The 72,089-nt window shown below is 48.9% G+C and overlaps 1 protein-coding gene, 1 long non-coding RNA gene and 2 pseudogenes across 2 annotated transcripts; 3 read left to right on the top strand and 1 right to left on the bottom strand.

Annotated features, from left to right (window-relative positions):
* Positions 1-31,616: 31,616 nt before the first annotated feature.
* On the top strand, positions 31,617-33,332 carry LOC136474914 (cyclin-dependent kinase inhibitor 1-like; annotated as a pseudogene).
* A 6,961-nt stretch (positions 33,333-40,293) lies between these two features.
* Positions 40,294-41,167, top strand: LOC136474913 (pentatricopeptide repeat-containing protein At3g42630-like; annotated as a pseudogene).
* Positions 41,168-42,012: 845 nt separating this feature from the next.
* On the bottom strand, positions 42,013-42,665 carry LOC136474912 (uncharacterized). The gene is made up of 3 exons (XR_010763042.1): positions 42,568-42,665; positions 42,207-42,278; positions 42,013-42,116 (listed from the first exon to the last, which is right to left on the bottom strand). It is a non-coding gene; the product is annotated as an uncharacterized lncRNA (long non-coding RNA).
* A 7,306-nt stretch (positions 42,666-49,971) lies between these two features.
* LOC136470617 (uncharacterized) lies at positions 49,972-50,436 on the top strand. The gene has a single exon (XM_066468399.1). It carries the CDS (start codon positions 49,972-49,974, stop codon positions 50,434-50,436), a length of 465 nt encoding a protein of 154 aa, XP_066324496.1.
* Positions 50,437-72,089: the final 21,653 nt, after the last annotated feature.

Here is a 72,089-nt window from a genome sequence, read left to right as displayed (position 1 = left end):
AGATTGGATCTAGAAGAGTGGCATAGAATCATGCTATATGTGTTCACCAACCTTGTCGAGGTTACGCCATTCATTAAGTAAGTTCTCAACGAACTTGTTTCAATACGACGTCACTATTCTATATTGAACCCCATTGATTCTCTTTGGTACAGGGAATTTGTTCGTCAAGACTGGCATCAATCAAGGGATCCTACCCCGCATGAACATGATACCCTTCTTTCAGAGGGTGCGGGAGCTAGGAGGCCTGATTTCATTTCTTGGTTCAAACAAAAGGTCATACGTTCGTTGATATTCCTTAGTAGCTCGTACGTTCCAATAGTATAACGATGTATCATGCTTGAGCTTGCAGGCGTAAACCAATGCGTCCATGAGTGACGAGTTGAGACAGGTTGCAAACGGCTTCAAGTTAAGGGTGAAGTCATATACCGGTTATGACGTGAACGAATATCGCTTCCACATGTCAAGACACGAGCAGACTCGGCCCGGTCGGAAAACCACCAACAGCCAAGTTTTTACGCCAGGCACTAATGGCGTCGAATACTACAGAATAATTGAGGAGATCTATGAACTTGAATATGAGGGCCGGTTACCTCTTACTCCTGTCATATTCAAGTGCCACTGGTTTGATCCTGGACGAACGAGACGGACCCCTCATCTTGGGCTAGTCGAGATTAGGCATGATTCCGTCTATAAAGGAAAAGATGTCTATATTGTGGCTCAACAGGCCGTGCAGGTGTATCATACGCCATACGCGTGCCAAGACAAAGACCATCTTAAGAGTTAGTCTATTATGCACTAGGTATCTTCGCACGGTAAACTACCTATTCCAAACGATGAAGATTATACCTTCGACACAAACACATATGATGGAGAGTTCTATCAAGCAGATGGGCTACAAGGGAGCTTTGAGATAGTCTTACCCGATGTGACGACGGCCATGGAAGTAGACAATGAAATGGTTGATGACGAGGACCCTAGAGATGTAGTGCTAAATCCAAAGGACATTCAAATGCTTGAGCGATTCCACTTAGGCAAAGATAATGAAGAAGACACAGAACCTTCGGATAGTGTTGCCCATTTGGACAATTTTGACAGTGATGATGAGACCTATGACCCCAATCATGAAGATTATTCCTAAACCATGTAATACTATGTTTTTTATTAAATTTTGTTATGTTTATTCATTTTGAACTATTTGACATGTATGTACTAACGCTTGTTGTTCATTCTTTGTACATTGTAGGTGACAGAACAAAGATGGTGGGCAACTATTCACCAAGGCAGGTGCTCTCGGTGTACTAGAGGCTATGCCCTTCTGATGGAGGCGAGGGGACGTCTTCGCCCCCAGCACAGGGAGGGGGAGGGGGGAGGGGGAGGGGGAGGGGCCAGGGTCACCCTAGAAGGGACTCGCCTCCTCCCCCGGCTCTCAACCAGTCGGAGGACCCATCTCCTACCCTGGAGGACCACGTGGTGGCCACAGGCACGACCACAGACACTCCGTCGGGGGATGAGGGGACTCAGGAGACGAAGGACAGTTCTACTCAGTCGGCTCCCTACCTGCGAGGTCCCACAAGCCTTCCTCCGGTTCTGCTTCCTGACCGACGCCCACTGGTTCATCCTGTGGGAAGAAGGTAAGTAACTATAGATGTTATCACTAGTACTTCATATGATACGTTAAAAATCAAAAGAGAAACTGATAATTTTTCTTAATCACTTATGCAGGGGCTGGCTAGTTCTATCGGGTGCTCTTGACCCCCCACGCACCCCCGCTACCGTCCTGGGATGTCTGTGCAGGAAACACTTCCTCGGCCTTGTGGACTTGAAAGAGGGGAGCTGGGAGCCGACCTGGTCGTGGGACAGGTACAAGCTCGGCTCGGATGACGAGCAGGACAACAAGTAGGAGCGGGTTTTGGCGGACTTTTGGGTGTCTCGCAACATAGCTCAATACATCTCCTCCATTAGTTAAGTCTTTTATTGAAATAATGAACGGATACACAGTGTTTGTATGCAGAGGTACTTCAAGGCTGAAGAAGGTCGAGAGACCCTGGCGGATCAAACGACACACAGAGCCTGTAAGAAGTACGTTGGCGACATGATTCACGAGGTGTGACTCCAGTCCCACGTCGACTACTACAGGTCCATCAAGAAAGAGCCCCTCAACAAAACCGGCGCAAGAAAGGTGGCGCTGACCAAGGAGCAGTACCTTCAGGTAGGTGAATAATATTGATTCATTTTGAGATTTAGTAGGTCCAGAATTGATCTTCTTGTATGTCAAACACTTGATGATGTGTAGGTGCCGGCCTCGTGGTGCATGTTGCATAGATCGGCATGGTCGAGGATCGTGGACAGGTACCTTGACCCAGCGTACATCGCAAAGCACGAGCAAGGCAAGCGGAAGCGGGCACTAAGGACCGGTCCAACTCACCACCAAGGCAGTCGCAACCTCCCCGCACTCAAGCGGGCACTTGTACGAGATGTCATTTATCTATTCTAACGCTCAATTTTGCCTGATTTCTAATCATCTTGCCATCTTTCTCGCAGGAGGTGGCACACCCGGACATGTCGGTGTCGGAGTTTGGGGCATGGGCTGTGTCCCACATGGGCCTGGTGAAATCCGGTGTCGTCTTCAACCCGGATGCCACTGCCCAGGCTTACTCTGACCCGAGCGTCCACGCTAAGGTCAGAGACTACGCGGAGGCGGTTAGGGCGCTCCGTGGCTCAGATCACAATCTGAGCACTAAGCCCCTTGAGACAGAGGTGATCGTGAGGCTGGGGCAAGGCAGGAAGCACGGGCGGTTGTGGATTGCAGACGACACCGACTCCTCGAGCTCTGCACCCTCTCTCTCCGACATGAGGGCACGGAGCACGGCCAGAAGCCTTCCCATACGTGCACGGCCTACTCCAACACTATCGCGGGTCGACGAACTTCAGGTAATTCCGGTTTCACTCAGCGTACATTGAACGTTACACACATTGATCAGATTTGCAATACTGAAACATGTGATTGAAACATTGTAGGCTGAGCTGGCAGAGACAAGGGAGACGCAAGCGCACCTGACCGCAGAGCTGGAGGCCGCGAAGAAGCAGATGGCGAACATGTATCAGATCATGCAAACCATCGGGCAAGCATCGGGTGTCCAAGTGCAGTTGCCAGCTCCAGCTCTGGTTCGACACTTCACTCCTGTGAGTATGAAAGTTTAATGCGTTCGTGCCGTTGGGATTGTCGGCCTTCGTGCCGTTGGGATTTTTGACCTTCGTGCCGTTGGGATTGTCGGCCTTCGTGCCGTTGTTTCTTGCAGGTTGGAAACCTCCCCGTGCAGGGGAGGTGCTGCCGAAATTTTCAATTTTGAGTCTAACACATGCAATCCCTTCTCTTTTGTGCAGCCTCCATCGGCGAGTTCAAACAATCCCGCTACCGTGTCACCGGCGGCTGATCGCGTCAACCCTACGCCGCAGTCCCGTCCTTCACCGCAGTCCGAGGGGCCACAACTGCAGTCTCCGTCGCCGTAGTAGGGACGTTGAACTTTGTGATGTTGAACTTTTGTGTATTTGTGATGGATTTTCGATGGATTTATTAAATACGCGTGTGCTTGTGATATATAATGCATGTTGGTGATATAGATGTGATGATTGATGTATATATATATATTGTTTGTTACAATGGAATGTAATTTTTTTTTGCAATTCTCGGGGTCTTTGCTGAGTGCCATGGGAAAGGCACTCGGCGAAAATCTTTGCTGAGTGCCTAAACAGGGGCACTCGGCAAAGTAATTTTTTAAAAAAATGAAAAAACTTTGCCGAGTGCCTGGGCATGGGCACTCGGCAAAGTACTTTTTAAAAAAATAAAAAAAAACTTTGCCGGGTGCCTAGGCTGGGGCACTCGGCAAAGTAATTTTAAAAAAATAAAAAAAAATTTGCCGAGTGCTGGGTCGGGCACTCGGCAAAATAACCGTTAACGGCCGGCGCCGCAACGGCCGAAAATATTTTACCGAGTGCCGCCCCAAGCACTCGGCATTTTATTTTTATTTTGCCGAGTGCCCGGATAAAAAGCACTCGGCAAAGACCTTTTGCCAAAAAAAAATTTTACCGAGCAAAGGGCTTCACCGGTAGTGACTCATACTCCTACACTGGTGACTGGTCCCAGTAACTAACAACTAACCGCATTAGAATTTACTACCACGTGCCCTAGCTGGGACTGGGAGTAACAGGGGTCGCGCGCACGCGTGCATGGACCTGGGCTGTCGGCTCCCCTGCATGGCAGCAGTTCCTCGTGTTCTTCCCATGCATCGATGGATTGAGCCTCTGCACTCGCGCAATAGATCTGGAGCCTGTTGAGATCGATCGATGTCAGTAATTTGGACCGTTCCGAGGCCTTGTTTAGATTGCAAGTTTTTTCCACTCTTTCTTTATCACATCAAATATTTGGACACATGCATAGAGTATTAAATGTAGATAAAAAAATAACTAATTACACAGTTTGATTGTAAATTACGAGACGAATCTTTTGAGCCTAGTTAGGCCATGATTGGACAATAATTGTCAAATACAAACGAAAGTGCTACAGTGTCAAATATTGATTCCTAACCTCAATCTAAACGAGGCCCGAGTTATGGACGCCGGCGGTCGCCCCAGTAACGAGGATAGATCTGGTGCAAGTGTGGGCCCGAGTTATGGACGCCGGCGGTCGCCCCAGTAACGAGGACAGATCTGGTGCAAGTGTCCCGCGCATTTTGCCCTGACACTGACCGCCGTCTCCTCGCCTCGCCTGGTCCACTCCGCTGCCGACGTCGCCTCCAAGCAAGCTTGCCAGAGTCACCCCCATCCATACCTTTTCTAGTATATTTTTTTTTCAGAATTGCTAACTCTCAACTAAGTGATTTAGGTCCATCCCTCAACCGAATTCTGCGTTGTTGGATCTTACACGTGTCGGCATCTGCTCGGGCTCCTTCGCCGCTCCTCTGCCACCGCCCCAAGGCCGCTCCTCTGCTCGGGCGGGCGCACGCTCCTTTGTCGCTCCTTTGCTGCTGCCCCAGGCTGCCGCCGTCACCTCGACGCGGACGTCCCCGGCGGGTAGGCCGCCGCCGCTGCCCCGGTGCGGACACGGGTGGAGCGTCCCCGGGTGCGGGCGCCGCCATCCTCTGCTTTCTGTCCCTTTTCTTCTGCTGAAAGACGAGATGTGCTCTCGGGTGTCTCTTCCTCTTTGCTCTCTCTCTCCGTTCTTCTATTTGTAAATTTGTATATTTATGAACAATTTGACGATATTTGTGAATAATTTGACATTTTTCTCTGGTATCTAGAATCCATAGAAAAAATTATTTTTTTTGAAAATTTGGCTTATATTTGTCTAAGATCTTATGTTATCCTCAAATTACGTCACTTTGTCCTATATATTACACTGAAGAAATTAGTGTAAATATAGTAATAGAAGAGTGTAAATATAGCTAGATGATAGTGTAAGTACATAGAAAAAATCAGTTAACAGAGCCAAATCAACTGAATGTCACCTAGACAAATCTTTTTTCCCCTCTGAAATGGCACGAGAACCACCCGTTCAGAGGTAAGATTAGCTGATTTGATGAGGCCACCATTGAAGGAAAGCAAATCTACAAGCACAAGCTAGTAGTACTAGCTTTATCACGCACCAACTTGCATGCAACCCAGATTGGCGGTTGCCCTGCGTCAGTCCCAGCAGGTTGCGGCTAAACAAGCGTGGACAGTGAAGCAGATGATTCTACTACTCCTCCTACATCCCAGTAGCGCTGCCTGCGCTGGTGTAGCCAAGCAAGCCCTCGTTTAATTGCCGGATTCGACAGTGGCAAAGTTACTGTGCCAGCACTGCAGCGCACTGTAGTATTTCATTTGTATTTGGTAATAATTGTCTAATCGTTGACTAATTAGGCTCAAAACGTTCGTCTCGCAAAGTACAACTAAACTGTGCAATTAGTTTTTGATTTCGTCAACATTTAGTATTCCATGTATATACCGCAAGTTTGATGTGACGGGGAATCTTCTTTTTACATAGTGCCAAAATTTGCATTTTAGTGTAACTAAACACCCTCCCTCCAAGCAAGCATCGGATTCCTTCAGAAAACGGCAAGCAGCGTTTGTCGGTCATAGGATGACGCCATACGTACGTACGTACAAGCGAGAGAGCGATCCGGCACGGGAGGGAGAGAGGATAGGTCCGGAAAAGAACAAACCGCCGGAACAACTGCCAGGACCCGTCCATGCGCTCCGCTTTCACCCGCCCACGCCGATCTGTTGTGCCGCTTTCACTGTGCCTGTGGCCCTGTGCGCCACTGTCACTGTCCTTGCCTGACCACGACACCCGCGTCCGTTGCGTTCGCACCGACCCCCGTCCCGTTGCATGGCGGGCGACTGCTCAGTCACAGGACGGTGCATGGGGATTGGGGACCGACCGTCTGCGCCGGGAAGGGGAGGGAGAGGGATGGTTGGATGATGATGCCGAGCGCGTGTTGTCCATCCAAATTCCAAAAAAAAAAAAAAATGCTACAGTACCCATCGCATCGAATCTTGCGATACGTGCATAGAGCATTAAATGTAGACGAAAAAAAATTAATTGCACAGTTTGGTTGAAAATTGCGAGACGAACGTTTTGAGCCTAATTAATCCATGATTGAACACTAATTACCAAATAAAAACGAAAGTGCTACAGTAGCTCAACATCCAAACTTCGCGCAACTAAACAGGCGCCGAGTGCCAAAACAGAAGGTTCTTGTGCTGCCAACAAAGGTGCTGCCCAGGCTGGGGTTTTCATTGATGTTTGCTCTGTAACATCTCAGCTGCCCAGCTCTGACCTGATTGTGCTTGTGCCCCCCCCCCCCCCCCCCCCCCCTACTGCTGTTTTCTCTGGCACCGGTGTAATTGTGTTGGCTATAGAGATTACGGTACTACTTACTGGAGTACTACTGCCAAACGAACAGTCTCTTTAGTTACTAGTACAGCAGAGATGTTCAACTTGCAGGGTTTTTTTTATCCAACTAAGGCCCCGTTTAGATGTAAGCCAAAAACCAAAAAAATTTAAGATTTTCCATCACATCAAATCTTACAGTACATGCATGGAGTACTAAATGTAGACGAAAAAAAACTAATTACACAGTTAGCCGAGAAATCGTGAGACGAATCTTTTAAGCCTAAATAGTTCATAATTGGAGAATTTTTGCCAAATAAAACGAAAGTACTACAGTAACCGAACGCCAAAAATTTTCGGAACTAAACGGGGCCTAAGTAACACAGCTCCTTTGCTCTACAGGCATAGTCAATGGTTCTATAGCAGTGCTACTTCTGAGATTCCTGAAGCAGGAAGCACGATCCGATATATGCTTTTCAGGTCTGGTATGTTTCTTGGGTGCAGCGTACTTCTGTCATCTCATCTGGAAATGGATAGCACCATTGCCCATGTTCCCTGGGAGCCGATCTCTGCTGTTCCTTACTCCAAGCGTCAGTCTTTTTACTGTGTATTAGTACGGACTAATACTCTAGTAGTAGTAGTAGTTGCAGCAGGCAAGTAATATAGGTTATTGCTTATATTATATCATTCAGGGATGGACTTTTTGTCTGAGGGACATCCAGAAAGTTTGGTTTTGTGTTGCACACACCGCACTAATAATTTTTTACTGTTGGACATTATGAAGACGGAGTTTTAGTGTATCACACACCGCATCAAATCTATACAATAGTATAATAAGCGTGCAATCCAAAAACTCCGTCTCCTCTCAAAGAACACTGTTACCGGCACCGTCAACGCGCGATGCGTTTTCCCTGCTGAACAGTAACGGGTTTTCGTAAACAGTAACCGGGTTTTGGAACAGTAACGGGTTGCTATGAACAATACTTGCCCGTTAAGGAACAGTACCATCCTGTTTTTTCCTTTTTTTTTTTTGACACGATACAAATATTTTTTCCCCACTATTACCCGCGCAAAGCGCGGGGTTCCCTGCTAGTAAAAAAAGATTGTGCAGCCTGGGAGGAGAGTGAGGCCTGGGTAAACAGGCCATTATGCCCTTGCAACTAGAATCAAGCCATTTCTCACACAGCACGCATATGCAGACTAATAAATTGTCAGCTTACATTAACAAGTCGCTGGCATAATTAAACTATATTTGGATACTGCGTTTGTTCGCGCACAAAATATTGGTTTGGGCTTACAGAAATTCTTCCATGGGTGACGAGCATGTCACACAGCAACCTAATTAGCATAACAGGGACCAGCAACTTAACATGTTGCAAATTTACATTGATTTGACATGTCAAAAGCCTTCCTCCGAATTACTAGCACACACATCAGACACCAGGGCTGCATGAGTTGCCCCAGCGCCACTGTACCAAGCACCTCGGCTTCCTCCATTGCTAGTTTTCTTGCTCGGCTGTTAAGAAAAAAAAGTAAAGATAAACAAAAATGTTGATTCAAATATCAACTTGGTCATATATATCAGTTCAAAGAAAATTGTGTACCTCCTAGTCAATGCTCCAGGTCTGTTGTCAAGGTACAGTGGGCTTGATGGTCCTAGCTGAATTTTGAGTGGTGTACTAATTGTGTTGGCTGGTACTCCGTGACTTGTGACTTGGTCTCTTGCAATTTTCTTAGCTTGGCTGTGTGAGCAAGTAAGAACAAAAAAAAAATTAGTTGAGACATCAAGTGAAGTCTGATAGTGATTAGGGTTAGTTCAAAGCATTTTACCTCCTAGTTAGTGCTCCAGGACTATAGTTAAGGTCCAATGGGCTTGATGGTGCTTGTTGCAGCCTAAGTGGAGTACTCAGGCTGGTTGGTACTACTTCTGTTATGACTTCCTTATTTTTCTTGGCTCTCTTTTTTATAAGTTTTGGTGTACTTGAGCTGGCTGCTCCACCTGTTACTGTTATGACTTCCTTCAACTTTTTGGTTCTCTTTCTCTTAGGTTTTGATGTTTGTTGGTATAAATTAATGCACATAGAATAATCTGCAAGCGTACAGATATTATGCCGTTGTAGCACTTCACCAAGAGTAAACCGGTTTTATATCGAACCCAAAGGAACGGAGATGAAAGTAAGTAATTCTAACTTAACCCAACTTCACAATCAAGGCTACATAATAGGAGCGTAGAGGAGACTGCTAAGGTCTTCTAGTTCTAACTTCGGTAAGCTTTGTCTTCTATTATTCAATTCTGGTGATATTACTAGAGAAAACACAAGCAGAGTATGCTTCCTTTAGTAACAAAGTCCTGCTAGGCCTACTAACGGGAGATGGACTATAGAGGATTCAACGAGGCTATAAGAGTCACCCTCGCGAGCTACCACCGATCCGGAAAATAGGGTACATCCACAAGTAACTAAGTCTAAGCACCACATTTACACTACGAATACTACTTTAACCCAGGAGCTACAAGGATTAAAGTACTCAAAAGAGAGTCGCAAACCTGAAGAATAATATGAACAAGATGCTTACTTAAATTAGAAGTCTATTACCAGAGAAATCTCAGAAGCAAGCTCAAGAAGAACATGATTCTGCAAGGGTACAAGTCGTAGAGAGAGCACCAACAGGCCGGGACTCCTCTAAAACTCTTCCCTCTCACTCTATCTCTCTATCTCTAATACAAGACTAGATCCTATCGAGGACTAATCTTCTGTTGATTGCTAGCCCTGATCCTGGTGGACATATGAATTAGGGTTTCTGGCTTCTCAGCTCTCAGGATCAAATGAGGCATCTGCCCTGGGGGTACAGGCAGATATATATAGGCCGGAGCGTCAATCTTGAACCTTTGGATCAAACCAACTTGAATAAGTGGCTGAGATGCATCCTAGAAGGCGGTGGAGAACCAACATAACAAAGAGGATGATAGGTGGGGCCCATAGGGCCCGGGGGCCTCTAGGTGCGGTCGGTCGGCCCCACATGTCAGTGGGTCGAGCCCCGCATTGGTGGAGAGCCTCCTAGAGTCTTCTGGAACCTTCCCACGTTGATCCCGCGGTGGAATTCCATGATTTTCTTTGACGAATAGGTCCCCCTTGACGGTTTTCTGATTAAATCCTGCTGGAAACATAGATTCATCAAAACTCATGGAATTTATCAGTTTAAACCCTTAAGTCTATGTTGGTGATCTATTTTAGTCATTTATGCAAGGTATATTGACGGTTTGTGATGAATGTTAACTACCATCAACAGTGGTGCTGGGGAAGGAGCGTCAGAGTCATACACAGTCTCATTACATGTTTTTTGTATGTGTCCAAACTGATCACATCTTTTGCATTTCTTCCTTTTTTTGCTTCCTCCTTCCTTAGCTGCTCTGATCCTCCTTGACCTTGGTCTACCTGCTGCCCTATTGAGTGCTGGAGGCCATATTCCTAAGTCCACTTGTGGCCATTCTGTCTTATCTGGCATAGTGAAAGCTCTAGTTTGGTTTTGGTGAATTGATGAAACCCTAAGTGCTAACCTAGTTTATCAAGTGATCATGAGATAGGTAGCACACTCCAAGTGGTGAAGCAAATGAAGATCATGACATGATGATGGTGATGCCATGGTGATGATCAAGTGCTTGGACTTGAAAAGAAGAAAGAGAAAAACAAAAGGCTCAAGGCAAATGTATAAATGATAGGAGCCATTTTGTTTTGGTGATCGAGACACTTAGTGAGTGTGATCACATTTAGGATCAATAGCCGTACTATTAAGAGGAGTGAAACTCGTATCGAAATACGGTTATCAAAGTGCCACTAGATACTCTAACTCATTGCATATGCATTTAGGATCTAGTGGAATGCTAACATCCTTGAAAATGTTTGTGAAAATATGCTAACACATGTGCATAAGGTGATACACTTGGTGGTTGGCACATTTGAGCAAGGGTGGAGAAGATAGAGTTGAAAGGGAGTTAGACACGCCGGTCACACAGTGATCGGACGCTGATCTCGGTTGGACCGGCCCGTCTGGTTAGTGGCAGCTGAAGATGCGCAGCGTCGGTCTTCAATCGGACGCTGGTGTTGATGTGACCAGACGCTGGCTGGGTGCGTCTGGTCGCACCTGTGTGGCACGTGCAGAAGTGATGTTGTGTGATCGGACGTTGGGTGAGTCCGATCGAGCAAGAGCGGACGCGTCCGATCGTGATTTTTCATTTCTGGTACCTTACTGGAAATGACCGGACGCTGGTGCTGGAGCGTCCGGTCAGTTTGAGCAGCGCATCCGGTCAACACTTGACCATTGAGAGCGGGTGAACAGTGATTGAAGCTGATGACGCGTGGCAAGTATCAGGTGACTGGACGTTGAGGTCCTGTGTCCGGTCGATCTGACAAGAGCATCCGGTCACCCCATGTTGTGCCTAGTGAAGGGGTACAATGACACTATTTTGTGGGGGTTTGTATTTAAGCCCCATGGCTGGCTCAAGCTCACTCTCTTTGCCATTTGCATTGACATAACAACCTTGTGAGCTTAGCCAAAGCCCTCTCACTCATCTCCATCATTGATTCATCATCTTTGTGAGATTGGGAGAGAATCCAAGTGCATTACTTGAGTGATTGCATCTAGAGTTAGTTGGTATTTGTGTTTTGCCACGGGATTCACTTATTACTCTTGGTGGTTGCTGCCACCTAGATGGCTTAAAGCAGTGAGGATCGTTGAGCGGAGGTTGGTGATTGTCTCCGGCTCTTGTCACACTTGCTTGATGTGGAGAAGTCAGCTCTTGTCCACAGATGCTTGTGATTCTCCTCAATCCATCTCATTGCTTTTGGTGATGCTTTCTTCATGATATTGTAGTTCTAGTCAAACACCTCCCTCCTATAAGCTCTTAATGCAGACCAAAGGTGTATCTCAAACACCTCTCCATGAAATATCTTCTTAAAGTTCTTAAACAGATGTCTCATGCATTCCTTATGCTCTACTCCATTGGTGAAGATTTTGGTCACCACTGAGTCAATTCCTTTCCTAGCATCAGTTGAGATGACAAGTCCAGGCGAGGATCCAATTGCCATTTTCTAGCTTTCTCATGAACCATCCCCAACTTTCCTTGCTCTCTAACCCAAAGACTTCATATGCCATAGGGAACATCCAGTTGTGTCCATCAATGGCTATAGTGGAAGCTAGCTGCCCCTTCCACCTTCCAGTAAGAGCAGTGGAATCAATGCCCAAGTATGGTCTTCTTCCATTTTTGAAGCCATCTATACATGGTTTTAAAACAACAAACATTTTGCTAAATCTGATCTTAGATCCAACCTTTTCATAATCTATCTCTACTATGCTTCTAGGAGACTTTCTCTCTACTTCAGACTTGAATGCAAAAGCATATTTAAAGTTGTCCTCCCACTTGCCCAAAATCTCATCAAGAGCTAACTGCCTCCCATTGTAGACAACCCAATATGATAACTTGACCAAGACTTCTCTTCCAACTTTTTCAGCAAAGCAGATGCACCAATTGTAGGGTCATCCCTTAGCCATTGAGCCACCCTATCCCTAACCCAAAATTGATTAGCCATGCAATTTCTTTCTTGTTTACTTGTGCTTTTACAGTAGTGCTTGTTAGGTATCTTCTTAATCTGCAAAAGTATTTAAAACTAAAGTATATGACTAAAAAGTAAGGATCAGAATACAACTGCTTGACTAAATAATAAGAAGATAAATTAATTACCATCCATGTTCTTCCATCCTACAACTGTGATGCATGTATCCTCCACTTGCACTTCTTGGCTTTGTAGAAACCTCTATATCTTGTGGCTTCACTATAAGGAGCTGCAATTTCAATCTCATTCAAAATAGCATATTGCCTAATAGCCCTTTTGAAGGTCTGTCCATCCTCAAATGTCACACCAACTGCAATCTTTAGATTTTCTAAGTCAACATGGTCAAGAATCTCACAACCTGCCTCATCATCAACAACACAATCATCATTGTCTTCTTCATCGGTGTCAGGAATGTAATCATGGTCATTTTCAGCATCAGAAATCAAGTTAGCATGAAAGACATTCTCATCATCTATGCCCACATACTCTATTTTGGCATGTTCACCCCAAGGATCATCTTCTACAACTTCACCCAAAGGATCATCATTTGCAGAACTTTCCTCAATGTTAGCAGTAGGCTTAGCAGAAGTTGGTCTAGCTTTAGCAACAGGCTCAGAAGGATGAGCATCTTTTGTAGCCCCATGTATAATAGGACCTGCCACAACAGTGCATGCGCTCTACTGTGTGGATTATGCATGTGAATCTGCTACAACACAAGAAACTACACTAGTACATGGCTGGTTAATGTGGCAGAACCGCCTAATCTAATGCCTCCCAGGAGTGCTCGTCTTCCATTAGACACTAAGCACCCAAAGGAGAACACTATATTACTTGGTTTCGTCGGGCACACCCCAGGGGAGAACCAAAAAATCTACATTTTTTCATCAGGATCACAAATAAGAGAATAAAGCTTACATCATTCTTAACCATTTCTTACATCACTTTTAATACAACATCAGAGTATAACATTTATTATTATAATAGTGGAATGTAATCATATTATCAGAGTTATGAACAATTTAATGTAACAACAGAATATAAACATGTGATCAGAATTACAGCAGAAATAATTATCTACTCATGGCATGATGAAGCATTGATATGTAAACTATGACAACAGTTTATAAAATTTTTATTTATAAAAACATTTGGTGAGAGTTATAAATAAAGGAAATCCTCTTTGAGCCCACCAGGAGGAATCCACACACATGGGTTAGCTCTAGCATCCACCTGTTACCTGCAATAGGGGAAATAAAACCCTGAGTACTCAATTGTACTCAGCACGACTTACCTAACAGGAGGAAAAAAAGACTCCAAGGATATGCAAGGCTATCTGGCTTGTGGGTTTATTGCATCTGCAGGAAGCATTACTAAATGTGCGTCCTTATATTTGATTTTTATTAGCAGTGCATTAGTTCATTAACTAACCATTCTATGTAAGCACCTATACTACTTTTAAGCAGGTGGTAAGCAATCGGATTTCCTTTTTCCATCCTTCATCTTTCAGTTCTTACTACGATGCTAGAGTTAAGACAAGTCGTACCGGATCGCTTGGCGATTTGTGAATCAATGCCCCTAGTTGGGTACCCCCAAAATACACACCCCACTTGTATCCAAGGCACAAGCAGGACCAACCCATCACCCTCCTGTCCTAGGTGTCTAGGTCCCCATCCAAACTAGGACTCCAAGCCCCCACCCCTGAGTCTCGGATTAAGTGCGGTACAAGGACCTCCTAACCCAAAAATCACCCTGGCAGTCGGTCTAGAAAGAGCTGAATCCATGACAAGAGAGCAATAAGTCTTCCAAGTGCTCATACCCAAGTATGTGCTCGAGATAATAAGTCTATGACTTACCTAGAGTCTTATCCAATAGCCGGTCCTTAACCAACACAGACAGGGAAAGCAGTGTAACCAAGCCATGCCCCGCGTCCGCGGCGACACAACCTCTTACACCCACCAATACCCAAACCATATCCTTGCCTGGTCACTATTTTTCCTTTCCACCATTTATATTTTTCAAGTGATAACAATACAGTAATATATTTCTGATCTCTCGTGAGTGACAGACAATCACTCGACTTCTACCGAAGTCCTGTAGCATAACAATCTACATGATCCTATCATACAAGTAAGACTCATAAGATATATATATATATATATATATATATATATATATATATATATATATATATATATATATATATATATATATATATATATATATATATGCAAGTGGGTTTCATTCAACTCCTTAAAACTTAATGCACAATTATAATTTAAAGTGCAACAAAAATAGGGGTTATGCACCGGGGCTTACCTAGGTAAAATATAATCAAAAGTTAGCTTTTCATCATGATGACACGATCTCCAAAAGCACCATTTCTCCAACAACTCCCGATGACTCCTCAATCCATCGACGTTCCTATTATGATATGCAATGTGATGCAATGTAAAGACATAATTATTCGACTGCAACCGTGACTCGTAAAATACGATTTACGCCTCTCACATTAATGAGCTAGTTCTAACGACGACCGTACTTAAGCTACATATCCATGTTATCAAATAAGACGTTATTTTCCAATAATTATTTTAGTTATATAAACCAAGGTTGTTTCTTTATTTTGTTCTATCGATTTAATCATTATTTGAAATAGAGCATCATCATCTTCCTAGCAAACTAATTATTATTGAGCTACAAAAATTACAGTGAGTAGCTAATAACATTAGTAATTTACTGTAAAATTTTTAGAGTTAATACTATCACCGATTTATCACGGAAATTCCTACAAGTTCACCGTTTAACACTATTAAGCATGTTAAAATAATTAGAGAAATTCTAAAAACATATCGGACCTATGCGAACAAAATAACCTATCAGGTAGATCACGATTTTAGAAACTTAACAAAACTGGTTTCACAATTTTTGGACAACTATACAAATTTATATTGATTGTACAAGTTTATTTCTGAAACTAAATTAACAACTGCTTAGAAAACTGAAAGGGCCAGCGGCCACCTATTCGGCCCAGCGGTAAAACTGTGCACATGCGGCCCAGGCGCGGCGGCACAGGCCTGCCCAAGCGTGCGGGCGTGAACGGCCCAGCAACATGGGAGCATGTCGGCCCAGGCGGACGACGACGATCATTGTGGGATCGTGGTCTGTCGTGGGGACACGGCGTGGGACCCGGCGCACCTGCGCGTGCGACGACCGATGACAGGAGCAGCCACAGAGCCAATAGGAGGTCACCTGGAGCAACAGGTTCCACATGGGGCCGAAGGGGCATGACAAGGAAGGCAAGGTCGGGGGTGACAGAGGCTCGAGCATGGGGATGCGTGGCCACGATCGGCTTGCCTGGCCATGGCACAGGGCTAGGTGGAGGAGGCACCGAGGAGAGGCGGCACCATGGGCAGAGCAGCAGGGGAGGTTGGCGCTGGCAGATGCAGCCATGGCGGGGGCACTATGGCTCGGGCACGCCGAGGAGCACACGCACGGGAGAGGCTACGCCATGGAGCAGAGTGGCGAGTCCAGCGCTGGAGGTGGAGCGGTGAAGCAGCACGGGCACGGTAGCCAGCGAGGCCAGCTAGGAGGGAGAGCGAGGGAGGTGGCGTGCCGGACTCGACCAAGAAGATGGCTGGCCACAGTGGTGGCTTGAGGGCGCGCGACGTGGAAAGAAAGAGAGGGGCGCCGGTGCTACGGGTTGGGCGGTCGACTGAGCAATTTGGATGGAGAGCAGTGCCGAGTAGCGGCTTGGCTTCCTCAAGAAGTAGGGGTAGGATGCAGCAGCAACAGCTTAGGGTGGCCGGGGAGTAGACCAAGGCAACTGGGACGCTATCAAATCGGGTGCTTGGCTCGATAGAGAGGTAGTCCAGACAAGCGAGGATAGACTGAGACAAGCTGCAGCAAGCAAAGACAAGCTGAGCTAGGCAAGGCAAGTAAGGTCAAAGAGCAGAGAGCACAACAAGGGCATTGATGGTGCTGCAGTGTGATGTGACAAGTTGGGTGGCAGCGGCGTGCTAGCACGCGCTCAGGAAAATGAGAGGACACAATGTGGGTAGGGCAGAACCACGTGCTCAATTACAGACATCCCTGCGTGATGAACTTGTTCAGGATGGGACTCTGCTGCAATAACAAAGGCTCTTCTCCACAAACCACGGCGATCGCAAGGACAAAGTAGGACAGGTGCTAACCGGCTAAGGCAAGGCATGTGAACACATGAGACGATCGTCAGGCAAACATGGCAAGACCAGTAGAGGGAGGGAAAGCAAGCAGCCGGCAAGGCTAGCAAGCTCAGTCCTATCTCATAACGCGCGCGTCGTACCGGCGAGGTAGATGAGCCGAGTGGCCAGCGGTACTCTCATCAATTCGTGCTTTCATACTAATCACGTTGAATTTATGAGGCGGCCATACGGACAGCTATCGTGGGTACGTTACCAATTATCATAGGGACTGAAATGAGTCTACGTAAAAATATACCACTAGACCAAGACTTTTCAACAAAGTTCGAATTTAAATTAGACTCAAAAGCTATATACATATATCGTTCTATTTATCAATAGATTTTATTTTATTTGTAAAAGTCACTTTCCATGCTTAATCTAATAAAATAAACCATTCGCTATCTATCGGCTAGGATTGTTGTCCAACATTCCTAAATATCTTTACGCATTGAGCAATTTTACTTGAGCGTTGATTTGAGTCCACAAATACTGAGTCATCCGATTCACTCATCGCACCGAGTACGTTTTAAATAAAAAATCCGAGAAACTCATTTTGGAAATTTTTACTTAGGCCTAAATCGCGGTGGTAAACAAGCTCGTAACACTAGGGGTGTTACAACCAACCCCCCTTAAAAAGAATCTCGTCCTGGGATTCCAAGCAAGGATTAGAAAAGGGGGAAAACACGATTACATTTCGTAGATCAGGGATTACATGAAAGATTACACGACTTCAGATACTAAACCACACGAGGATCTAGAGATACATGGTTAAGAGCAACCTAATACAACCGTAACTTATTCCAGAAGTTGAGATAGACGAGGACAATGGAGAAACAACAATATAATAATTATCCAGAACATGGTGTATAACCAATAGATCCAAAAATAGTCGACTGAGCAATCAAACATCGTGAACCCTAAGATCGAACTAACCAAAGGGAACTTGAACTTCTTCGACAAAACCAGATCCTTCTTCTTCTCATATTACACCATCACCTTCGACTGACGAATCTAGTTCCATGAGTGATGACTGTAGCTCGTAGCTCTGCTCCAAATGCGAGGGAATGGGATGAAGAAGAAGAAAAGTAAGGACCAAGGGTATTTTATAGTGGCGAACAGAGATGGGGCGCAACACACCAAAAATGGATGCGGCAGGGATGGGATACACAGATGGTTCATGCGGTGGGGATAAACACGGCCATGGTGCACTCTCTGCACAAGCGAGCAGATGGGAAATAAAGGAGAGGAGATAAGAGGGTGCGCTCGATTAGCGAGGCGTGCGGACGGTCGTGTCCCCAAAAGGAGAACAAAGGGAGAGGAAAGGGGGTCCAATATGAGGGACAAGGCGTGGGGGTCGAGAGCTGACCGGATGCTGGGAAAAAAAGAAAAGCACACAGTGCACAAGGATAGAGAGTGCGACATGAGACTATGGCCACGCGAGAGCAGGGAGCTAAAGGCCTGATACAGACAGTGTTCATAGGGCACATAGCGAAATGACCCAGCATGCGTAGCGCGGTCAACTAAACATAGGGCTTGGGATATGACATCTACTCAGACTTTTACAATCACTCCTGACTATCCACGACTAACTTTTCTTACTACTCTTCTTTCCTTTCCTCGTCCACCATGTGTACCAACCTCTGTATGAACTAAGAGCACAGCATACACACTTCCTCCAAAACCACGTTCTCTTGCTTTCTTTAAGAGAACACTATTTCATCAACCCGTTGTGGATTTCCCATTGGAACACCTGAATATTTTCAAAGAGAATATTTGTAGCAAAAGCGGTATGATGGTGTAACTTGGTAAAGGTACTTGGTTAACAACCTCGATACTAGTGCATGTCGAGTAGTGTCACATGTGACAGTTGTTCCACAGAGAGCCCTCGGTTTCATCGCGACACCATAAGCTTTTAACCAGGCAACTATTACCAACTTACACGCCATGAAGGCGATGGGGTCATAGACCACAAAATAAGGGAGTATTGTAAGGGAAGATTTAAACAACAAGGGTTTCCTTCACAACAAGGGAAAGGAATTCAAATCCAACGATGGATTTGTTTTAAAGAGATTCAAATGTTCTACGGGACATCCACAATTAGTCGATACAGTGTCCAATGTTCTTCAATCATGGCTGATCTGCTGGTATTTGAATGGCAACTTCTCTTGTAACCCCCCTTAATATCATCCTTGAAAACTCTAAGCACGTCTACTAAGACCTAAACATAGATGGACGCAATCACACAGCGAAATAAATAAACTGCATGTTCCAACAATCTTATACGGGTACAACATACAGGCATTCAGTCTCCCATTCATGACACAACATTCACCTTCCCTACGGTGAACGATCTCAACACTATGGACGAAAACAACAGCAAGAGTACAATATCGGAGGACAGCGAAGAACATCACTACTACTATGGGTACAGCGTCCCAAGGCAACTAATCTACTCGGGACCACGCATCTTCCTTCCTGGGCTTGGTGGATTCTTCTACTACCCTGGCTATAGATCTACATCTTCTTGTGGTAATGGCTGAGTGAGAGGAATCAAGGGCTCTACTTCTAACACTTCTGAAGGTGGAGGTGCTGGTGGCACTGCAACACCGGTTCTCCTTTCTTTCTGGCGGGTGGACAGGAATCCCTTCCAAGATCAGGGCATCCTGCCTTTCAGCAACCAGCGTCCTCCGCTTGGCCTTGGTGATAAGATAGGCCTCACGCAGCTGATGGACATATTGATCTTTAGCCTCCTTTAGGGCTTTTGACATGGCAGTCTCCTGACTCTCTGTAGTTGCAGCACTGGCATGTGCTTTGGCAAGTTGCACCTAAAGCATTCAGGTGAAGATCTTGCTTCCTTCGCTCGCCGGAGGTAGATCCTCAGTTCCAAGGCTTGTCGGTCATACTTCTCATCTAGAGCAAGCAGGTATGTGGTCAAGTGCACCATGGTAGGACTATCTTCTTACGTATCTCGCCCTTGCAAGGCCTCCATGTGAGCCCTTCATGCCAGCCGATTCTTGTCCAAAGGTGGAAAGAACCTCATGGGGGTACGGGCAATGGGCTCTTCATAGATCTGGCAAAGGTACCGTAAGGCTTTGCGGGCCACAACATGGTAGGTATCAATGAAGCTAAACCCGGTTGCGATCACATTCCAGACTTTAGTAAGGTCAAGGAACTCTTCACTCTTCCCGACGTAGACGATAACCTCACACCGCTCGGTGCCATGCTCCTCTTACTCACGGCCCTCATACTTGAGACAATCTTTGACTCCGAGCTTTTGCAGGGTGGCATGCATGATTCTAGGAAACCCCTCAACGTTCAGGCAGTAACTACTAACCTAGGCTCCTGCCATTCCTGGTGGTGGTGGTGGTGAGGAAGGCTGAGCGAAAAGCTTGCTCAAAGGAAAAGTTGGACTAGCTAAAGTGCGCTAAGTGGTGGTACCAATGGCTAAGCCAGGCTCTACTTATAAAGGCGGAGCATTCAGTGGTCTTGGCGCAGTCCACCAGGGTTCCTGCGTGGGGCCACTATGAATGAATCAACCAAATTTTCCACGCGTTCGAGGCGAGCGAGGTCCGAGGCCATTACTGACTGGTATGACTACAGGGCAGGGGTACGACAAGAGCGTAGAAAAGGGGTATGGGGAGAACATGGGTCACGATCGGCGTGAACCAAGGGCGAACACAGAGCACGAAGCCACAATGCAGACCTAACTCTAGAACAGAAATGAGATAGTTGTGCACAATATGACACGTGTGACACCTATGGATGACGTATCTGCAAGCAATACGAGCGCTACAATGCTCAAACAGGATATGCATGAATGCATGGCCTATGCGTCCTTTCATTGCTGCCAACATATAGGGCAACCATTCTTAAATTTTTGGCACATCGTTCTCTCCCTGTAGGTAGTTGATACTATCAGACTATGCTCGGGGTTAGTATACCTGTAGAAAAATTGATTAAGTCTATCTAAGTCAGCAGAGTGCCATCTATCCTGGATACCTAACCATAGTAATAGGGCTACTATATAACTTCGCAGTTGAACGCCCTAACTTTTTAAAAAGAATTTGTTGCCAAATTTTATTTAAAAATAGGTTTTCGAAGCTTTATTTCCTCATTTATGCTCTGATATCACCTGTGGTAGAACTGCCTAATCTAATGCCTCACAGGAGTGCTCGTCTTCTATTAGACACTAAGCACCAAAAGGAGAACACTAAATTACTCGGTTCCGTCGGGCACACCCCAGGGGAGAACCTGAAAATCCACATTTTCCCATCAGGATCACAAATGAGAGAATAAAGCTTACATCATTCTTAACCATTTCTTACATCACTTTTAATACAACATCAGAGTATAAAATTTATTATTATAACAACTGAATGTAATCATATTATCAGAGTTATAAACAATTTAATGTAACAGCAATATAAACATGTGATCAGAATTACAGCGGAAATAATTATCTACTCATGGCATGATGAAAACATTGATTTGTAAACTATGACAACAGTTTATAAAACTTTTATTTTTACAAAAAACATTTAGTGAGAGCTATAAATAAAAACTACGATCGCAGCGTAAGGAAATCCTCTCTGAGCCCACCAGAAGGAATCCACACACAAGGGTCAGCTCTAGCATCCACCTGTCACCTGCAACAGGGGAAATAAAACTCTAAGTACTCAATTGTACTCAGCAAGACTTACCCGATAGGAGGAAAGAAAAGACTCCAAGGATATGCAAGGTTATCTGGCTTGTGGGTTTATTGCATCTGCAGGAAGCATTACTAAATGTGTGTCCTTATATTTGATTTTTATTAGCAGTGTATTAGTTCATTAACTAACCATTCTATGTAAGCACATGTACTACTTTCAAGCAGGTTGTAAGCAATTGGATTTCCTTTTTCCATCATTCATCTTTTAGTTCTTACTACGGTGCTAGAGTTAAGATAAGTCGTACTGGATCGCCCGATGATTCACAAATCAATACCCCTAGCTAGGTACCCTAAAAACACACGTCTCACTTGTACCCAAGGCACAAGTAGGCCCAACCCATCACCCTCCTATCCTCGGTGTCTAGGTCCCCGTCCAAACTGGGACTCCAAGCCCCCACCCCTAGGTCTCGGACTCAGTGCGGTGTAAGGACCTCATAACCCAAAAACCACCCTAACAGTCGGTCTGGAAAGAGCCGGATCCACGATAAGAGAGCAACAAGTCTTCCAAGCGCCCATACCCAAGTATGTGCTTGGGATAATAAGTTTGTGACTTGCCTAGAGTCTTATGCAATAGTCGGTCCTTAACCGACACAGACAGAGAAAGCAGTGTAACCAAATCATGCCCTGCGTCCGTGGCGACACAACCTCTTACACCCACCAATACCCAAACCATATCCCTTCCCGGTCATCATTTTTTCTTTCCACCATTTATATTTTCCAAGTGATAATAATACAATTATATATTTCTTATCTCTCGCGAGTGACAGACAATCACTCGACTTCTACCGGAGTCCTATAGCATAGCAATGTACACGATCTTATCATACTAGTAAGACTCATAGGAAGTGGGTTTCATTCAACTCCTTAAAACTTAATGCACAATTGTAATTTAAAGTGCAGCAAAAATAGGGGTCATGTACCGGGGCTTGCCTATGTAAAGTATAATCAGAAGTTAGCTTTCCATCATGGCGACACGATCTCCAAAAGCACCATTCCTCCAGCAACTCCCGATGACTCCGCGATCCATCGACGTTCCTATTATGATATGGAATGCGATGCAATGCAAAGACATAATTAATCGACTGCAACCGTGACTTGTAAAATACGATATACATCTTTCACATTAACGATCTAGTTCTAACGACGACCGTACTTAGGCTACATATCCATGTTGTCGAATAAGACGTTATTTTCCAATAATTATTTTAGTTATATAAACCAAGGTTGTTTCTTTATTTGATTCTATCGATTTAATCATTATTCAAAATAGAGCATCATCATCTACCTAGCAAACTAATTATTATTGAGCTACAAAAATTACAGTGAGTAGCTAATAATATTAGTAGTTTACTGTAAAATTTTTAGAGTTAATACTATCACCGATTTATCATGGAAATTCCTACAAGTTCACCTTTTAACACTATTAAGCATGTTAAAAATTAGAGAAATCCTAAAAACATACCAGACCTATACGAACAAAATACCCTATCAGGTAGATCACAATTTTAGAAACTTAATAAAACTGGTTTCCCAATTTTTGGACAACTATACATATTTATATTGATTGTACAAGTTTATTTTCGAAACTAAATTAACAATTGCTTAGAAAACTTAAAGGGCCAGCGGTCACCTATTCGGCCCAGTGGTAAAACTGCGCACACGCGGCCCAGGCGCGGCAGCATAGGCTGGCCCAAGCGTGCGGGCATGAACAGCCCAGCAACGAGGGAGCATGCCGGCCCAAGCGCGGCGGCCAAAGGCCAGCCTAGCGTGGGCGAGCCCTAGGCACGCTCGACTGACGGCCCAGGCGGCAAGGCAGCCCAACGCGACGCAGCGGTGGCCCAGCAGCGCGGTGTGGCCCACAGGGGCGCGTGTGACCTACCGACCAGGTGGCCTAGTGCGAGAAGGCCGGCCCAGGACGGAAAAACCTAGCGGGGGCGGCCCATTTTGCAAAACACGCCTCTACGTTATCTCAAACCTAACCCGCAGTCCAACATATACTATTCGTATGAGTCACGTATTTTACAGTATGGACCCTGTATAAAATTTCTTCTTTGATTGATACCCTTCACTTCATCCTCAAATGCAGAGGGCAGATAGGGAGCACCAGCCGGCGGCGGGAACGACGTATTCCGGCGTGGTGGCGGCGCAACGGTGGTGTGCGTGCGGGGAAGGAGCGCACGGTCGGGTGGTGGCGGCCACGGCGCAGCAAGCTCCTCGGCACTAGGCGACATGGCGTGCATGCACGCGCGGGGGCGGCGGTGGAAGCAGACGACGACGGTTGTTGCAGGACCGCGGTCCGTCATGGGGACACGGCGTGAGACCCGACGCACCTACGCATGCGACGACCGACGACAGGGGCGGCCACAGAGCCAGCAGGAGGTTGCTTGGAGCAACTGGTTCCGCGCGGGGCAGAAGGGGCGCGGCAAGGAAGGCAAGGCTGGGGGTGATGGAGGCTCGGACGTGGGGATGCGTGACCACGACCGACCTGCCTAGCCACGACGCGGGGCTAGGTGGAGGAGGCACCTATGAGAGGCGGCGCCGTGGGCAGAGCAGCGGGGGAGGCCGGCACCGGCGAACGTAGCCATGGCGGGGCGCTGCGGCTCGGGCACGCCGAGGAGCACGTGCATGGGAGAGGCTACGCCGTGGAGCAGAGCGACGGGTCCAGCGCTGGAGGTGGAGCGGCGGAACGGTGCGGGCACGGCGGCCAACGAGGCCCGCTGGGAGGGAGGGTGAGGGAGACGGCGTGCCAGACCCGGACGGGAAGATGGTCGGCCACAGCGGCGGCGTGAGGGCGCGCGACACGGAGAGAAAGAGAGGGGCGCCGGTGCTGCGGGTACGGCGATCGGCTGAGCAAGCTAGGATGGAGAGCAGTGTCGGGTAGCGGCTTGGCTTCCTCAAGAAGCAGGGGTAGGAGGCAGCAGCAGCTTAGGGTGGCCAGGGAGTAGGCCAAGGCGACTGGGACGCTGTCAAATCAGGTGCTTGGCTCGGCAGAAAGGCAGTCCAGACAAGTGAGGACAGACTGAGACAAGTCGCAGCAGCCAGAGACAAGCTGATCCAAGCAAGGCAAGCAAGGTCAGAGAGCAGAGAGCACGACAAAGGCATTGATGGTGCTGCAGTGTGATGCGATGAGTTGGACGCAGCGGCGTGCCAGCACGCGCTCATGGAAATGAGAGGACGCGACGTGGGCAGGGCTGAACCACGTGCTCAATTACAGACGTCCCTGCGCGATGAACTTGTTCAGGATGGGACTCCATTGCAATAACAAAGGCTCTTCTCCACAAACCGCGGCGGCCGCAAGGACAAAGCAAGACAGGTGCTAACTGGCTAAGACGAGGCATGTGAACGCACGAGACGATCGTTAGGCAAACGTGGCAAGACCAGCAGAGGGAGGGAAAGCAAGCAGCTGGCAAGGCTGGCAAGCTTGGTCCTATCTCATAACGCGTGCGTCGTACCGATGAGGTAGATGAGCCGAGTGGCCAGCGGTACTCTCGTCAATTCGTGCTTTCACACTAATCACGTTGAATTTGTGAGGCGGCCTGACGGGCAGCCGTCGTAGATACGTTACCAATTATTATAGGGACTGAAACGAGTCTATACGTAAAAACATACCACTAGACCAAGGTTTTTCAACAAAGTTCGAATTTAAATTAGACTCAAAAGCTATATACATATATCGTTCTATTTATTAATGGATTTTATTTTATTTATAAAAGTCGCTTTCCATACTTAATCTAATAAAACAAACCGTTCGCTATCTATCGGCTAGGATTGTTGTCCGATATTCCTAAATATCTTTTCGCACCGAGCAATTTAACTTGAGCATTGATTCGAGTCCACAAAAACTAGGTCATCTGATTCACTCATCGCATCAAGTACATTTTAAATTAAAAATCCGAGAAACTCGTTTTAAAATTTTTTACTTAAACCTAAATCACAATGCTAAACAAGCTCGTAACACCCGGGGTGTTACGTTTAATGACTGAAACAAGCAGAGGGAGCCTTCGCATGTCCCAGTACATCTCAGATGCGGCAAGCAGTATTGCGTCAGAGACAATCTCCTTGTACTCACCTGCAATCTTGTCACAAAAGGTAACAGACAGACTTTGGTTCTTACCATGCTTTATCTCTTATCTGGTATTAAAGTCGGCTAATAAACCAGCTAAAACTAATTTTTTAGATTCTAACTAATAAGTCGACCAATTTCAGCCTGTTCGCTTGCTCGTAAACGATCGTAAATTTCCGGTCATGAACAGTATTTTTCTCTCACACCAAACCAGCCAGCAGTAAATAATCCACGATACGATACAGCCTCCCAAACATGCTGAAATTCAAGCGAAACAAGCCTAAGTCAGCATAGAAATCGAATTCTTATGGCTGCTAAGGCCTTGTTTAGTTCCCATCAAAATTCCAAGTTTTTTCACTCTCTCTCCATTACATCAATTTTTGGACGCTTGCATGGAGTATTAAATGTAGGTAAAAAAATAACTAATTACATAGTTTAGTTGAAAATCACGAGATGAATCTTTTGAGCCTAGTTGGTCCACGATTGGACAATATTTGCCAAATAAGACAAAAGTGGTACTATTCATCAGATTGAAAAAACTTTCGATCTAAACAAGGCCTAACATGATACTCATGTCTACCATTTTCCACATGCTGCTCATAGGCTGGGATATGAATGGAAAGTCTACAAGCTGCATTGGGATCCATCCTACTGCAGCCAAATGCAAAAGAAGAATGACGGATTCAAACATGACGATTAAATAATCGAACTAATAAAACACAGTGAAGGACGAACTAATCACATGAACCTAGCTACAAGCATCAGATACAAGCACGAACTAGATCCCCAAACCTCGCATTTAATTCCTGAATCCTAATCACATGGAATCCTAATCTTAGGGCGCGTTTAGATCTAATTTTTTTTTGGGGTTTGGCTACTATAGCACTTTCGTTTATATTTGGCAATTAATGTCTAATTATGGACTAATTAGGTTCGAAAGTTTCGTCTCGCGATTTCTCACCCAACTGTGCAATTAGTTTTTTTTCATTTACATTTAGTACTCCATGCATGTACCGCAAGATTCGATGTGATAAGTACTGTAAAAAAAAAAAAAAAAAATTGGTAAGCCCTTACTCGACGGGAACCCATGATAGATTCGCTGGGGAATCAATGCGGCGCAGGCGCCCTGTTGGGGAGCGATTCGACCTCATGCGGGGGAAGGGCCTGCCCCCGCCAATGTTGCTGCCTGCTATGCAGACCTGGTCAGAGAATCGCCCCATTCGATTGGTCAGATCGAAGGCACGCATGTGATGAGATCTTCCTTTTTTTTTTCTCCTTATTTTCTTCATACCGTGGCAGCGATGATTCAACTTTAATTTGAAGCAATATATACAGCACATGAAAGTTGAGAGTGCAGATTATTTCCCAATCTCTTATTTTAAATGATGATCCCATATCCCAATCTGTCTGTGTCGGCTAGTATTATTGTATCCCGTGAGATGTGTGTTTGTAACGTGGTAAAGGGCATTGTATCCATTTGGACCACAGGGACAAGACGACGAAATACCATCTTATAAATAAACGATAAAATGAGGAGAATCCAAGGCTGCAAAAGAGGTTGGAGGAGCATACAACATTCTTTTAGGCGGAGGCGCTGTCTTTGTCCATCGATATTATCCATGTCAACTCTGGCGTCAGTAGCTAGGTCTCACGCATGTATCGGTGGTCAACCGTTGACAAATTTTCTTACGCCCGAGAGAAAAGATGCATGTTTTCCACAAATGGGACTGCACAAGTACGACGTGGGGATTTTACAGTTTTGGCTATTCATTGAATTTTTTTTGATACAATACAAGGGTCCGTTAAAATTTTGTATTGGCCGAAATTTTCTAAATGAGTTTATCTTTCATACCAAAATTGCACCCAAGCCGTCCTAATATGGCTCTCCCTACCCCTACCTTTACCGAAGTCCTAAGGACATAGTTCCAGAGCAGGTGCTCTTTATCGTGGAGCAGCTCTACGGGAGCTGAGCTTCCACAAAACCGTTTGGTGGATCTCTAACTCTGAGATGGACTCATATGTAATTATTAAAATATAAACATGGGCTAAAATGAAAAACACATCTTCTTCCTCCTCCTGCATCTTCCTCCCGCGCGGGCGGCCATGGCGGCGGAGTGGCGGCACGAGGTGGGGCAGAGCTCGCGGATGTGGGTGCGGCGGGCCACGACAGCTCACGGGACACGGTGGTGCACGCGATGGGGCGGCGGCGAACTGGACCACGACGGCTCGCACACGCAAGTGGGGATGAGACAGGCAGGGGAGGGGCGCTGGGAGGACACATGCGGATAGGACTGGCCGAGGAGGGGCCGCCGGCGGGAGGGGCGCCGGCTGCAGGGCCGGAGGTGCCACACTGGGCCACGACCGCGCAGGAGAGTGGCCGGCGGCGGGGCAGCGCCGGATGCAGGGCCGCGAGCGCGCAGGGGAGGGGCCGGCAACATGGCAGCGCCGGCTGCCAGGCAGGTGGTGGGTGCGCAAGGGCGGGCGTAGGCTACGATGGCACTCACGGCGACGGAAGAAGAGGTGGGAAAAAATAAATCAAACCGATATGTTTGTGTAACGGAATTAAAGTTTTCAAAACACCCCTTGAGGTGCTCTGTGGATTTGGTCGATCTGGGAGCTGCATCTAAGTTTTTTGCGAATCTAGAGTTCTCGGAGCTGGGACATCTGGTTGAAAAAATTTGGGAGCGTGGTTGTTTCTTAGATCTGGAGCTACGTGAAGCTCTGCCAAACACCCCCAAAATTTCTTCGGACTTTAATTTCCCTACTCCCATGTCCCACGCCAGCAACACAAATAGCTCACTAATCGCTAGGCCACACACACTATCAGTTGCTCTAACTTTGTGATATGTTGTATTTCTTTCATTTCAAATTATAAGTTGTTTTGTTTTTTTCTAGATAAATAGTTTTTTATGCACCAAAATATAAATGATGTCTCTCCAAATTGTAAATTGTTCTAATCTTTTTAGGTACATAGCTTTTGATATACACTTAAATATAGATTATGTTTTGATACATAATAAAAGCTATGTGTCTGAAACAGGCAGAACGACGTATAATTTGGGAAAAAGAAAGTATTTGTTTAGTGCTACGCACAATGTCACGCATCATGGATGGATAAAAACGAAGGAACCAGTGACTGCACGGATCGAAACGGCACCACTTCCTTGCCCTCGACTGCATGCCAACATACTCACTACTCGTAGCAGTAGTACGTACGATATCTGAATGCTGATTGCAAGAGGACAAGGCAACGCGTCCAAGGCGCAGGGCACCGAGGACCCAAGGACTTGGGCATGATGATGACACACGTGCACGCCGCAGCCCATCGCAGTGGTGCGGGCCAGTGTGGTGCCCGGCCGTGACCCTGCGCGCACGGCATGCGGGGAGCGCGGCGCCGGTTTCTGCATGCTACTGGCTTTTTGCGGCCCGGCCCGTCCACTCGGCGTCGGCGGGGCCCCGGCCCGCCCACTCGGCGCGAGACAGACAATACCAGTGTACCACCTCTGCGCGGTACCGTCCGGCGTCCGAGCGCGGGAGTCGCGTCAATCCAGGGGGCCTTCTCTGCTCTGGTTTATTCCGCCTGCGGCCTGCTGCCTGCCTGTTGTGTCTGTCGACTTACGAGAGCGCACGGTCCGGTACGACGACATGGGCCCGGCGCCTGCCGTGGATCTGTACGGCGTCCGGACTCCGGATCCGGAGGCATCAGCGCTTCAAAATAAATCGGCCCGCTCTGGTTGACATTTATTCCTCGCCTTGTTTAGATGCAAGTTTTTTTTTTTCACTCTCTCTTCATCACAACATCAATCTAATCTTTGGACATTTTTATGAAATATTGTCAATGTGGACCACTAGCCAAAAGATCTCTCGTTACATAATTTAATTAGTTTTTTGTACTCTTTGAATATCCATGCAAGCGGCTAAAATTGATAGGATACAGAGAGAGTGAAAAAAACTTGATTTGGCTGTATCTAAACAAGGCCCTCGTCAAGTTCTATCTAGTACTAGTACTGTGCAGTCTGCTGCTGCTACGTGAGCATGTTCAGGGTGCGTCTAGTTCTCGAAACAAAATTTTTTTATGTCATGTTGGATGTTTTGGGATGTCGGAAGGGGTTTTTGATACTAATAAAAAAACTAATTACATAGCTCGCTTGGCAACTACGAGACGAATTTATTAAGCCTAATTAATCCATCATTAACGCACGTAGTTACTGTAGCACTTATGGCTAATCATGGACTAATTAGTCTTAAAACATTCGTCTCGCGATTTTCAACCAAACTGTGCAATTAGTTTTTTTCGTCTATATTTAATACTCCATGCATGTGCCGCAAGATTCAATATGATAGTTTGGAGTGAAAATTTTTGGAAACTAAACCAGGCCTCAGTTTCTCACTGCCCATCTGAATTCTGAGGGGCTGTTCGGCTGGCTGGCCAGCCCCCTCATGGTCACTGTTCACGTGAACAGTGATTTCAACCAGAACAATATTTTTCACAACAATCAGTTGGAACAATGTTTTGGTTTATTTTTCAGTCCTGCCGAACAGTATTTTTCTTTCATAACAATCAGCTGAAACTCTGACGCTGCATAGCATCTCACAGTTTCGAAAATGGTTAGCATTTCAGTCGGCATAATGAAACAACCTGTGACACCGGGTTTTGCTCTACGACGGGCGCCGCCGTTGCAGCTCCCCAATTCGCCAAGCGTCGTGGGGAAATTTATCTGGAGTACTGTACGTACGTACGTACTCCCTCCGTATCACAAATAGAGGACGTTCTGGAGCCGAGCGGGTTTGCGGCAAAAGAAGACGTCCACGCGTTGGAACTTGGTTTTGGACGCGATTGCCCCTAGGCCACGCGCGCCGCTCGTCCGCCCGTCCGCTCGCCTCCCTCGTCCACGCGCGTGCCTCGATCGCGTCTCCTTGACTCGACTCCCACGCGCGCCGCCTGTCCGATCGCCCCGCTCGCCTCCCTCGGCACAACGCCATACAAATCCATGCCGCGCACTGCGCGTACGGCCAAACCGCGCCATGAACGCCCCACCCGCACAGCGCCATGCAAAAATCGTGGCAACAAAACTACCATGGCCGCCAGGGGTCGAACCGTGGACCTCCGACCTCGGGCCTTGGAGCCTTGGCCAACCGAGCTACGATGGATTGCTATACATGTAGCACCCTCTGCTGTATTTAATAAGGGCAAGACAGGAAAACTAATCCCTAATTAATCACCCCTTGGTAATCGTACTCATGTCCTAAACGTCCTCTGTGTACGAGAGACACTTGCAGCAGAGCTCTTTCGGCCGACAGGCTCTCGTCGGTCGCAGGCGGATAGAACCCGAATAGCCCGCCTCCCTGCACTGTTCGCTGGACCGGGCCCGTCCTGCCCCTGCTAAACAGCACGCTTTTTCAGAGAGAACCTTTCGGGAGTTACTCCATTGCTGTACTGCGCCGTCTGCTTCGTGCTTCGGACCACAACCCACAGAGCACCCAGCCCAAGTTCCTTTCGTTCGTCAGGTAAGGCTGCACCCTGCAACAGAGCCTCTAACGTTTTTTCCTCCTCTTTTCATTTCCCCCAGATTTTCGTATGTCCCGTAACGTTCTGTCCACGGGAACAAAGCCTGTAACGCAAGAATCGCAACGTCCCTCTCCGTGACTGTACAGTACGGGCGCGGCCGGTTAAACACGCCACCGTTCCGCTCCTCGCCGTTAAGATTTCGAATTTGAAACCCCATCAGCTGGCTGGCTGGGCACCCAACGGCGCGCCAACCGTCCGATCCGCCGCACAACACGTGTCAAGCGGAGACCCGCGGGGGGGCTATCTGGTAAATCCGCGTGCCGCGTGCCAGGCGCCGAAGCTTCCTCCCGTTACGTTCCGTCTGTGGGCTGCACGCCGTTCCCACCGGCTACACCCCGTTGGCCGCCGGGGGGAACCCCGCGGGCGCGCCCAGCGAGCGTACCGGCCGCGGCAGGTGGGGCCGGCCGCACGCGACCGGCACCGCGCGGGCGCATCCCGTCCGTCTCCCAAGTCCAACGGCCAGATCCGGCTAACGGCGCCGTCAGGGAGGGCCGATCCTGGCCGTCGGATCCGGATCTCTTCCCCGCGGCCGCGGCATCTTATATTTGTACGCGCACGCGAGCGCCCGACGGGGGTGTGTGATTGTGATAGAATCCAAAGCGCAAGCGGCTGCAGGCAGCGCCGCGCAGGCGTGGGGGTGGGAGAGAAAAAGAGGAACCGACCAAGACAAGCAAGAGAGAGGGGCAGGGCTGCTGCTGCGGCGGCGTTGGCGTTCCATCAGATGGGGAAGTACATGCGCAGCAAGTGCAGGGGGGCCGCGGGCGAGGAGGTCGCCGCCGTCGAGGTCACGCAGGTCGTCGGCGTCCGGACGAGGTCCAAGTCCGCGGCGGCGACAGGCGGTGGTGTCGCGAAGGTCGCCCCGAGGAGGAAGAAGGCGCTGACGCCCGCGAACGTGACGGCGGGGGAGCCTGCTGCCGTGGGCGCTGGTGGGGACGGCGGAAAGCTGCTACATCCACCTGCGCAGCCGCATGCTGTTCATGGCACCGCCTCAGCCGCAGCCGTTGGTTCCGACGCCGGCGGAGGCTGTTGGTGCAGGACAGCAGGGCGCGGCGCTCGCGGCTGGGCTCTCGCGTTGCTCCAGCACAGCGTCGTCGGTGGACGTCGGGGGCCAGAACAGGAGCCACGCCTGCCGCTCCGACGCTGCGGAGGTGAGAGAGCGGAAACCCTAGAATTATTCGAATTCGAAAATTGCCCGGTATCTCCGGCGCCTCCCGTTACTGAATTTCGCGAGATCTCCGGCGCCTCCCGTTGCTGAATTTCGTGGCTTTCTTTGGTTTTGGGGCTCTATCTAACAGGTTGGCGGGGATCACGCCCCGGATGTCTCGGCGAGCAACTCGGGGAGCGGCCCAGACCGCGAGAGGTTGGAGAATTCTCCCTTGTTTCTCGCAAATCCTGCTTAATTATGCCTTCCGCCATGCTCCTGACGTCGTTCCGGTCGTGAATTTTGCAAAATTCAGGAGAGAGACGACGCCATCGAGCCGGGCGCACGGCGAGCTCAGCGATCTGGAGTCGGATCTGGCGGGGCACAAGACTGGCCGGTCGTTGCCGGCGGCTACGTCGGCTGCGGTGCTGATCGTGCCACCAGCACAAGAGATCGAGGAGTTCTTCGCGGCCGCCGAGGCGGCCCAGGCCAAGCGCTTCGCTTCCAAGTAAGACTCCTCGCCAAGCTACCGGCGCGGCCTGAATTTTTTTACCGCGTGCTCTCGCGTAGCATGCAGGAATTACTGTTTTACTCTTACCGCACGCAAATTTCTTCTCCTTCGTGTTTTCGTGGCTTACCGCGGCCGGCGTGCTGAACTGCGTCCCTGACGTGCGTGCTTTGCGATCTACCTTGTTGCCGCCACAGGTACAACTTCGACTTCGTCCGCGGCGTGCCCCTCGACGCCGGCCGGTTCGAGTGGGCGCCGGTGGTCAGCATCTGAAGCGAGCGTGCGATGCAAGGTGAAGCTAGAAAGAGATGCGAAAAAAAAAGATGCCCCAAAAAAAACATAACGGAAAGTAGAAACCAAAGAAGAAAGCTTTATAGCCTAGCTAACCACCATTCAACTGTGTTCGTTCATCTGCCTTGCTGCTTTTCTCTAGAGTAGCTAGCTTGTAGAATCGCAGCGTAGTTATTCACTATTTATTCAGAGGTTATCTTGACCCCAATAGATCATCATCCGCTCCGCTTACTGTAATTTCTCTCCTGTATCTTAGATGGAATTTTAATTTACTGTACAGCAGCTAGCTGGCTTTGCAAAAAAAGATCTGATTTATCTATCCGAGTTTAACCACCGCATGCAGTTATTTGGATATTCTCTCCTGTTGCTGGTCCTGAAATCCTCTGATCCTTCTGCATCACGCTACTTCTTCCATCCATCTGGATCTGGTACTTGGTTCCGTATCAACCTCCCCGTATACATCAAAGTGAAAATTTTACCGTACGTCTTGGATTTTTTTTTGGCGCATAATACGTCTTGGAATTCTACCTACAATTTTCGTAGATACACAAATCCTACACCCGGACCTCTAGGTAGATCGAGATATCGAGGTAGCGGCAGAAACCATGGTGACGTACACCGCACGAACTATTTCGGCGAGGTTAATTAATTTTATCCCGGCGGATCTGATATTCTGATTCGACGTAGGAGTAGTACTAGGCAGCATAATCCGTCCATGCATCTATCGATCACTGTATCCCAGGACAGGCAAACTGCAGTGGAGGCTTCTATGGCGTGCCGTGGAAAGAAGGTGATTACGACGACGGGGGGCCCAGCGCTGGGCCCCTCGCTCTCGCTCTCGCCGAGGCGGATCATCTCTGCCTGCCACCATCAATCCAGTTAAAAAGGGTGGTTAAGCAGTAAAGTTCGATTAAAGTAAGCCGTAAACTATGATTAGCGTGGTGGCTGGTGGCTGCCGTAATTAAACTAGTGTTGGTACACATGTTACCCGGAGGTGGAGACGAGAATTGGGATGCATGGCTTAGGATAATGGGATCATGCATGTGAGCACATGGATAGGGTAGGCAGGGTGTGGCAGCAAGTGGGGGATGAGGTGGTGGATGGTGCAGCTGATGAGCGAGGAATGTTACTGCCATCGGGATCTGGACCGCTCAGTACGTTGGTGAAAACTAGGCAGGCCAGGCCAGAGAAGCTGGCAGTGGCAGAGGGGCGACGGCGATTCGGTGCCACTGCGTCCGTCGCCCACTGCCGCTTGTTGGCTTTGCACTGAAAGCGATCGGTGTTTTTTAATGCTGGTCCACTGTTACCTGTGACCCTTACCTTTCTGCCCATGGGCTCGCTGTTTTTTCGGCCGGTTCCTAGTCTAGCCCAATATGGAAAATATTCACTCCGCTGGTTCTTGCGCATCCACCTGTGTCGTCGTCCAAATTTAAACCGTATGCTAGTACCATCTCATGTCAGAATGTTCTTCCCAAACATCTAAAAAAGAATCAACAAAAAAATATAAAAAATCAACAACAAAGTGAAGATCATGCAAAGTTTTTTCCCCGTCATTATTGTTATGCGAAGTGCCCAGATGAAACATTAAAGGCCAAAATAACAGTGCAAAGACGAGCAATTAGAAACTCTATCATAGCCGGAGCTACTATGCTAGCAGTAGAATAGTGTTAAGCAGACGTGGAGGAAAGAGTCTGGTTGATGATTGGGGTGCATGCTGGGAGATGGGCGCCATGATCTAGGCCATGTTTAGTTCATCCCAAAATCCAAACTTTGGCACTATGCAAAAAGAAGATTCTCCGTCACATCAAACTTGCGGTACATGCATGGAGTACTAAATGTTGACGAAATCAAAAACTAATTGCACAGTTTGGTTGTACTTTGCGAGACGAACGTTTTGAGCCTAATTAGTCAACGATTGGACAATTATTACCAAATAAAAACAAAATAGACAATTATTACCAAATAAAAACAAAAGGATACTGTAGCTACAGCTACAGTATTCCGACCGGCGCCAATTCGGTTGAACTAAACACGGCCCTAGCAGTTGAGAGGAGCACGTTCGATCGATCGTATTGATAGCTAATAAACAAGTACTCCCTCCGGCCCAAAATAGATGTCATTCTCGCTTCCCAACGAGGCAAACACTTTTACTTTAACTAAATATATAAAAAAAATTATTAATATTTATAATACATAATTAGTATCATTAGTTAAATCGTTGAATATACTTTTATAATAAACTAATTTGAAGATATAAATGTTGCACGTATTTTCTACAAATCTAGTTAAAGTTGAGAAAGTTTGACCTGCACGTATCCTATAATAATTTCTATTTTGAGATGAATGGGAGTAGGTGTAAGATCCGTGGATGGTGGGGAGATCTTGGGAAACCGGGCGGCAAGTGCTTCCTCCCCCATCGATCGATCAACCAGCTGGGAGCGCATCATCAGCCAGCAGCCGGGTGGGGGAACTAGCGAGGGCCTTTGCTTAGAAAACTGGCGACAAGCGTATGATATTCAGGGGTAAGTACGCTTTGTGAAGCGTGGCTGGCATTGGACTCTGCGCCGATCGAGGAAGGTGAGGATCCCCAGGCCGGTGACATTCCGCGGAAAACATCAAGTGGTGGCACTGAAACTCTGGTTCTTTCGGGTCCCCTAGCTTTGGGTTGGGGTCCGGTAGTGGCAGGGTTCATTCCTGTCACCTGTCTGCCTGGCTCTGCTCTGCTGTTTCGGCCTGCCAAGATCTGTTCTGCAGCTCCCATCTAGAAGAAGACTTAGAGGATGCTGAGTTCAGAGAGAGCCTGCTGCCTGGAGTAAATTCGAAAAGGAGAGCCTGCTTAGTGCTGTGACAGTGGAACGATCCTGCAAGGAAGGGAATGGCAGAGTTTACGGCAGAGATGGCGTCAGTTAAACGGCCAAATGTTGGCCATCAATTCGACGGATCGGCATAATGATCTGCTGGTGCTAGGGTACGGATCCTGTATTAAGTGCGATGTCGGCAAATTCTGATGGAGTAGCAACTAAACATCGGTTTGTATATATGATTTGATCGGTTTCGGGTAAGCGACAGGCAAATCGACCAATCAATAATGCAGAGCGGGTGGGGGAGGAGGAGTACAGGCAAAGGACGATTTATTTCTGCGCCATCAAGCTGCTACCATATATAGCTGGTAGCTGCGAGGTGTGAGCCAACCACAAGTTCGTTTAGCACCATGTCAGGGGTACTTTCTGTGTACGTACGAGCAGCACATTTTCGTGATGTTCGTTTGAACTTACCAGCCGTATTATTTTAGTGAAATAACAGTGTTTTTCTCTCACAATAAATCAATATTAGCATTAGCCTCAGCTGTTTTTCCCGCCAAGCAAACAGTGCCTTTGTAATTTTTAAATTGTCCCTCGCATTCACATCTCTGCTCTGCATGCAACTTGCGTAGCAGTAGCTACTACTACATGAACGGATTGGATTTGTAATTACGGAGCGGATAGTATTTGTGTACAATGCGTATATGCTCACGCCTCGCGTGATGATCGGCTTTGGATCCGACCAGGACGTTTAGGACGGGGTTTAATTATTCTCTCAAACTGAATTTTTTTTCTGCTGGGTACCTTTTCTTTGTGCGTTTTTCCTTTCTTTTTTTATATATCTATATCTATACTTCATAATAAAGACGCAAAATTTCTGGCCATCTTTTTTCGTCCATTCATTTTTTCCGTCCACCTCCCCCTAACTGTCAGTAGTTGAGAGTTTCTTTCGTCTAGACTTATATATATAACCCGTGCTCATACGAATTCGAATAGCTCTTGCCTAGCGCGATACAGAGTCCGATTCCAAAACGTATTGGATTGTGTATGGTCTATGTTTAACCAAAGAGTCCATACTCATGCGCAAACAAAAGTCCATACCCAATACGATTACTATATATATAGTAATTTCGGTTTTTTTCTTTTTCCTATACCGTTATCTGTTCGGCCTTTTCCATTGTTTTAGACCATCTTCGATCAGTACTGTATCCGATCCGTTTTTCATTTCCGCATTCGTTCCACCTCTTTTCCTGATTTCCTCTTTTTATCTTTTCTTCTCCTTTTTCTCTCTTTTTTCTTTTCTAGATTATCAGGTCCGTTTCATGTCCTTTTCCTTATTATTTTGCAAGTCATTTTTGTTTTCCCAATTCTCTCATGATTTTTCTTATAAACAGAAAATAAATAATAAACACAATATATATTATGGATCTTTGGATCCTACATCCTTCCCTAATCTTAGTAATCAAATATTCCTACTACTAAATTATTGATGTAATTTGATTAACCCAATATGATTACTATATATAGTAAATTCAGTTTTTTCTTTTCCTATGCCGTCGTCTGTTCGGCACTTTCCGTTGTTTTAGACTATCTTCGATCAGTATTTTCCGATCCATTTTTCATTTTCGTATTCGTTCCATTTCTTTTCTTGATTTCCTCCTTTTGTCTTTTCTTCTTCTTTTTCTTTTTTTTCTTTTCTGGACTATCAGGTCCGTTTCATGTCCTTTCCCTTATTATTTTGCAAGTCATTTTTGTTTTCCCGATTCTCTCATGATTTTTCTTATAAACATAAAAATAAATAATAAACACAATATATATTATGGATCTTTCGATCATTCATTCTTCCCTAATCCTTAATAATCAAATATTCCTACTACTAAATTACTGATGTAATTTGATGAAGAATAAAAATTAATCTTATTATAACCTAGATCAGCTAATGGTCTAATTAATTAAATCATGGACATAAATCTTTGGCAATTTATTGTCCAATCTAACCAGAAAACGGTAACAGGAGTTGCGATGCCGGTGGATGTGGCGCCGTGGGAGGCGGTGGCGGCCGGGCGACGAGGCGGCCATGACGACCTGTTCGGGGGTAGGGAGGCGAGCGGAAAAAGAGAAAGGGGGTGGGGAGGAGGTGGCGGACGCCGGCGAGGTTGCTGACACCGACAGCAGCGACGGTGAAGCGGACGTAGTCTCTACGATGAAGCTCGCCGCCCTAGCGAGCGAGGCAGGTTGCCCGCAGTGATTCCTCTTTTCCACTGAACTTTTCCGCTCTTTCATGGATAATTAAATAAGTTCATATATTTGATTAAAAACAATATTATGTTTATATATTTCTATTTATTTTGCACGACATAAGGAATTTGCTCATTTGGCTGGCATTATTCCAAATTACACTTTTATAGACGGTCAATGTTCTAATGTAATTATTGCTTCATTGCCGATGGATTAAATGAAATATATATATATATATATATATCGTTAGTAACTAAATAGAGATATAAGTTTTGATTTTCTCCCGTTGCAACGTACGGACATATTTGCTAGTAATAAAAAATCGGCAAGGCAATTGTCGTGTTATATTAATTTGACTAGCAAACATACTCGTGCGTTACAACGGAATTTATATCCTGTGCTATTTGTTCTAATACGCTTTAGAATTAGACTCCGTACGTTGGTTGGACATATGCTATCTAACCCGCATGAGTACGGCTCATGAGTTTGAGACAAAGGCCTTGTTCGCTAAAAAACTAGACTGGAAAGTACTGTGAAAGAAAAACATTGTACCATGACTGATAAGTTCAAGCGAACAGGGCTAAAGTAATTATGATTTTAACCCCTTACCTAAGAAAGGTGGAACGACTTATAATTTGCAACAGGTATTATTAACATAGTGTTTTAATCACCAATTCTTGATAAATCCAATGCTACCAATTTTCCACTCGCAACACGAACTAACTTAACTTCACAGTGGTACCGTCTTCCACCCGCTTCTGGCACCTGCGTGCCGCCTTGCTCGCTAGCGGGTGTCGCAGACAATCCATGGGAAGCTCCAAAACCGTTTCTCGCCGCGGCGGTCCGGGTGGTATGTCACATGGTACCACGCCGACGCCACCTTCAATGCGTCATCGCCCGTCGACGCGCTGAGCCACCGCGGCCCTCACCTCCGCGTGCAGGGTGTCGACGGCGGCGATGATACGGTCCTTCGTCTCGAAGTAGCGCTTGTTGTCCCGCACAGAGCGCAGATACACCAGTTTGTTCCGGATGTTGCCTGTCAGATTCTCGTCCTCGCGCTCTGCGGAGTAGTAGGTCATCAGAGTGCCCAGCCTCTCGGCGTATGCCTCGTACTGCTCCTCCGTAGTGTCCAGGAACTTGTCGAAACCGGCGATCTCGACTCCTCGAGGTCCAGGTCATACACGGAGCTCGGTGGGGCCGCAGGCAGGAGTGCTTCTGTGCTCTCCTCGTGCCGCAGGGCTGCGTGATACAGCTTGCCGGCCGAGGACGCCGTTGGAGATGTACATTGGCCTCTCTCCCATCGTTCTATGAAGTCTGGGAACTCCCGGGTGCATGATGCGGATGCCAGAGTCGCTGGCCCTTGGCCCTCACGGCCTCACCCCCACCTACACAGCCGTTGGCGGAGCACGAACTGCCCTCGCGCGGATGGTCGCCGGCATGGTCGCGCGGATCTAGCGGTGGTTGGCCGAACTACCGGCATCCGGGACTCCCGAGTGCGAGGGGCGGAGCTGCTCCCTGCGGGTGGCGACAAGCGACTCCGGCGCTCCGAGGATCGAGGCGCTCCCTACTTACGATGATTCATCCTCCAGTCCTTCAATCAGGTAGTAGTAGTACGTACCACTCTCTCTCTCAAAATAGAAGATTCTCGTTTTCCTAACTTTTTTTCCGACTTTGATCAATTATATATAAAAGAATATTGATATTTATAATATATAATTAGTATTATTAAATAGATTATTAAATATTACATTTATTTTTTATCAGGGTTATTTGGATCGGTATCATTATAATTCTCAAAACTTTAAGATGTACTATTAAAATTCATCTATTTTGAGATTTACCATTATAATTCAATGTTTCACTGAGTTTTGCCATTTTATACGTCTTTCAGCCGCTTGGGCCCCCTGACACGCGTATGTTTGCTGTTCATTTTGATGTATGGACGTATTTGCTCTCGTGCCGGAGTTGATCGCCCCCTGCGCCCGTGGCCCCGTCTCAGTCCCACTCCTTGCGCTCACTCTCGCCGTGTTTAGTTCTAGGAAGTTGGAATTTTGGGATATGGTAGCACTTTTGTTTTTACTTGGCAATTAGTGTTCAACACATGGATTAATTAGGCTCAAAACGTTCGTCTCGTAATTTCCCACCAAATTGTGCAATTAGTTTTTTTTCGTCTACATTTAATGCTCCATGTAAGCCACAAATATTCGATGTGATGGCTACTGTAGCACTTTTTGAGATTTTAGATTGGAACTAAACATGGGCTCTGTCTCTCACTCTCTCATCCTCCCGATGCGGCGACGACGGCGAAACCCTAACCCGCAGATGGAGGCGGCCTACGCGGCCGCCAGAACCATCCCGCGCAGATGGAGGCGGCCTACCGCCGGCACAAGAAGACCGGGCTGCTCATCACCCGTGGAGCTATCCGCGCCGTGGCGTCCGCTCACATCTCCCAGCAGAAGTACTACAGGCTCGGCGCGTTCGTGGCCTCCGCCGGCGCGACGCCGGCAACCTGCTCTGGAACCTGTACCTCCTCTCCTTCGCGGCCAACTTCAAGATGAAGTCCCTGCAGCGCGCGTTCCTGGAGATGGTGGCCGCCGGGTTCCGGCCGGACCGTCTTCAACATCCACTCCGCGGTGTTCTCCAAGGTGTGCATGTACTGGGACCTCCACCTCAGCGCCGACAACATGCGCCGCGACGGCGTCGCTCCGGACCTCGTCACGCACGGCTGCTTCGTCGACGCCTACCTCGAGCGCCGCCTCGCCCGGAACCTCACGTTCGCGTTCGACCGGCTTGATGGCAACGCCGAGCCAGTCGTGGCCACGGATGCCATCGTGTTCGAGGCGTTCGGCAAGGGCGGCTTCCACGCCTTCTCCGAGGTGTTGCTGGAGGCCACCGCCGGGAAGAGGCGGTGGACGTACTACAAGCTGCTCGGCGTCTACCTCAGGAAGCAACATAGGAGAAACCAAGTTTTCTGGAACTACTGATATGCTAACCAGTTCAGTAACAATATTAGCAGTAGTGTAGTGCTAGATTGTAAATTTCAGTGATTAAAATGTGCTTGCCAGCAACTTCATATATGTAGGAGTTTGCAACGGACATACCAAGACTGATTTATATACTCTCGGAAAATGATTTATACTTGCATCAATAGTTTGTACATTGATTCAGAAATGGTGGCTACAATCTCAGAATCTTCAACAAACAACTTAACTACCTAAGCAGCAGTATATCTCTATGGAGGCATTGGTGCGACGAATCTTAGGAGGTTGGGCTTCTCCTTGGTCCATGGGGCGCCGTTTCCGTGCCATTCTCCAGTGCTGCTCAGGGACTTTTGAGAGAATACTGCCCTTCTGAATCTCCAAGCCTTCTGGGCGTCTCAGCTTGTATGGCTCTCCAGTAAACGGTTCAAAGTCAGGCTAGGGATTTTGCTTCCACGTTTGGTGCACAAACCAACCGTATTTGTAATCCCCAACAATGGGAGTGCCGAGGGCTTCAGCACAGTGGACTCGGAGCTGCAAACAGAACAGGTTGATGCTTACAGTTGAAAATGTCCATTCCTAAGCAAGATATATGAATCTATTTTCCATGTTTCTAAGAACAAATGAAAGGCATGATAGTTGATAGGATTACCGCTGCTTTCTCTGTCCAGTCGATGGACCTGAGCTCACAAGCACACAGGGAAAAAAGATCTTCAGAAAACCTAAGATTATACAGAGTGACCAAAAGTCAAACAGAAACAATCATGAGTAGTCTTTTCTAGTTAACACATATGCAGACAAATTGATGTATTCATTTATTTACTATATGTCCAATTTGGGGAATACTGACATACAGAGGCCAATTATCCACAGAAAACAACATTTTCTGTATTAATGCAGGAGTCGTGTAGCCTATATATGTCCATGAAAAATTAGCAATACAACCTACAAACAAAATTACCCTGTGGATGACAAGCCTCCTCAGGTACTCAATCTCATCTTTATTAGGATGCAGGTGGCAGTCGGAATGGTCTCATAACGCTTCTTTACCTCACCCTCAGCCACTGAAACAGGGAGGTGAATTCTCATTCCAGGCTCCATAGCATCATTATGTTTAATCTGCAACAAACTGAGGGCCACATTTACTTTATTCACAAAGCACAACAACATACAAAAAGAGTTACTGTAGAGCAAACACTTCACTGCCACCTTTTTCAGATGATGCTTCTGAGTTCGAATGCTGTCAGCTGAAACCTCGTGGTCAGAGCACTCAGAAAAAACCTGAATAGCAAATCGTTTTCATCTTAGATGCTGAACCAAAGATGACTACAGCTACAGGTTGTGCAGGCTGCTATGACATTAACTCAGGAAAGTTATATGTGTTCAACTGATCCTATGAAGATACAACCACTCTGGCAAAGGCATATCAAAGAAGCTCTGTTGCTCTTATCAGAAAATAAAGGCAAGTTCTGATGCAAGTAACTGAAATTTATGGTAACATTAGTAATCGAAAGAATTCTGCAACGGTCAGGAATGCCAGTCGCCCAGTCCAAAAAGGGAAGAGAGATACCATTCTCCTGTTGAAGTGCGCCTGCACAGCCTCCTGCGGCACGTCGGCGAAATAGTGCTTCACCCAGCTCACCGCCGTCACGTGATGCGGCGCTGCCTTCCTTCCCGGGAGAGGGTCCGGCCCTGCGGGGAACGACGGCAGCGAGAGCAGCTGCCGCGGTGTGGGGGGTGTACGACCCCGGATACCAACGGCAGATTATATGGGCTGCGTCCCTAGGGGTGGCCCAGCTCATAAGAAGAAGTCTTGCGGGGCACGACTCTGCTCGGCGCCTTCCGCAAGACATCGAGAGGATATCCTGAAGATACTACGAGATCTGTTAGGATATGTATGATCCCAAAATTCATGTAATCAGTTATTACTTTCCGGTTATCTCTCAGATCTAACCGACTTGTAACCCTACCTCTCGGACTATATAAGGCGGGCAGGGACCCCCTCTAAAATCACAGCATATCATACAATAGCTAATACAAACCAACATACTACAGGAGTAGGGTATTACGTTAGACTGACGGCCTGAACCTGTCTAACTCGTGTGTCTCTGTTGCCTTCTTGTTCTTGATCACGCGCTCCTCTGCCGATCAATCTACCTTCGTGGGATACCACTCGGAGGACTGCCGACGATATTCTATCGACAGTTGGCGCGTCAGGTAGGGGTGTGCGTGTTGTTTCCTTGTCGAATAAGATGGCTTTTTCCGTAGGCTCTTCGTCCCTTCCGCAGCCCGACCAGATCTTCACGGTCGGATCCATCTCGTGGGTCATCAACGCTGATGGAATCGGAGAGCTCCTTGAACCGGGGCAGATCGGTTCTGCGCCGGCCACCCCCGCACCTGCAACTGCAGATCCGATCTCAGAGCCGATTCCGAGGTCTCCTTCGGCGACGACTCGTCGTCCGCTTCTTCGCTACTAGAGGAGGACGATCGACAACGACGATATGATCGAATCCATCAATCGGGTCAGACTGAAGCTCGGCGATTGTCTCTCCGTCGTCGAATCGGCACTGGACACTCTGGTTCAGCGCCGACCACCCTCTAATCCAGATCTATCGAAGGCTGCTCGGAAAACTGCAGGGGTTACGGCCCTACCCTTCGGGTTCTCCAACGCCGCCGCCACTCACCAACATGCCCTAAGGGGCAAACTCGCCGACCAGGTTGCCATCCAGCTTCCGCCAGCTGTCAACACGCTACACTTAGGCCGGAGTCCCGGGGCGCACCTCCAGACCATCCCGGAAGAAACTCTGGGCTCCGAGTCTCAGGGCACTACGGAGACCCTCACCGAAACCTTCTCCGATCAATTTCTCCTTCCACCCTCCCGGGGCGGTGCGATCTTCAACGTCAGCATCGACAACCCTCCTCAGAACGGCGAAACCGAGGAGGAGCGTGTTGCTCGAGAAAACTAGAATATCAACCACGCGCAGCGGCGAGAAAACAAGGCAACTATCGCGAGGGCCGAGGCTGCTCGGAATAATCGGCTTGACTCTCAAGGAAGACCGCTCCCGCTCCACCGCAACCTCGACGACGAATTTCTCCCCGTCGACGGCCACGACGTCTTCAAGACTCCAAGCGCCGATTTGGCAGTAGCCACCAATGAGCTCGCTCGTTTCCCTCAAACGCCCGAGCTCGCCAAGATCGCCGCCATGCTTAAAGCGGCTCACTGTCAGGTCAATGAGATCCCCGAGGATCAGAGACCTTCGTGCTCTACGAGCATGATTCATCGATCAGCTACGCCGAGGTCCAATCGCCGCCCTAGTCAAAGCCATTTTGCTGACCAATCGCTACCTCTCCAGGGGGGACGCGGGGGGCATCGCGTCGAACACCATCGCCAGCACGACCAGGAGGTCGAACAGGATGCTAGAGTACATCTTAGCAACCTCCGAGATGCACGGCGGCGTATCGAGCAACGTCACTTTGGTCGCCATGAAGACGAAGTGCGTCGCCGCTAGGATTACGAAAAGGAGTACGACAATCCGGACTCAGCCCTCGAGCCTATCCCCGACCACAACACCATAGACGACGGTGTCGACAACCCTGAGGGGCCTCCGGCTTTCATAAGGGCACTCCAAACGCTTTGGTGGCCCTATGGTTTTAAGATCACTAGGGTCGAGCCCTATGAAGGAAGAATGAACCCAACTCAGTGACTGCAGGCTTACGCCACTACCGTCCGCGCCGTGGGAGGAGACACCAGCGTCATGGTAAACTATCTCCCTATTATGCTCACGCCACCCGCCATGAGCTGGTTCACCAGCCTTGCGCTGGACTCCATCGGCTCATGGGAAGAGTTGAAGAAAGTCTTCATCGACAACTATATGGCCATGTGTACTCGACCCGGCACGAAGCATGATCTCAGCCGCATCAACCAGAAGCCATCCGAGCTCCTCCATAGCTACATCCGGCGTTTCTCCGAGATGAGGAACTCTATCCCCAACATCACGGAAGTTGAAGTCATCACCGCCTTTATTCGAGGACTCCACCATCGCGAGCTTCGCTCCAAATTCAACCGCAAGCCACCGACTGGTATCGGCGAAATGATAACTATCGCCAATCAGTACGCTGATTGAAAGCTCTAGTTTGGTTTTGGTTAATTGATGAAACCCTAAGTGCTAACCTAGTTTATCAAAGTGATTATGAGATAGGTAGCACTACTCCAAGTGATGAAGCAATGTCGAAGATCATGATGATGGTGATGGCATGGTGATGATCAAATGCTTAAACTTGAAAAAGGAGAAAGAGAAAAACAAAAGACTCAAGGCAAAGGTAAAATTTTTGGAGCCATTTTGTTTTGGTGATTAAGACACTTAGCGAGTGTGATCGCATTTAGGATCGATAGCCATACTATTAAGAGGAGTGAAACTCGTATCGAAATGCGGTTATCAAAGTGCCACTAGGTGCTCTAATTCATTGCATATGCATTTAGGATCTAGTGGAGTGCTAACACCCTTGAAGACATTTGTGAAAATATGCTAACACATGCGCACGTGGTGATACACTTGGTGGTTGGCACATTTAAGCAAGGGTGAAGAAGATAGAGTTGAAAAGAAGTTAGTCGTGCTGGTTTTAGAGCTACCGAACGCGTCCGGTATGGTGACCGGACACGTCCGGTATTTGGTGACGTACTCAGTGATCGGACGTGTCCGGTCACCACACCGAATGCGTCCAGTGTGAATCAGCTAACACAGTGCTCGATAGATCAGTCGATCGGACGCTAGCAGTGTCTGGTCTGGTGTGACCGGACGCGTCCGGTTGTCGTTGGATGCTTACTGTACTCGACCGAACGCTGAGGCTTAGCGTCCGGTCAGTCTCTTCCAGATGCGTCCGGTCAGCCCTGGTGGCTTACTGGACTCGACCGGACTCGACGGCTCAGCATCCGGTCAAGTGTGTTTGTGCGTCCGGTATGAGCGTCCGGTCATCGGCGAATGGGCAGCAATGGCTAGGCTGGTTTGAACTGGACACGTGGCAGTCTGGGAGCTACCAGACACGTCCGGTATACCAACCGGACGCATCTGGTATTATGACTAGAGCGTCCGGTGCTGTGTCCGGTGCATTATGACCGGAGCGTCCAGTCGGTGCGCAGTCAGCCAAATATTTGAGCCAACGGCTCTATTTCGTGGGGGCTTCTATTTAAGCCCCATGGCCAGCTCAAGCTCATTCTCTTACACATTTTCATTGACATAGCAACCTTATGAGCTTAGCCAAAGCCCTCCCACTTATCTCCATCATTGATCCATCATCTTTGTGAGATTGGGAGAGAATCCAAGTGCATTGCTTGAGTGATTGTATCTAGAGGCACTTGGTATTCATGTTGTGCTATGGATTTCGCTTGTTACTCTTGGTGGTTGCCACCACCTAGATGGCTTGGTGCAGCGGTGGAGGATCGGCACGAGTTGATGATTGTTCATGGCCGTCTTCGACGATTGTGAGGGGAGTTGTACCTTCCCCGGTGGAGTGCTGAAAGGTAACTCTAGTAAATTGCTCGTGTCATTGAGTTACCTCACTTGTGGGTAGGTTCTTGCGGTGTCTAATCGTGTGGACGAGGTTTATGAAACACCTCTTAGCCACCGAACCACCAAGTGTTGGTCGACACAACGGGGACGTAGTTTGTTGGCAAGCATGTGAACCTCGCGAGAAAATCGGTTGTCTCTTGCCCATTTGGTATTCTCCCGGTGATTGGTATATATTCACCTTGTGATTGGTTCATCCCTCTACACATCGGTATAATCACCCTACTCACTCTCTTACATTCTTGCAAACTAGTTGTAGCAAGCTCTTTAGTGTAATTAGAATTGAGAGCTTACTTTCATATTTAAGTTTGCTTAGTGAAGCTCTTTAGAGTAGAAAGATTGAGAGCTCTTAGTGAGTAGTATCATAGCAAATTATGTGTCTAGCTATCATTGCAACTAGAATTATTGGATAGGTGGTTTGCAACCGTTGTAGAGCTAGAGCAAGTTTGCATTTCGCTATTTGTCATACTAATCAAATTGCTCTAGTTGATTTGTAGATTTTTAAATAGGCTATTCACCCCCCTCTAGCCATATTAGGACCTTTCACCGATGTCGAGGAAGCCGAGGTGCACTTCAACGAGGATGCAGGCACTCAACGCCTGCCTCACCGCTACGACGATCGCCTCGACGACCGATGTCACAGCGACCGCCGCCCCGGCGACCGTAGCTATCATCACGATAGCAGCCGTGACCGAACAGGAGGACATAGGCCTGGCCAAAATTGCCGCCACCAGCTAGAACACATCGTCGCCGCCGTTGGCCAACCTCATGCCAAGCATAACTATGATGAATAGTACCAAAAGATCCTCAACAGCCTGTGCCCTCTTCACAAGAACGCCAAACACAAGATGAATGATTGCATTGGTCTACCTAGGGAGTTCTAGGATAAGAGGCTCGATGATGATGCCAACGATGGAGCCAGAGGTCGTCGACCACCTGGGAACAACAACAACGCCTTTTAGGACCACAATACGGTAGTCGCCACCATCTTCGGGGGCCTCGCATCCACTAAAAGTAGAAGGGAATGGAAGCTCACCGCCCGACGAGTGCTCGCTGTCGCTTTAGAAGAAACTACTGCCGACCCTAGCTATCGCCCATGGTCCGAGGTCCCCATCACCTTCAGTAGGGCCGACCAATGGGTAGACATACCCTACACAGGGCGTTTCCCCCCTCATCCTCGACACAACTATCCAGAAGGTGCTCTTTAGTAAAGTCCTTGTTGACGGTGGCAGTGCTTTGAACCTACTCTTCACCAGGGCCCTAAGGGAGTTGGGCCTCGCGATATTAGATCTCACACTGTTGGACTCCTCCTTCTGGGGTGTGGTACCTAGAAGGGCATCTAGACCACTTGGAGAGATCACCCTATCAGTACAGTTCAGCATGGCAAGCAACTACCACGTCGAGCATATCAACTTCTACGTCGCCGACTTCGACACCGCCTACCACGCCATACTTGGCTGGCCAGCTCTGGCCAAATTCATGGCCGTACCACACTATGCGTATCTGGTGTTGAAGATGCCTTCGCCTGCAGGAGTCCTGGCTCTGCGGGCCAACCTCTCTGTTGCCTACGCCTGCGAGACAGAGAGTCTCGCTCTCACCGAAGCCACCGACCTCTCCATCCAAATGGCTAGCATGGTCACCGAAGCCAAGATAGCACCCACCGATGACATGGAGATTCTTGAGCTAGAGCTTCCCCGTGCCTCCGCCAAGTTCAAGGAAATCAAGGAGGTTAGCCTCGGCCTCGATGACACCTCCAAGACCGTGAAGATTGGGGCTCACCTTGGCCCCAAATAGGAAAGCGCGCTCATCTCCTTCCTATATGCCAATGTCGACGTGTTTGCTTAGAAACCTTCAGACATGCGGGGGGTACCATGGGAGAAGATCGAGCACTCCTTGAATGTCTCGCCGACCGCCAAATCGATCAAGCAGAAACTCCGCCAATTCGCACCACACAAGAAGGAGGCTATTAGGGTAGAAATAAAACGACTCTTAGCTACCAGGTTTATAAAAGAAGTGTATCATCCAGATTGGTTAGCAAACCCTGTTCTTGTTCGAAAAAAGAATAAAGAATGTGCGTTGATTATACTGATCTTAACAAACACTGCCCTAAAGACCCTTTTGGCTTGCCTCGGATAGACGAGGTTGTAGACTCTACCGCCAGCTACGAACTACTATCCTTCCTTGACTGTTACTCCAGCTATCATCAGATCTCCCTCAAGGAAGAAGACCAGATAAAGACGTCATTCATTACACCTTTCGGTGCATACTACTACAAAACTATGTCCTTCGGACTCAAGAACACCGGGGCTACCTATCAAAGGGCCATTCAGATGTGCCTCGACCAATAGATCGGCCACAACATCAAAGCCTACATCGATGATGTGGTCGTCAAGACCAAGATAGCCGACAACCTTATCGCCGACCTCAAAGAAACCTTCGCCAACCTGAACAAGTACTGATGGAAGCTAAACCCTTCAAAGTGCATCTTTGGAGTTCTATCCGGTATACTACTGGGCTACATCATCAGTGCTCGAGGCATCGAGCCTAATCCTAACAAGGTCTCCGCCATCACCAATATGAAACGGCCAACATGTGTCAAGGATATACATAAGCTTATAGGTTGCATGGCTGCTTTAAGCCGCTTCATATCATGCCTCGGCAAAAAAGGGCTACCTTTCTTCAAGCTCCTCAAGGCCTCCGAGCACTTTTCCTGGTCAGAGGAGGCAGACTTAGCTTTCGAGCAGCTCAAATTATTCTTAACAAAGCCGTCGATCATGATAGCACCAAGGCCAGATGAGACTCTGCTAATATACATCACTGCCACTTCTCGCGTCGTGAGCACAGCTATCATCATCGAACACGAGGAAGCTGGGCATGCTTACAAGGTGCAACGTCCAGTCTACTTTATTAGTGAAGTACTTAATGAGCCAAAAACTCATTATCCTCAGGTACAGAAGCTGTTATATGCAATTCTAATTACGTTGCGCAAGCTCCAACACTACTTCGAATACTACAAGATCACTGTGGTCACTGAGTTCCCCGTGGGGGACATTCTTCGCAACAAAGAGGCCAATGGCCGCATCATTAAATGGGCTATTGAGCTCGGCACCTATTCCATCGAATTTAGAAGCAGACCTACCATTAAGTCATAGGCGCTCGCTGACTTCGTCGTTGAATGGACCGAGATCCAAGAGCCCATCACCGCTGCTTGCCCCGAACACTAGGTGATGTACTTTGACGGTGCCCTTAACATCAACGGTGCTGGTGCGGGCATTCTGTTCATTACGCCAACCAAGGATAAGCTACGTTATGTTCTTCGGATACACTTCCCGACCTCCGACAACACCGTGGAATACAAAGCATGTCTCTATGGTCTTCGTATAGCCGTCGAGCTCGGCGTCAAACGCCTCATGGTGTACGGGAACTCCACACTGGTTATCAACCAGCTCAACAAAGACTGGTCCTGTTCCAGCGAGAAGATGGATGCTTACTGCGCTGAAATCAGAAAGCTTGAAGGAAAATTATATGGCATCAACTATCACCACATGGTATGTGCCCAAAATCAACTCACCGACCACTTATCCAAGCTTGGTTCTTCTCACGCCGCGATCCCGCTAGGGGTTTTTGTTCAAGATCTCCCGGCGTTATCCATCAAAGAAGATAAGGAAGTTGAAGAAGTTCCCCCTGCCGAGCAGTTGGTACTTGCGGTACCTTTGTCGGTCGCCGATTGGAGGAAGCAATTCATCAAGTACCTCACCAGCACCGAGGTACTCGCAGACAAGACTGAAACTGAACACCTAGTTCATCGGAGCAAGCTTTACGTGCTGGTGGACGACAGCTTGATGAGGAAAAGTGCCAAGGAAGGGATACTATAGAAATGCATCACCTAAGAGGAGGGAGTGAAGCTACTTCTTAAAATTCACTCTAGTTCCTGCGACAACCATGCGGCCTCAAGAACATTGATCGACAAGGCTTTCTGAGCTGGTTTTTATTGGCCCACAGCCATCACTAATGCAGAAGATCTCGTCTGACGTTGTGAATGATGCCAATTCTTTGCTAAGCAAATACACGTGTCGGCGCAAGAGCTGCAAACTATCCCAGCTTCCTAGCCCTTTGCATGCTAGGGACTAGACATGATCAGGCCTTTCAAGCTAGCACCAGGTGGTTTCTGATACGTATATGTCACCATTGACAAGTTCTCCAAGTGGATTGAATATAAACCACTCGCCTCGGCTACTACAAAGAAGGCAGTTGAGCTCTTTGAAGATATCATCCACAGATTTATTCTACCAAACAGCATCATCACCGATCTCGGAACTACGTTTACTGGACATCATTTCTGGGACTTCTGCGAAGACCGTTACATCTCCATCAAATATGTTTTTGTTGCCCATCCAAGAGCCAACGGTCAGGTCAAACGGGCGAACGGTATGATCCTTGATGCCCTAAAAAAGCGACTGTATCAGAAAGAAGAAAAGCACCCGGGCAGATGGCTCAAGGAGCTTCTAGCTATAGTTTGGGGGCTGCATACTCAAGCTAGTCGTAGCACCGGCGTGACTCCATACTTTTTGGTCTATGGCTCAGAAGCCATACTGCCAGTGGACGTTACTTTTTGAGCACCTAGAGTGAAAAACTATGATGAAGAGCAGGCCGCGGCTATTCGGTCTGAGGACGTCGACAGAGCCGAGGAAGAGCGCCTAATCACCTATGTCCATACAGCTAAATATCTGGAAGGCTTGCGGAGGTACTACAACCAAAACGTTAAAGGTCATTCATTTGCTGTCGGCGATCTCATTCTCCATAGAAAACAGAAGACTGAAGGGTTGCAAAAGCTCTCTTTCCCCTGGGAAGGGCCTTATGTTGTCAAAGAGGTTACTCGACTAGGTTCTTATTGCCTAAGTGACTTAGAAGGAGTCGATGTTCCCAACTCGTGGCACATCGAACACCTGATACATTTCTATCCTTGAAACACTACAGATATGTACTTTATAATTTTATATTTAGATAAGTTTTTGGTCTCCATAACTTGTCACCGTTTTGTCTCTATTGTGGTTTAACATCCATTTGTGGTCACCGAGCTATATGCTATTTCATGTCGAACTCCAATACGTACTCGCCGTAACTGCGCCGACCACGTTTCTCCAAATCGCTGAACATGATTTCTCCAAAATCTCCAAAGCTGGCGCCAAACAATTTCTCCAAATCGCCGAACACGATTTCTCCAAATTGCTGAACATGATTTCTCCAAAATCTCCAAAGCTAGCGCCAAACGATTTCTCCAAATCGCCGAACGATTTCTCCAGATTCGTCGAACAAAACGCCGACAAAATTTCACCCAAAATCGCTGAATAAGTTTTCTCCAAGTCATCGAATATGTTTTCCACAAACCTCCAACGTATTTTGCCACATGTTTGCTCCAAAGTTGCCAAACACTTTGTCTCAAATCTCCAAGACCTTTCACCGATCAGCGAGCAGCTTACTTTCTTTTTTGTTCTTTTCGGAGAAGACCCAGTCTCCGATCTCTCCCTAAACGTGCTACGGGCTCTGCGCTCTGCGTTATGGGTGGTTGGCTGTGGTTCCTTGGTCATGCCTATTCATCCTACACGTCTTTGGGGTCTGCGCCCCACGTTATGGACTACGGGCTAGCTAAGGCCGAATGCTCAGCACAGAACGAGTTGCTCGAACTACGCTTATACGGTCTATATCTCCAAGTTATTTCGATAAACCGCCGAGCAGCACACGTTCCGCTTTTTCCTCTCTATAGAGAAGACCCAGTCTCTGATCTCTACCCACACGTGCTACGGGCTCTGTGCTCTGCATTAAGGGTGGTCGGCTGTGGTTCCTTGGTCGCGCCTCTTCTTCCTACATGTGCACGGGCTCCGCGCTCGACGTCATGGACTATGGGCTAGTTGAGGCCATGGGGGTCGATAGTGAACTAATTACTCGGACTCTACTTATACTCCGTATAAATACTTTATGTACGTAATAACGAAGATTTTTTTGCTGAAATTCTTTCTGACCGCATACGCATGCACTTCATAATAGTTATCTGTATAAGTATTTTCCATGCTTTCGTGCATTCTAACTATACTGTCTAGAAATTACAGATGATGTCCACCAAGGAGATCATTGTGCTTCGCCACTACCGTCAGTCTCTCCGAACAGGTATATATCGTTGGCCAACTTTTTCGCCGCGTCTTCCACCTCATCCTCCAGCCGCTGGGTCTCCGCTTTGCTCAGCCCCTCGGCGTACCCGCCCCCTATCACCTTAAGATCAGTGGCTGGATAGTGGGACTGAACAACAGCAAGGGCATGGGTAGCGGCGAAAACAACGACGTCATGGTTGAAGCTCTTAAAGCTTTCCCATGCCATCTTGCATCTTTCGATGATGATATCCAGGTGCGGCGGCCTACCGTCGGGCTGAGGAATAGTTTCCGGTTCGATGCAGTCGAGCACTGGTTTGATTCCGGCAACTACGGCGTCAAATTTGTTCCTCTGGGTCTGGGCGTCTTGCTCCAGCACATCAAATTGTGCCTTGACCCTCCGACGGTAGTCTGCATGCATTTTGAAGTTCCATCAGGCAAGACAATTACTTCAGCAGAAAACCCGACCAAGGGGTACTCACCGTTTAGCTCCCCGGTCAGTTTGTTCGCTTGCCCTGTCTCCTTCGCTTTCTCCTCTCGGAGTTGCTCAAGGGCCTAGCGCAGTTGACCGAGCTCCACGTCTTGTTCTACACTTACATCAGTCATCACCAAAAGTAATCATATCCAACTATGTAAGGCATTTTTGTGGATCGTACGTACCTTTCTTCTCCTCGGAGATTTTCTGCAGCTTTTCCAACTGCTCGAAAGCATCTTTAAGTTGTGTAGAGGCAGTGGTCAGCTGCTTGGACTTGCTTCGAAGTTGTTCTTTTGTAGTCGCCAGGTGCTCAGATAGGACCCCTTCTGGTATTCTAGGTCCCGCGCGTTGGACTCAGCAAGGTCTCGCTCGCGCTAGGCCCTTTGAATGTTTTTCTCTGAACGGTTCATCGCCTCTTTGAGTTTTTTGTTCTCCTTGACGAGGGGCTCCATCCTCTTAATCAGCAGGTAATGGTGCTCGGCAGTTCGAGTTATCCCCTGGAAATGCACAATGACAATAACAGAAGGACACCACCAATGTCAACGAAGAATATTCAGGATTCAGTATTAACCTCGATTTGTTTTACTACTCCACCGAGGGCAGATTTTAGCCTCCTCATTTCTCTAGGGGTGTCCTCTTCCTTGACAACTACCACTTCATCACCACGCTTACGAAGGATTTGGATGGATTGGGTTCAAGGATCGTCATGAACGATCTCCTCCACCTCGTCCTCCTCTTCCGCAGCAGTAGGGGTCACTACAGGGGGGGCTCTGTGGTAGGACAGTGGGTCCGAGCATGACCTACGACCCCTCAGGGGGCACCATTAGCTCCTCGAGCGCCCCTGGTCTCACCGACCTAGACTCTGTTGCTTCGCTGGCAACTCTAGTTTCAGCTCCCAAGGGTCCGGCGCTACCCGATGTTGCTTCGGGTATTATCGCCGAGCCGGCCTCTGCTGATGCCAGCCCCTTGCCATCTCCAGCTCCACCCGCAACGGTCATTGATTTTTTCGCCGGCTGCTGAGCACTGGGGGACCCTAACACAGGGGCGGCAGGCATTACCTCTACCTCGGGATTAGCCTGAGGTTGCTCATCTGTTTAGGCGGGCGATTTCAGATCCTCCATGTGCCTTGCGCTGCATCGGAACATTTGGTCAATCATCCAAAAAGCTAAGATCAAATAGCAAAACAACACCTACGCGAGGATACTTACCGTTTGGTCTCCTGGGGCACCTTTTTGAATTGGTGAGGCCTGTGCAAGCCCCCAGGTGCGGCTGTGGGGTCGACCCCCATGCTCTCGGGTGGAGGTCTGTCCTCCTATACAGTTGGCCTCTGCTCCGCCTACTATTTTGGTGTTTCCTCCACCCATAACACCGGGTTTACCTCCGCCTGCTGCTCGGGGACTCCTGTCGCTTGCTCCACGGGGATTTTTGTTGCCTGCTACTCGGGGACTTCATCGCTTCCCCTTGGTTGCTCCTCCACGTGTGTGTTGCGTGAAGCTGTTTGCATGCTCGAAGGAGGGGGAACTATATCTTCATCGTCATTAGACCACTCGATCACCGTGGCCCTCCATGGACGAGTGGTCTGGTCGCACCTAGTGATATACCACTCGGTTTGCGGGGAGCGGTAGTCGCCGTTTTCCTCTTCTTCAAGGCCGGCTCATCTATCGCTGCTCGTTTCTCCCGGGATTTCTCCGATAACAGGGGGGATGCGTTGTGTGATCAACATCCGAATCTCTGGATTCTGATGAGATACTGACAAAACTTTCTTCAGGGTGTACTGTTGGTCGGACGTCCACTGCCGGTAGCCATTCAACTCTTGGCACGTCAGAAAAATACACTACCCTGTCCTGCAAATGGATCTTTGCATAAGTAAGTCAGTTCCCTGCTCGGCGATCGATAGTTGAACAATGCAAGTTAAGATGGTTACCTGAGGAGGCGGGTTCGTATAGTTGAAGGCCTTTGTTTCTTTTGGCCAGCTAAATGAGGCGCCAGAGGTGAATAGTTCTATGGTGTGGCTTATTACTTCTTTCCTTGACAACCGTTCAGGTCTCTCCCAAGTTCCATCGTTGTCGCCCTTGTAGTCAAAAGCAGGGTAGGCCCTCTCTTTGCAAGGCTAGACACAGCGTACTATGAAGCTTGCTACCACAAGTCCACCTCTCAACTCCACACCTTGAATCAAGTTAAGGAGCTCCTTCACTTGCTCCATGTCGATACTTCTTGGTCTCTCTGACCAACTTCTTTGGTTCTCTGGGATATGGTGGACGTCGTAGCAGATGGCCGGGTGGTTCTGTTTCATGTAAAACCACTTGGAATTCCACCCTTTCAAGGAAGTGTTCAGTGATATGCTGATATAATCGCTAGCCATTCCATCTCAAAGCTGTAGATATATGTCGCCGACCACCTTAGAGCCGCCACCACCTTTCTTCTTTAACCAAAACAAGTGTCTAAAGAGGTTGAAGTGCGGCAGAATCCCAAGAAACTCCTCACAGAAGTGAATAAAGATCGAGATGTGCAATATAGTGTTGGGGTGGAGATTGCATAGACTAATCGACCAAAATACCAACAGATCTCGTAGGAAAGGATGAATAGGGAACCCCAATCCATGCTAGAAATAATCTTCAAAGACTACAACTTCATTGGTGTTAGGCATTGGAAAGGGCTCACCACTGACTGGCTGCCATCCGGCGGTGACGCGGTCAGGAAGCACGCTCGCCGTCACCATTCTTTCAAGCTCTGCTTCTCTAGTGCATGACGACGTCCACTCTTCATCGCGACTGGCTCTGCCTCCTGCCTTCTTTGGGCTTGTTTTCTTCGGGTTCATGGCTCTCCTCTTCGACGCCATCACTCAGATCTGGATGCGGTCTGGCGTCGGCAACGTGTGTGGTTGCAAATCTGGAGGTGTAGTGGCTAAGGCGGAAGATGAAATGGCGAAGTGGCAAGGGTGGGAGAATGGGGGCGGCGACACTATTATATACCACTTTCCCCACTTTTACAACTCAAGGGTTTTTGGGAAACCGTTCCTGCGATCTGCGTCGCTCCAAATTCTCCGATGCGGCTTAATGGGCCGTTACCCGGGTTTCTGCTCAACCGCAGCCCATGGCGCTCATTTATCTCTACCATCTATTGTTCCTCGCCGAAATATCGCCGACTACTCTGCCATTTATTAAGGCTAAGTAACTGACACTATACAACCATTACTCCAGTTTCTTCTCCACGATTTGATTTCTTCGATAACTCCGCCAGCAGCATGGGGACTGGCGGCCTACTCCGTTGGTCTTTAATTGTTTTTCTATTTTTGATCCTGGCACCACGTGACTGCATCACCTACTGTCAGGCTCGGGGACTAAGTGGGCACACTTCACCTTGCGGTGAATATGTTTTGTCTCTTTCTGGGGCACGCCCAGGCACTGGCTTCCTGCTCGGCTGGTTTTCTACTATTCTTCAAGTTTCTGACCCTGGCACCACATGACTACATCATCTGCTGTCAGACTCGGGGACTAAGTGGGCACACTTCACCTCGTGGTGAGTGTGTGGGGTTTTTTCTCGAAGACTACACGCCTATAGAGGAAGATTGACTCCTACAACTTTGTTCGAACTCAGTGGGCACACTTGGTCCACTGCGGATAAATTTTTGATTCTAAACTTGAGCTCCTTACACCCTTATGGCAAGCCGTGCTTTGGTCACTCTGCTCGGCGATGGTTCACGGTGCTCGGCGACATATCACACTGCTCGATGACAGGTTATTCTGCTCGGCAACGGTTCACACTGCTTGGTGATGGCTCATGCAGCTCGCTAGTTCAGCATGGTGGTTGGACCATTAGCTTGACTGCTTGGCGTTGTTCGCACCTGCTCGGATAAGCTTAAGACGACGTTGCACAATGTGCACAAGGCGCTCGGGGACTAGCTTTGGGATGTACGACCTCGGATACCCACGGCAGACCACATGGGCTGCGCCCCTAGGGGTGGCCCAACCCATAAGAAGAAGCCTTGCGGGGCACGACACTGCTCGACACCTTCCGCAAGACATCGGAAAGATATCATGAAGATACTACGAGATCTGTTAGGATATGTATGATCCCAAGATTTCTATAATGAGTTATTACTTTCCGGTTATCTCTCAGATCTAACCGACTTGTAACCCTGCCTCTTGAACTATATAAGGCGGGCAGGGACCCCCTCTAAAATCACGGCATATCATACGATAGCTAATACAAACCAACAGACCACAGGAGTAGGGTATTACGTCATACTGACGGCCTGAACCTGTCTAACACGTGTGTCTTTGTTGCCTTCTTGTTCTTGATCACGCGCTCCTCTGCCGATCAATCTACCTTCGTGGGATACCCCTCGAAGGACTACAGACGATATTCTGTCGACACGTGGCCTTAGCCCGGGCTTGGGCGCCCCCTACCGCGCGACATTGCTAGTGTCCACGCAGACCACCGTCGGGTCGGCAGCCTCAGGCGCTGGCGGTAGTGGAGTTGGGCAGCGGCGGCAGTTGACTTGGGCGCGGGCACGGGCTTCAGGACGCCGGCGCCGCGTCGGGAGGATGAGAGAGTGAGAGACAGAGTGAGCATGGGGAGTGATGAACGGACTGAGACAGGGCCACGGGCGATGGGGGCGTTCAACTTTGGGACGGGGGCAAATACGTTCATACATCAAAATGAACAGTAAGTATACGCCTGCCAGTGGGCCCATGTAGCTGGAAGACGTATAAAATGGCAAAACTTAGTGAAACATCGAATTAGAATGATAAATCTCAAAATAGATGAATTTTAATGATACGTCTTAAAGTTCTGAGAATTGTAATGGTACCAATCCAAATAACATTTTTTACAAAACTAGTTAAAGTTGAGAAAGTTCGATCTGTACGTTTCTCGTAACCTCATCTATTCTGGGATGGAGAGAGTACGAGGTGCTATACTTGGCCATATGGCCCGAGGCCCGTTGGCCCGGCCGACGGCACGATGTTTCGGCCCGGCCCGGCCCAGCCTAGGCCTGGCCCGGCCCTTGGGCCGTGCCTGGGCTTCACTTTCGGCACGGCGTGCCGGCCCGGCCCGACCCGACACTTTGTAGGTCTGGAAATGGCTTCACAGTATATACGTTGAGCATAACTGAAACCCTAACTCTCTCCATCTCCCTCAGGCACCGCGCCCTCCAACCCTCTATCTCCGTCTCCCTCGGGCGCCGCTCCATCTCTCTCGCTCTCTCTCCCTCCCCCTCAGGCGCAACTCCATCCCTCTAGCTCTCCCTCATCGCGAGCACAACCGAGCGGCCACGGCCATGGCCAGGGCGCGCTCCATCCCTCTCCCTCTCCCTCAGGCGGCCACGGCGGCGCAAGAGGCGCGCATGGAGGCCAGGGCTGGCTCGCGTGCATGGAGACCACGACGGCTCAGGGCGAGCTCGTGCGGGTCGTGGGCACGTGGATCCGTGCAGCAGCAGCTCCTGCACCTTCCTCGGCAGTGGATCCAGCGCCACCACCTCCACGCCGGCGGCCGCGCGCATCGTCATCAACTCCGGCAGCAGATCAGGCAGGAGCAGCTCCTCCCCCGTGCAGGTCCGGTGGGCTCCCTCCTCCCTCCCTCTCCCTTGGTGGATCTGGCGACCCGGTGGAGCTGGCAACCCCGGCGGCGGCCGGCCTCGGGCGGATCCGGCGGGCTCCCTTCCCCCTCTGCGATGGCCGATGGCGACCATCCCCCTGTGTAGCGCTGCCTACGACGCTGGGCCAGTCGGGCCATCGGGCCGGCACGGCATGGCACGAGGCCTTTTAGGGCCGTGCTTGGGCCATTAGTGCTGCCCGTGGGCCGGCACGGCACGGCCCGATGCACCTGACGGGCCGTGCCAGCCCGATGACCTCCGGGCCGTGCCGAGCACGGGCCCGGGCCGAGCTGGGCCGGGCGGCCCGAATGGGCATCTATACGAGGTGCTAGCTCAAAGCCGTCCGATCAGGTGTCAAGTCCCGGTCGTGGTTGGCCGAACTACCGGCATCCGGGACTTCGAGTGCGAGGGGCGGAGCTGCTCCCTGCGGGTGGCGACAAACGACTCCGGCGCTCCTCCTTCAATCAGGTAGCAGGAGTACGTACTTACGTGCTAGCCCAGAGCCGTCTGATCAGGTGTCAAGTCCCAGTTGTATTTTGCTTTTCAAACTTCCTGCATGGACCTTGGACCAATCTAACTACGTGTTCCCGACGGACTCTAGTCCGCACAAGGACTGCTGACGCTAGTTGATTTTATGTTGCTTATTTCCTTTTAATCACGTAGGTATGAACACGATCAGCCGTCAAGCAAAATAAGTGATACGCGATGTTCCTTTAGTGCTTCACGTGATATTAAACAATTCGACTTCAATAGTTCAATACATTGTTGCAGCACGCCGACCCTACCAAATATTCCATATCCAAATAATAGGCCGTTATTTGTTTTTTTTTTGTGCAAGGTTCTTTATTTGGGTTAGGAATCCTATTTAGTTTACTTGGGGCCGAGGAATCTATTTGGATTATGATTCGCCTTAAAAACAGGTGTCTATTTTGGAATCGAACTTCGTATCGCGCTAGACAAGAGCTATTCTAATTCTTACGAACACGTGTTATATATATAAGTTCGGATAGAAGAAACTCTCTATTGTCCCGTAGCTAGAGAGAGACGGACCAAAAGAATGGAAAGACGAAAAAATGCCAAAATTTTTGTCTCTTTATTATTAGGTATATAGATTCGATTTGAGGAAAACAAAATTACAAACACCAAAATCATGAAAGAAACATAAAATAAAAAGGGAGAGAGAGAGAGAGAGAGAGTGCCGAGAGAAGGGTCAAACGGCTAGCAACTTGAGAACAAAGACCAACTAAGAAAGGGAAAATTAGTTCTATAGCACCAAAAGATTGCGATATCCGAAAAATACCATTAAAAGTTTGTCCATCCGTGAAATAGCATTGAACGAATGAACCGTTACCCGAGAATACCATTTCGTCACGTTCGGAGATAACGCTGTGAACTCCTGTCCACATACACCGGCATCGGCACCGACATAGCCGTGCCCTTGTGCGGTGGCACCACCATTGGCACAGCAGCGAAGGCGTCCTTGGCGAGCGGTGCCTCCATCGGCATGGGCACGCCCTTGTGCGGCTGCGGCGGCGCGACGGGGAGGAGAGGGCGGGGGCACCGGCTGCATGGCGGCGGCAATCTCCTCGATGCGGTGCTCGAGGCGGCATATGCATGCGTTGGCCTCGTCGTAGAGCCTGCGCACGCCGTCGACGACATGCGCGGGGGCGTGGCGCTTCGGCCAGCGCGCGATGCCGCAGTCAGCTGCGTCCATCCGTCGCGACAGCTGCGCGGCACAGTAGACGTTCAAGCGCGGGGACGCGGCGGCATGGCGGGCCAGGTCGAGCGCTTCCCTGACCCGCGCCGCAAGCTCACGGAGATCCCCCGCGAAGCGCTGGGTGTGCAGGCCGAGGCGCTGGACGAGCGACAGCAGCGGCTCGAAGTTCTGGCTTAGGCGCTCGGCAGTGGAGCGGCAGAACAGGGTGCCTTGCACCGTGTGGATCAGCTCCCGCAGGGCCTCGCCGGCCAGTTGGTCGAGCAGCAGCCAGTCGATGGTCGCCGCCGCAGCTAGTAGCTCGGACCGAGCTCCTCATCGCCTTCCTCTATCTACGCCGCCCTCGGCTCCTTCTCCCTGCTTGCGTGTGCTCGGTCCTACTTGCGTTGCGTGTGCTCCTGGTGGGTCTCCGCCACAGATCGACGTACAGATGGTCCCAGGATGGCCCCAGCATGCTAAGGGATTGGCGAGAGGGTGGGAAGAGGATGATGAGTGGGACCGTCCTCTCTGGGTGAAGTGGAGTGGACGCGAGGTAGATGCCGTTAACAGCGAGTTAACAGAATGCTATATTCCATAACATATTATTACTTTGAGTGGTATTTTACGTAACGGTAAACTTTTGATGGTATTTTCCGGATGTCGTGATCCTTTGATGCTATAGAACCAATTTTCCCACTAAGAAATAGCTAAGGATGCATTTGGTTGCCAGATGGATGCTGTATCGTATATCCTGCATGAGAGGAATAGGGTTTAGGGACCAGGTTGAGTGAAACCATATTTTGGAAAAAAAGAGAGTGCTTGGTGAAGTTGCATAAGCGGATGCAAAAAAAAAGATGATGTTTGGTTGCCTACATATAAGCGGAGACTGACAAGCGGACCCTGTATCCCATCCTCATATCCACTCAACCTAGCTCGACAATGAAGCTTAAATTACGCATATGAGCGGATACAACATCTAGGGAGCACAAATGCACTTAAGGAAACAAACAGCTACAATGGAACCGTCCATCCAAACACGTTTGTTCCAAAAGGTTTATACGCATCCACTCATGCATGCCAGCTATGTGCAACTGTCAGTGTTTCGAGTAGGCACCGGCTAGTAAATTTGTATATTACGCGTCTGACCCGGATGGTGTGCTAAGAGGACACAAGGATTACACTAGTTCGGGCTGAATGTCCCAACGTCCAGTTTCGAGCTGCTCGTGTTACTAGCACTGAATTTATAGTAGGGGGTTACAAACTGACGAGAGAGGGAGGTAGCTCCCAAGTCTCTGGTGTGATGTGGTGTGTTTGTTCGATGATTCACCCCCCTCTAGTGGGACATCATGCTTTCCCTTTTATAGACCAAGGGAAAACAGGGTTACAGCCGAAGGGAAAAGGAAAAAAGAAAAGAGAAATAAGGCTCCTGGAGGTGCGCCGTTCTCCTCTTCACGTGGGTCCTGCTGACTCTGTAGATTATGGTGGTAGCGACGTTGTACCGGAGTCCTGTTGGCCACTACAGCTTACGTGCGGGCGTCATGCGCCATTCTTGTCTTCCGTCCCATCCGAGCGGACGGAACGGTCAAAGGGTCCTCTGACAAAAGCCATGCGAGGGGCTAGAGGTACAGTGCCAGTCAATGGATGCCGGTTGACTGACGTTGGATGGTGGTCAGGCAGGGAGTTGGCAGCACAGTGCTGGCCTGTTGACGCAATGGGCAACGTGAGTTTCCTAGTATGGCCCGATGCAACCGCCAGTCGCATCAGGACACGTTCGAGGCATGCTCCCGGGCGTGCGCTTCCATGCTGTAGTGGTTGGAGCGGTTCGAGCCCTACCCTGGGACCACTGCTTTGGTCTGGTAGCAGATTCGATCCCTAAGGATCAGGCGAGGTGGAAATCTCTCCTTTAGAGCCAGGCAAGACGGAATTCGACCCATGGGGGTCAGACGAGGCGGGGCCCTCCCCGTGGGACCAGACGAGGCGTGTCCTAGCCCTTGGGGGTCAGACGATGCGGAAACCTCATCCTCAGCGTCAGACGAGGCGGGGGCCGGATGAGGCGGAAACCTCATCCTCGGCGTTGGACAAGGAGGGGCCCGACCCCTGGTGGTCGAACGAGGCAGAAACCTCATCCTTGGCATCGGACGAGGCATGGCCTGGTCCTTGGGGGTTGGACGAGGCAGAAACTTTGTCCTCGGTGTCGAACGAGGCATGGCCCGATCCCTAGGGGTTGGATGAGGCCGTAGTTGCGTCTTTAACCATCGGATGAGACGACATGACGCTCTTTAAACCTTTGGCTCGTATACCCAGGTATAGATATCCGATAGTAGCCCTCGAGCCTTCGAAGGAGTGAGACACTCCTGCAAAGCCTTTTTCATGATTTGATGCTTCTATGGCTGTTATGCCATGGAGGCAGGTCGTTATTAGAATTTTGGCGTCTTTTCCCTTGGTTTGTCAATCCACGTAGGGTGACCAAGTAGGATTTAGATACCAAGCCTCTATGTGGGAGATTGGCAAAAGTGGACACGGGCGCCCAGCCCTTGGGGAGGACACGCGCCGGTAATCCATTTTCCACCGGGTGCGCGCGAGCGCACTTGGTGGGTGTAGGCCCCGAGCCTTTGGAGGAGTGAGAAACTCCTGCAAAGGCTTTTTCCATGATTTGTTGCTTGAGGGCGCACAGGAGTACCGTTTGTTATTGTTGTTTTGTAGGATGGCAAGTTGCGCATGATACTCATTGTTTGTCTACGATCGTGTGTTCGGTCTCCTTGCGATGCTGAGCCCCCGAGCCCCCGCGCGTAGCCGAGGCCCGATGGAGGGGGGGGGTCAGTTCATCTTGTGATCGTCATCCCTCATGCGTTCATTTGCTAGAACGAAGGGGCTGAGCTGAGCCGTGCTTTCCTCAGTGGATGGAGCACGGTGCTCGATGAGTTGTTAACGAACTTGTTCGAGTGGAGCCCCAGCATCCCCTTCGTGGGGGGCCGGTTCAAGGTCAGCTGGTGACTGACTCTAGATTCTTGGTGGTCGGTCCATATAGTTCTCGGATCCGTTCGACCGATCTGAGGGCTCGATGCCTTTCTTCAGGGGAAAACCATGGACCGTGCATCATCCAAGACTCAAAACGAGGGTTAGGACGCCTGTGGTGCTTTGCGTGCTTTGGGTACTGGCCGCTAATGGGCCCATCCTTAGCCTCCCCTCACTCTAAGGTGCCCTAGAGTGGCCGTGAAGCCACTAGTGGGCTAGCCTTTGAACTCCTTGGCGTTAATGGGCTATAGGAGCGTTTTTAGCTCTATATCTCTCTTACCTGCGGTGGCCCATGGCCTTTGAAGTCAAACCATCGCTCGACGGATCCTTCACAGGGAAGATTGGGGTAGGCATGCACTCATCTCATGAGGCGGCAAGGCGACTGATGCTATGAGAAATAATGAGGACTCAGGCCTTGAAGGAAATGGATCTGGTAGGGCATGTGGCGTGTTAATTTAGGTGGATGGATCACCCCTTGCATGTTCCGCCCTTACCTTATAAACAAAGCGGTTTCTCCCGAGCCTCCATACGCACAGCCGCATCATTTGCCCTTTCAATCTTTCTACCTTTCGTTCCCGAGTCCCAGCCTTTGTTTCCCTGTTTCCACTCCACCGCCGGCAAAGTTCTTAGTCTCTAGCCTTACGCTGCCGTTGGATCTTCTGCATTGCCATCCTCATTCCTCGATGGAGCCGTGGCCTCACTCCGATGTTCTTCGCATGCACATGGAGGGTCTAGTCAAGAAGGGCCTTCTCTGCGCAAGGACCGTGGTGAATGAGTGGATCATACCTGGTGGTGAGGATGTGTCGTCGCCACCCAATGGCTATGCCATCTCCTTCATCCCCTTCCATGAGCGGGGGTTCATGACTCCTCTCCACCTATTCCTCCGAGGGCTACTGCACTACTACAGGCTAGAGCTACAGCATCCAAATCCCAATGGGATTCAACACATCTCGGCCTTCATCATGTTGTGTGAGGGGTATCTAGGGATCGAGCCCTACTTCAAGCTATGGAAGTACTTCTTTGTCGTCGAGCCATAGAAGAAGGAGAAGAAGCTAGACCTGGTGGTGCCGATGGGGTGCGCGAGCATCCATCTATGGGGCAGCCGGGCATCGAAGTATATGTCCATCCCCTTGTCAAAGTCCAACAAGGGGTGGCATAAGGTCTGGTTCTACCTAAAGAACAACGCCGCTACCCCCTATCGATCTTCACTGGCCCTTGATCGAGGAGGTGCCGAGGGCATGGAGATATGGGCCCATCGAGAAAGAGCAGAAGAGGCTCGGTGACATGCTCAAGGTCGTCATGACTCTGAAGCATCGCGGCCTTCATAGGACCAGCGTCATCGGAGCATACCACGTCAGGAGGCTGGCATCGCTAATGGCGTGTGCCCTTCTAATGTATAAGATGACGCCGGATTCCATGCCCGAAGGGATGGTGATGGTCGTTGGTGAGGCTCTCAGCATCGATGAAATGGCACAGCGCCTCAAGGAGGCGATGGAGTTCCTGATGGATCCATCAGTGGATCTCACCCTAGTGTACCCAGTCCTAGGGCAACCCATGATGTGGCTGGACATGGGTTTCATCGAACTGGTAAGCCTTCTTCAAGTTTCTTTTCTTAGCCGACCCTCCTTTGTTCTCAAATTCTAACCACTGGGATTTGTAGCCTGGCCTCATCGCCCATGATTCGGACCCACCACTGCTAGAGGACGCAGCGCGGAGGGTGGCGAACCACGCCGCAGCTGAGGTGGCAAAGGTGAGGAAGGATCGGAAGAAGGCGAAGAAGGAGCGATCAAAGATCCAACGTGGAAGGCGTCGGCAAGGCTCGGAGGAGAGCGGCAATGACGAGGAGGAGGAAGAGGAGGACCCCAACATTCTATGGGGCATGCTGGCTCTCGAGGTTGAGCAGGGTGACACAGGGCGGGTCAACTTGATCTCGATTCCGCAGCATGCCCTGGTGCAAACCGAGGAGGACGCGCCTCCAAGATCGATGGATGAGGACACTCCCCTGAGGTTGGCGGAGCAAGTTTGCCCTACTCTGACTGACCCCAATGTGCCTCTAAGATCGACGGGGGAGGACGCACCCCTAAGGTTGGTGAAACAAGTCCGCCCTGCTCCGATCGGCCCTACCAGGGGATCGAAGCAGCCAATCGTCGATGTGGCGGAGTCAAAGTCGAGTGACCAGCCCCTGAAATGACCTCAGGTAATGGCGTCGAGGTGAGTTAACAATTTCTTCGTCCTTTCATTGTGTTCTAGGATTTCATTTTGTGACATTGGTGCTTTTCGCAGGATCGGCCTCCGTAGACCCCTGACGTTGGTGCCGCAAAAGATCCTAGCACGTCGGCCAACCCCCTGGGAGCCAGCTGGCGTGGTGCTAGGGGCACATCATGATGGCGTCGAGGCAGACACGGCGTGACCTGAGGAAGCAGGGGAGGCAAAAGCGCCAATTGTGCTAGGGGAGGCGCTCGTGGAATCAGCGCCGCACTGGTCAATGTGCCCGAGGTGGGGTAGATGAGAGGAGGCACGACCAAGGTGTCCCCTATGGAAGCAGCAATGGCTCAGACTTTGAAGCCCGAGCTGCTAGCATCCTTAGTCATCAGAGGGTCCAGTCCTGAGGGAGCGATAATGACGGATGGGGTGTCGTCGGCCCCCGTTGGGCTAACGCCAACGGTTTTCATGGCTGACCCCTCGGTTGGGGCTAGGTCCTTTCGGTCCCTTGTCCGGTTGGGTGATGATACGTTCATGTGGGGAGGAGGCTGGCTCTGATGGGCTAGGCAGCTAGACTCGAGCAACTCGGTGTTCACCCTCGATGACCCAGCGGAGGAGAAGGACTGGACGAGCATGCGCTCGGGACTTGAGTCCATAGTCCGCTCCCTGACCGACGCGTTGGGGGTGCTAAAGGATGACATCGCCCCGGACGGCCAGGTTTGCCATGTATTCACATTTTCTACTTTTGAGCCTTGTTTATATGATTCTAACCTGACTTTTTCATAGTCTTTTGTGATGCATAGCCTGGCGAAGTCCCTATTCCTCCATCATGAGAGGGAGGTTTGGGGGCTTACTGCCGAAGTGCTATGGCTACAGGAGGAACTGGTGAGCCTCTAGACCAAGGAACGGGAAGCCCTTCAACACGCCAATGAGGCTAAGGACAAACTCAAGGCTATGGTTGCCAAGGCCAGGGAAGATACCATGGAGCTTGGATGAGTCTGCCTGGCCCTCGACCTTGCTCAATGCACGCTTGAAAATGAGCGGAAGTCAAAGGAAGAAGCCGAGGGCTGGCCGCTGCCTTAGCTGGGGATATTGGCGCCCTCTAGAGGGAGAAGACAGTCCTCGAGGAGCAAGTGAATGGTGAGGCTCTGGTTACCTTTTTGGTTGTCATTCAAAGTCAATGTTCTGACACTCTTTGGTGTTTGGCTTGGGCAGCCCTTCAGAGGCAACTCTCCGAGGTGCGGGGTCAACTCCAGTCGGAGAGCGATGACTGAAAGCTCTAGTTTGGTTTTGGTTAATTGATAAAACCCTAAGTGCTAACCTAGTTTATCAAGATGATTATGAGATAGGTAGCACTACTCCAAGTGATGAAGCAATGGCGAAGATCATGACAATGGTGATGGCATGGTGATGGTCAAATGCTTAAACTTGGAAAAGAAGAAAGAGAAAAACAAAAGGCTCAAGGCAAAGGTATAAAATGTAGGAGCCATTTTGTTTTAGTGATCAAGACACTTAGTGAGTGTGATTACATTTAGGATAGATAGCCATACTATTAAGAAGAGTGAAACTCGTATCGGAATGTGGTTATCAAAGTGCCACTAGATGCTCTAACTCATTGCATATGCATTTAGGAGCTAGTGGAGTGCTAACACCCTTGAAAATGTTTGTGAAAATATGCTAACACTTGTGCACAAGGTGATACACTAGGTGGTGTTGGCACAACTACAAAGGAGGTGGTGTTTGCAGGGTTGAAAATGTTCGGCGCTTTTGGGAAAATGAAATGCCTATTTTCTATTGTGCCGGATGCAAAATTCTTGGTGGTTGGCACATTTGAACAAGGGTGAAGAAGTTAGAGTTGAAATGGAGTTGATCGAAATGATGCTGGCGTCGGTCTACTAACCGAACGCTGGGTCACTCAGCGACCGGACGCTGAAAGGCTGCGTCTGGTCGAGCTGTCAGATGGCATAGTAGCTAGGGTATTGCACCGGACGCTGGTCTGTGTCCGATCAAGGTGGACCGGACGCGTCCGGTCGAAAAAACATGCCTCGGGGAGCTTACTGGAAATGACTGGGCGCTGGGGCTTCAGCGTCCGGTTAGTTTTACCGGAGCATCTGGTTAGCTTCGCAGCCGTTGAAATCTGACGAACAGCGTTTGAAGCTGGTGACGCGTGGCATCCATCGGGCGACCGGACGCTGAGGGCCAGCATCCGGTCAGAGCGTGTTTTGCCCAGTGAAGGGGTATAACGACTCTATTTGATGGGGGCTCTATTTATAGCCCCATGGCCGGCTCAAGGGAGAACTCTTGCACATTTTTATTGACATTGCAACCTTGTGAGCTTAGCCAAAGTCCTCCCACTCATCTACATCATTGATTCATCATTTTTGTGAGATTGGGAGGGAATCCAAGTGTATTGCTTGAGTGATTGCATCTAGAGGCACTTGGTATTCGTGTTACGCTGCGGTTTTCGCTTGTTACTCTTGGTGGTTGCCACCACCTAGACGGTTGGAGCAGCGGTGGAGGATCGGCACGAGTCGGTGATTGTTCGTGGCCGCCTTCAGTGATTGTGAGGGGAGTTGTACCTTCCCTGGTGGAGTGCCAAAAGATAACTTTAGTAAATTGCTCGTGTCATTTAGTTACCTCACTTGTGGGTCGGTTCTTGCGGTGTCCTATCGTGTGGATGAGGTTTGTGAAACACGTCTTAGCCGCCGAACCACCAAGTGTTGGTCGACACAACGGGGACGTAGCGTGTTGGCAAGCACGTGAACCTCGGGAGAAAATTGATTGTCTCTCTTCTTTGGCATTCTCCCGGTGATTGGCTATATATTCATCTTGTGATTGGTTCATCCCCTACACGTCGGTATAATCACTCTACTCACTCATTTTCCTTCTTGCAAACTAGTTGATACAAGCTCTTTAGTGTAATTAGAATTGAGAGCTTACTTTATTATTTACATTCATCTAGTTGAGCTCTTAAGAGTAGCAAGGTTGAGAGCTCTTAGTGAGTAATTACATAGCAAGTTTGTGTGCCTAAGTATTCATTGCAACTAGAATTGTTGGATAGGTGTCTTACAACCCTTGTAGAGCTAGAGCAAGTTTGCATTACGCTATTTGTCATACTAATCAAATTGCTCTAGTTGATTTGTAGATTTTTAAATAGGCTATTCACCCCCCTCTAGCCATATTAGGACCTTTCAACGACCATGATGCCTTGTGTGCTGTCGTTAGGTTGGTCTTCAATGACCTAGGGGTTGCCCCAGGCGTGGAGACAAGCTCACTCGTAGTGCGTGTTACCCAGATCTCGGATCAGGCGCACGCGCTCGCAAGGGAGGCCCTGCACACTGGCATCCATCGCGCATCTGCCGTCACCCGCTCCCACTACATCGACATCGACCTGCTAGTGATTAGTGAGGGCTTGGTGCCTAGCTACACTGATGCCGAGCTGGACGAAATTGAGAAGGAAGCAGAGCCCCCGATGCGGGACCTGGCGGAGAAGTTCGAAGAAGAAATCCTACCCAAGAATGTTTAATTAGATAGCCGAGTCTGGCATCGGTCTTTCTATAAAGACTTTTATTATGGCCAAAAACTTTGTTTGGCCCCTATATATATAAAGTTTGCTGTGATCCGACCCTTGTTTTATGTTAAGGCAATAGAAATTTAGGTTGAGAGCAACTAAGTAATGATCATGCTGGTGTGCAAGCGATGGCGTAGTCGTCGGGGTGTAGGCTTTTTGCACTCCAACCAGTTTACTCATCGTTAGTTTTTGGCAATTCTTATTTATAGGTCTTGTCATAAAAAGGAGGGTCGGATGAGAAAATATTTCTAAGTATATGTACTCCTATCAACCCCTGAGTAAAACCTGACCCTAGGTAGTTGCTGGGGTTGGGTATTACTGCAATCCAATCAGATCGAAAGCGAACCTGATAGGAGGTAACATTTTTTTATTTTTGTAGAAACATCACTTAGTTTGATAAGCATATTGAAAGCTTTGGAACTAGAAGACTAAGGGTAAAAGTGACGTAGTTGTTTGATGTTCTAGGCGTTGGCGTTGGCTTTGCCGTCCTTAGTTTTGAGCTTGTAGGTGTCGGGTCGGAGTTCTTCTACGATGATGTACGGTCCTTCCCACGGCGCTGAAAGCTTGTGGCGATTTTTGTTGCTCTAGATGCGACAAAGGACTAAATCACCTATGCCAAAGGCATGACCCCGCACGTGTCGGCTATGGTACCATCGTAGCGCCTACTGGTATTTGGTCGAACGGAGCAGGGTGATGTCGTGTGCTTCGTCAAGCAGGTCCATGTCGTCTTCCAAAGTTGCTTTGTTTCCTTGCTCGTTGTAGGCCTTAACCCTCGGTGCTCCATAGTCAAGGTCGGTTGGGAGGATAGCTTTGGAGCTATACACCATGAAAAACGGCATGTAACCAGTTGCTCGGCTGCTGGATGTCCTTAGGCTCCAGAGTACCGCGTGAAGCTCGGCGACCCACCGTCCACCAAACTTGTTCAAACGGTTGAAGATCCTAGGCTTGAGGCCATGTAGGACCATGCCATTTTGTGTGCTCGACCTGCCCGTTCATGCGGGGGTGCACCATGGTAGCCCAATCAACATAGATGTGATGGTCATCGCAGAACCAAAGGAATTTCTTCCCCGTGAGCTATGTGCCGTTGTCGGTTATGATGGAGTTCAGGACTCTAAATAGGTGGATGATGTCTATGAAGAACAACACGGCCTACTCGGAGTTGATCATGGTGATTGACCGAGCCTCTATCCACTTCATGAACTTATCCATGATGACAAGTAAGTGCGTGAAGCCCTCGGGCGCCCTCTTGAGGGGCCCTACCAGGTCGAGCCCTAGACCATGAATGTCCACATGATGGGGATCATCTAGAGAGATTGAGCCGGTAGGTGAGTTTGCCGAGCGTAGTACTGGCATCCTTTGTAGGCACATATGACCTGCCTGGCATCGGCCATCATGGTCGGCCAGTAGAAACCTTGCCGAAATGCATTTCTGACCAAGGTTCTAGGTGCGGCGTGATGTCCGCAGACCCCTCCATGGATGTCTTCTAGCAGGCCCTTCCCTTGCTCGGTGGGGATGCAGTGTTGTAGGATCCCAGTGAGGCTGCGCTTGTAGAGCTCCCCTTCGATGGTGATGAAGGAATTGGTGTGATGCGTGAGCCGTCGGGCCTCCGTCTTGTCGGTAGGGAGCACCTTGTGCAGGAGGCAATCAAGATAAGGTGTTCTCCAGTCGGTCGGAGGGTCGGGCTCTATCACTAGGTCATTGATGAGTTCCATGACCTCTAGGTCAGATGGGACTAAGGGTTGGTCAGCCCTAGAGCCTAGAACTAGCGGCTCATGGCTGACCTATTTGGGTTCCTCATTTTGAACTGAGGGCTTGTATAGGTCACAAGCGAAGATGCCAGTGGGGACTAGCTCTTGACTCAATGCCATCTTCGCTAACATGTCAGCTGCTTTGTTGAGCCGCCTTAGGATATGGTTGAGTTTGAGGCTATCAAACTTGTCCTCCAACTGCCGGACTTCATGACAATACGTAGCCATCTTGGCAGTGTGACAGCTTGACTCCTTCATGACCTGGTCGATGACCAGTTGTGAGTCGCCTCAGATGCCAAGCCATCAGATGCCCAGCTTAATGGCGATGCACAAGCCATTGATGAGTGCCTCATACTCAGCCACATTATTTGAAACTGGGAAGTGGATGTGAATTGCGTACCTCATGCACACCCTGAGGGGGAAACAAAAGCCAGCCCAATGCTGGTGCCCTTCTTCATAGGTGATCCCTCGAAGTACATCGTCTAGTACATTAGATTGATGGCCACTGGTGCCATCTGGGTCTTGGTCCATTCAGCCACAAAGTTAGATAGTACTTGAGACTTGATGGCCATTCATGGGGCATACATGGCGCCCTGATCCATCAGCTCGAGCACCCAATTCCTGATTCTCCCCGTAGCCTCCCGATTCTGGATAACCTCGTCAAGGGGGAAGGATGACACGATGGTCACCTGGTATGAGTTGAAGTAGTGGCGCAGCTTCCTCTTGGTGAGCAGGATGGCGTAAAGGAGCTTCTAGATCTAGGCATAGCGTGTCTTGGAGTCAGACAAGACTTCGCTAACAAAGTACATGGGGCGCTGTACCTTGAGGGCATGTCCCTCTTCTCCCTATTCTACAACCAAGGCGGCATTGACCACCTATGTCATAGCTACGATGTAGATTATGAGCGGCTCTCCCTCAGCGAGTGGGACCAGAATTGGGGCCTTTGTTAGGAGCACTTTGAGTTTGTCTAGCGCCTTCTGAATCTTAGGCATCGATGCAAACCAGTCAGTTTTCTTCAGGAGCCAGTAAAGGGGGAGCCCCCGTTCGCCGAGGCACGAAATGAAGCGACTAAGCACTGTGAGGCA

This window comes from Miscanthus floridulus, chromosome 8 (genome assembly GCF_019320115.1).
Source record: "Miscanthus floridulus cultivar M001 chromosome 8, ASM1932011v1, whole genome shotgun sequence".
Taxonomy (NCBI): Eukaryota; Viridiplantae; Streptophyta; class Magnoliopsida; order Poales; family Poaceae; genus Miscanthus; species Miscanthus floridulus.
This window is presented reverse-complemented; position numbering and strand designations above follow the sequence as displayed.

Excerpts from the sequence above, each read along its gene's own strand:
- LOC136470617 (XM_066468399.1), top strand. The coding sequence starts at position 49,972 with ATGGTGTACGGGAACTCCACACTGGTTATCAACCAGCTCAACAAAGAC.